Here is a 72,089-nt window from a genome sequence, read left to right on the forward strand (position 1 = left end):
CATTTAACTAATAATAAAGGCAAGTGCAAAGGCAAACCTTTGTTTGCATGTTCTAAACATAGATTTTTTTTTTTAACAAAAAAACCAATGAACTAAAGACACTTATCTTAACCCAACCACTAAATTTTAAAACTAATTGGGTAAGTAGCTCGGATCATCCAATCATTGATATGGTTTTTGGAAACCTGCGCAGGTTTGTGCAGGGGCCATAACCCGTGTACAAACACATTTGACCTTTATCCTTACTGTCAGCAATAATGTGGTCAACTGCTAATGCTGCCATATTACGCTGCAGATACCCAAGCTTGTTTATGCATATCGCAGCAGTCATAACATTGTATCAAGGCCTTTGACTTCCACTTGCCAAAAGTGGGTAAGTGTGAGTAGTGATCAGCGAGTTTGAGACAAAAGTAGACTGCCGTCCGCCTTTATCAATCCTACCAGGTAAGTGTCACAAAGATCTTAGAGAATTAGATTTTTCCATAATGCTTTTAATAAGCATCCTAAACTTTCGCAACACGTATTATACTAATCCAATTATACATCGTAGCTCGACATGTACCAGCGTTAATGATTTACCATTTACAGTTTAGAACAGGTTTTTTTTACAGACTGAAGGTGATAAAAAGATAGTGGACATGGACAACAACAGAAAAACTTTGATTCTCAAATTAATTAAAACGATGTTCCTCATACTAGTGTGGGTATCACTGGTAAGTATACATCTATGCTTATATTTATATCTTATATTCTCATACTAGTGTGGGTATCACTGGTAAGTATACCACACATCTATGCTTATATTTATATCTTATATTCTCATACTAGTGTGGGTATCACTGGTAAGTATACCACACATCTATGCTTATATTTATATCTTATATTCTCATACTAGTGTGGGTATCACTGGTAAGTATACCACACATCTATGCTTATATTTATATCTTATATCCTCATACTAGTGTGGGTATCACTGGTAAGTATACATCTATGCTTATATTTATATCTTATATTCTCATACTAGTGTGGGTATCACTGGTAAGTATACCACAAATCTATGCTTATATTTATATCTTATATCCTCATACTAGTGTGGGTATCACTGGTAAGTATACATCTATGCTTATATTTATATCTTATATCCTCATACTAGTGTGGGTATCACTGGTAAGTATACCACACATCTATGCTTATATTTATATCTTATATTTAAATATTTTCACAGATGTAACTCAGCAAGCTGTGCCATTACACAGCTTTGTATTAGGAGGATATCATTTCAGTTGTGCAACATCTGCTTGTGACGTGCTTTTATAGCAATACCATGTTGTATACGTGTGTGTGCGTGTGTTCTACTTATTTTATATATACATACACATATATATACATATATATACATGCATATACACAAATATATACGTATACACATAATATGCATCTCCCTTTACTTATATGCTTCCTTTTTATTGACAAATTGCCTAAAAACAATTCCTCATACAGTCATCTTTAAAGTTCCTAATGCTGTCTATCTATAAAATCATATTTCAACGAACAGAATATACATAAGCATCCTGTGTAGAAACTATTATAACCACACTGTTTGCATGCATATATAGATGTACATACATAGACATAGATAGATGTACATACATAGACATAGATAGATGTACTAGTGTTATGTGACAGTTGTAATAATTTTTAGTCTTACCAAACCTGTTATTTGGCTACATTTCGTACAGCTATTGGCTTGATTAAAAAAGTCCAAATGTTTAAATTTGCTTCTACTAGTAGTTGGGTTGTAAATAAACTTGTTAAAAACATTAAAAACTTTTAGGGTAAACATTGTAAGTGTAACGAATTGGCATGTAAGGTGAGTGCTGCTACAGAATTCATAGAGGAAAAGTGCAAATAAGAATGGCTACATTTTATCATTGCTAACTTTGGGTAGTATGCAATATGCACAAGCTATCTTGGTCATCGATTTCACCAATTATATCATATCTTGGATATGCTGCCACAGGGCTTGTCATCAGAGATCACCGGAGTTACGCTTCAAGACCTACGAGAAAGAACCGGTTCTGATTACGAGCAGATATCTCAGGCAGTAGCTATGAGAATGACTGGGATGGGTGTAGGAGCTTTGTTTGGTAAGGTACAGTATTGTCATAGACAGACATGTGCATGTTTTGGTATCACAGTAATGCCCTACAGTATATCCTAAGAAGGCCTATATCCTAAATATATTCACCATTAGGTATAGTCTCTAGCCAAATATAACCCTTCTGTAGAACTCTTGGAGCCTATTGAATCTAAGCTTAAGTGAGATAATGGCTAAAGTAAGCCTGAAGCTAACTGAGATGTTAACTTTGTAAGTCTGCTAGCTCTGGTTGTGCTGCAGAATTCAAACATAGTTTGTAGAAGATTGAAGCCTCCTCTCATGATGCATAGGTGTATGTCAGTGCATCAAAGGTATATGTGGAGCATATGGCATTGAGCAATGGCATTGTCTCACACCTGCTTATAATTAGTAATTGTTATTTGACCTTTGACTTGGTGTTATAGGTGGCTGGCTGATGACGAAGTTGACCCGCTTCAATGACCTTATACTTGCACTTAGCCTTACAATAGGAGGTATTCTGGGGGTAGGCATAGCCTACACAACCTACCTGCAAGCTATGTATTTAGAGTTCACCATTCAAGGAATAGCTGAGACCTTTATAGCTATTGGTTAGTTGCAATAGATGAGTATTTGATACGCAGATTTATGCTCTAGACTCTAGAGTTTAGATTATCCACATAACTACCCTAGTTTATTCATTCCTACAGTATATAATATAAGAGTGTGTAATTAAATGGAGTTGTGCACTCTTGGTGCACAACTCCATTTAATTGAGCATTATATGCAGTAGAAAATTAACTCTGACTATAAAGGTACAGAACAAATCATTGATCATTTTATGGTTTATTTTACATTTTTGTGATCAGACTATCTAAAATAAAAATATTCAAAAATGTAGTAGTGAGTTGGCTGCAAGATAACTTGCTACAACTAATATCTTTAAAATGTTATACAAAAAACTGCTATCACATTTAACATAGTTAAGCAACTATAAGTTTTGCTATTATATCCTATCAAAAATCTTTTGAGTCTAAATGTATGTTTGTCACAAGGCTGTATGATGTCAGCACAAATAATATGGTTGACGTTGTAGCGGGACAGCAAAGCCTCATCAAACTCTGGAAGGAGAAGTCAGACTCTCCCATGCATATCCTACACTGTGGATATGGTGCAGGAAGTTTTCTAGTACCACAAATCGTTAAACCGTTTCTCAGCACAAGAGTTGCTGCAACTGCCAGCTCATTCTACATAGAGAATTGCTTCAATAAAACCAACAGTTCACAAGAAGTGAAGACAGAAGTTAATATAACAGAACAAGATATCCAACCGGAAAACAATAATTTTGAGTATGGCTATTTAATTGTTACTGCCATTGAGTTTGTTATAGCTGTGGTCTTTTACATTTACTTTTGGTTCAACAGAAAAGGTGAGGTTGGGTACCAAGTTGAAGAGTCTCAGGCTGACTCTGACGCACCTAAGACTATGAGAGAAATGTTCAGTTTTAATAGCTGTTCTCCCGGGCATCCATGGTATGCTGCTATTCTATTCTGCTTTCTTGTGATTTGGTTCTACATAGCAGTCGGAGGGCAGATGGTCTTTGCCAACTACTTGTACTCCTACACACGAGATTTACTCTGTCTCAACACTGACACAGCTGCCAATATCCAGTCAGGATTTTGGATAGGATTTACAGCAGGAAGGTTTGCTGGATTCGTTGTTGCTATCTGGATACCGATGAAAGTTCTTACATTTCTAGAAGCTGGAGGGAATATGGTCAGCGCCCTCGTATTGTACTTTAGCTCAGAGAATGTCACTATTATATGGATCTTTGCTTGTGTATCCGGATTCTTTGTTGGGCCCCTGTACCCTACAGGGATAGCCTGGGCCAACCGCTATATCACATTGACAGGAGTTGGCTATACGTTGACACTGCTGGGTGGTGCTGCCGCTGGGGTTTCATTCACTGTAGCCATCGGATGGTTCTTCGAGAATACCGGCCCTCAGCCGATGCTCTACTTCGTTGTGGGCTATAGCGCTCTCGCCTGTTCACTCGCCATCTTCATGCACTTGGTGGCAAGAACTAGGGGAGACAAATATGAACGAGAACGACGAAACCGAACATCCGATACTGTAGAGCTGAGCTCGAAGGACTAGCTAAAGGTGATTGAGTCAGTTGTTGGTAAGGCCTTGGACTCACTTATACATCATGGGAGTTTATTAATAATATCCTCAACTCTGTTTCATTAGCTCTCACAGTATTACTAGCAAGTACCTTGATAAGCATGCCAATTTGAGTCACTTGAGGCCTCTAATACAACTTGAACATTCAACATCTGGTTAACCTACACTTCGCTTTGATTCTTTTTTGGTACTATGTTTGCTTTTATGATTAGTTTTTAAAGATTTTTTTAAAAAATGTTTGTAATGTTTAATATTCATCTAAATATACTTTCATAGAAAAACTCACATGTGAGTTGGTATAACCTAATAATGAAGGGCATATGCTGAGTATTAATGGACACAGGAAGTTATGAGTATAAAGGATGCATGGTTACATGTGCCCACTGAGTATGAGCAGTAATGCTCTGTGTGCATTAGCGGGAGTATGCCGACTTTCTAATCTGCGACGTAGGACACTACTTTCAGCTATACAAGTAGCTTATTTGTAACTTTCTAACCCGTAGTCATCAAATGTATCGATAAACTACTAGGTAATAACCATGTTCAAAGTCTGAAGTCTCGATATCTTTTTCACTAGCCGATGCTGTTGGCTTCTTAGTTACTGTAAAACTTCTAATTGAACGCCATGGCACTTATGTTTCAACTCATCCTTTCTAGTGGTGGTCAATTAAAGGTGGCGTTCAAATAGAGGCTGGCTATGTGTTTTTCAAATGGCCCGTCAGATATTTGAGAAAATAAATTTAGCCTTTTTTCAGGCGAAGCGAATGTCTCCTATACTTTACCTTCCTTTTTCGGTGTAGCGATATTAAATCTTTTGGATGCAATAAATCTGCTAACTTACCCCTTACTTGTCAAAGATCTTTTTATAAAATTTGCATTGGGAAGCGGAGAAATATCTTTACCGGTTGATATCTATTGCTAGCAATTAATCTGCGATGATATTATAGCCTTTTCCTTGCTTTGCAATTCGCTAGAGCTTTCAACTTTTTATTTCATTCTAAACCGGAGGACATATTTTTATTTTATATTTATATTTAACATTGTTGAATAAAAGATCATTGCACTCACTGATATGTTTGCTACAGTTTGCAGCCAAAACTAGCTTTTTTGTGCAATATAAGAGAAGTTATGAGCGTCGATCCATTGTAAGCCGTGTTAAGATAACGTCAAGGATGCTGTTAAATAACATGCTATAAATCTGCAAATTTATAAGTTATATAATGATAATCGATCAAATGCTACAAATATATATATTCATGAACAAGTGACATAAACGAACCATACTTATACTACATGCAGAAATAAAAATTAACGCTTTTAAAACAAAAATATTAGCAGAGTTAGCCAAAACAATTACAACGTCGAGTTGAGTACGTCGTCGAAATAAAGGGATTCCAAGCTACGGAGTTTTCGTGATAGCTGCGATTAACTGTTCATTTTCGAGCTTTTAACAGCTTGTAATCACATTTCCACATATTTTGCTCCTACAACACAGCAGCGTAAGACATAGTGAACCTTCTGATACCGAATAACTGTAATGTGAATTTTGTTGCAAGTCAACCTTTAAGCCTGTTTTAAGCATTCAAACATCAAAATGTTGATATTATATAACTTGATGATGTTTATTGGTTAAATATATTAATTTTAATGATAGTAGTGGTTGCGTTGCTTTGGTTCTTCTATGGTGTTAAGTGTATAACTATTTTTAATTTAAAACCAACTTTGGTTCTACACGCAAAAAAACACTAGTCATTAATATATAGAAGCCATGAGTGTTGAACTGAGACTAAGCATGTCTTAACACATAGAACAGGTGCTGACAGCATGTACCGGGCATATGTGTGATGACCGCCTGATTAAATCATTAACAACAATACTTTATAAATCGGAAAGACTTGCTATGCTGCTTCTGAAGGTATGATCTCATGGTCTTCTAGATCTGCTACATGATTTGATCTAGCCTGTCTTGACAAACCATTGTTTTTGCGGAGTTGTCCCTCGTCGAGCGTAGCGAGCAAAACAACATGTTGTTTTGCTCGCTCAGCTCGACGGGGGATCGGCTGTGGTCCAGAATGTTCGACCAGAATCTGGAGAGGATATATACGGATATAACGTGCGTTCGTAAGATCGCTGCCGCTTTTCGCAACACATGTGGTACGGACTGGTGGTGCTTCTCCTGCGGCGGCCTGTTGAGAGAGCTGATGCGCAGTCAAGGTAAGACACAACAGTTTTTATTTTTAATAATTAAAGTTAACTTTGTTAAAAAAATAGATAACTATATTTAAAGGTTATTCAACATCTTTAGAACTTTAGCCATGAAGCAATTAACATACATGTGTAACTGAACAATCGTGAGTGGAAGAGTGAGAGTGGGTGCAACTCGGTCCAAAACTATTTGCGTTGATCTCCTTATAACGGTGTATTTTATTGAGTTCACTATGGCACTGAAATTGTTTTTCCAATAAACTATTCTACTCACAAGCTAGTCATAATTTGGAGTATATTGAGCAAAAATTCAGCACCTGTGGAGTCTATTGAAAGTACAATAGTCAATATAGCAGGTAAATCTTATGACTAATGCCTTAATTAAAAATCCAAATGTACAATAGTTCAATGTAGTTCAATAGATAAAGGGAAAGTCACCAGTGACTGAGTGAGTATCAGGCAATATATTTTTAAAATAATATTATACAATAAATATAAATATTATTTATATATATATATATTTATGTATTATATAAATATACTTATTGATTTATTACAAATTTTAAATTACACATAATTTTATATCGTTATCATGGTTTATCTATATTTTTATATAATATTACGTACAATTAACAATACTGCTGCATACTACATACAATACATGAGTGATAAATATATAACCATTATAATATTTTATCCTGTCTTATTTTATTAGTTAGCATTAGTCGCAGTGTAATAATTATAATAATTTATTCAATTACATTTTCCTTTACTATATTTATATTAAATTATATTTTATTGTAAAATGTGTATTATATTATATTATTAGATTAATAAATATTGAGCTTAAATATATGTAGGACTATGATATTAAAATTAAATATATTATAATTACAATAAATCATATAAAAATAATACATCTTTATATTTTATAAAATCATGCAACATGCAAAATATTAATTTTAAAATTTCTAATTGAAATACTACTGATAGCAATATTGATAATTTAATTATTTGATATAACATTATAAATCATATTGATTGGTAAATGAAATGCTGTCACAACACTGTTGGTTATATTATGTCTAATATTGCAGTGCCTAGTAGCTGCTCTGCTCCAGGTTGCTCAAATAGAAGTAGTAATGGTAACCATACCTAACACTGATTTCTCAAAGCAGAGGATCTCATTGGCCATGCGAGATGTCGTCAAAAAACTCTAAATTAATTGAAACAGAGTTGATCCAAAATGTATATTCATATAGTTTACATGCATGTACTTACTACGTCTATATGTTGCACTAGTGTTTCTATAAAATGTCACAATAAAAGTAGTTATAGCAGTATTCATACTGTAAAATGTCTGCATGACACTCATTTGGTTTTCAGATGTTTATATTACATCAACGATATAAACCCCCACATTATACATGTAATTATACACATTATACATGTAATTATACACATTATACATGTAATAATGTACATTGTACATTATGCCATGTAACCTGGTTAATGTATAACATAGTATGAGAGGAATTGTGCACTCATGTATACATTCTGGCAAGTAATTTTTTAGGGAAAAGTGAATAAGGCAAAGTCTGGACTTTTTATTGGTTACTCCTGTTAGAGCCTTTGCTTCTAAGAAGTTTGATATTTCAGAGGCCAAAATTAAAACAATTCGTATTAGCTCTAATGGTATAACTGGGGATATCCGCCGCCAGTGCTTTACCGGAAGTCGACCAATGCATCCACTCTCACGCTTCCACTCAGGAACAATCAATCATCTATTGTTAGGCAACAGCCTTGACATTAGCATTGGCTTACGAGTGCTAAACATGGCCAAGAAGCATTGGTAAGATTTTTAAAAATTAAAATGGGCCATTCGTGATTATGAAATTTTCACAACGTACATGTATTTTAATTGTATAGTAGTATTCTAATTATAGAATGTGTTGTTAATGTTTGGCATAAATCACGTACCACGTTTTTTAATGCGGCACCAGTACGAGATGAGCGGTTGAAGTTCCTTTGTAGGTCCATATTTTCTATTATCGTCAATAATTTATTATTATGAGCTATCTTTATTGCTGTAATCAAGTCATATTTTACAATATGTGTAATGGTAATTATTAAGTGCACGTGACATCAGGCCTGCCAACCCAAGAGTGGGGCAATGCGTGAGATTTGGTTTTGGGGCAATTGATGTATCAATGATAGTATATATAAAATTGTGGAAATTGGGGCAAAAATCTCACGCATTTCTCACGCATCATGATTTTTTTTGGGGCGATTGCGTGAGTCTCACGCCCAATGCGTGAGAGTTGGCAGGTATGCGTGACATTTTAATCCTCGTAATTGCGATCTCGTGAGACCGCCAAAGACAGCCGCAGTGGAAGCGCGCGCGATAGACTAGTAGACTACAAACACGAACTGGATTGAGATTCTGATCACGCTTTAGCAGTTAGTACCCCTCCCCCTGGCCGGCCAGTCCCTGTCCTTCCGATAAGCTCTGACTTTTATACTCCATGATGTCCATAGCAACCTTGTTCCAAGGAAGGCTAGGTACCTCATGCGACATGAGTGGCTCTTTCTGTTGGCGTCTAGCAAATCTTGCACAAATGTGACAGCCCATAATCTCATTTTTATATCAGCAGATATTCTAGGCCAGAAGAGTGACTTTTTAGCACGCTCCCGGCACTTCTCAATGCTCAGGTGTCCAGCATGAAGAGATTTTAACATTGATTTTCTCAGTGAGCTGGGCACAATCAGGCGTTCTTCAAAGTAGAGAAAGGCATCTAGTTCATATATATCAGCTCTTATGTTCCAATAAGGCTGTAGAAGTGTCGGAGCCTGACTTCGCACTGCCCAGTTCCAGCCCTCCTTTAGGGCAGTCCTTAACAGTGGCATTGCATCATCTTCAGCATAAGCATGCCTCATAGTGTCAATTGTGCCAGAATCGGCTTCCAAGCTGTGAACCATTACAATCTCCTTCTCAAGGTCAGCTTGATCGTTAGTAATTCTTTGGAGATAGCACGCGACAGCGTGTCAGCAATATAAAGGTATTTCCCTGGAACATTGGTCAGCTCAGATATATTGTATCGTTGAAGCCTCAGTAATAATCTCTGTAGTCTAGGGGACACTTTGTGAAGAGGTTTATTCAGTATATGAACTAGAGGTTTGTGATCAGTTTGTGCATGTACCTTGCGTCCATATAGATAGCTGTGAAAGTGTTCACAGCCAAACACAACAGCAAGCAGTTCTTTGTCGATCTGGGGGTAATTGCACTCAGTCTCGGTTAGGCTTCTCGATGCATAGGCAACAGGTTTACCCTCCTGTAGCAACACAGCTCCAAGACCACTCTTGGAGGCATCAACCTGCAGATGAGCATCCTTAGTTACATTGAAGTACTGCAAAACTGGTTCAGACGTGAGTAGGCGTTTGATAATTCGAAAGCTTTCCTGTTGCTTATTTGACCATGTCCATTGGCTATCAGTTCTCAATAGTACCATCAGCGGTTCTATGCAGGCTGACATGTTAGTTATATAAGCTCTGAGAAAATTTAGGGTACCAATCAATCTCTGTACTCCTTCTCGATCAGTAGGATCTGGCATGGCATTGATTGCAGTCACTTTCTTGGGATCAGGTTGTAAACCATCTTTCGATACTACATGGCCAAGATATCGCACCTCAGACTGATTGAATTGGATTTTCTGATGATTGAACTTTACATTGGCTGCTTTAGCTTTTCCGAGTAACCTACGGAGATTATTATCATGCTCTTGTTGTGTCTTTCCAGCTACAATAATGTCATCAAAATATACTGATACACCGGGCAAGTCTCCAAATATCTGTTCAACCTTCTTTTCAAAGACCCCAGCACTTGAATGGAGCCCAAATGGAAGCCTGTTAAAGCAGTACCGGCCAAATGGGATGTTGAAAGTAGTCAGCAGACTACTTTCTTTTGTGAGTGCCACATGCCAGTATTCATGTTTCATGTCCATAATAGTGTAATGCCGCATTCCATTAAACCGGAAAGCAATATCCTCCAGTGTTGGTATTCTGTGGTGTTCACGCTTTACAGCTTTGTTTAGATCTTTTGGATCCAAGCATATTCTCACAGAACCATCTTTCTTCTCTACACATACCATGCTGATGACCTAGTTCGTTGGTTTGTCAACTTTTGAAATAACCCCAGAAGCTTCCATACTATCCAGTTCCTTCTTCACTCTATCCATCATGCTCAGAGGAACACGACGAGGATGGTGCACAACAGGCTCTACTTTCTCATTGATACATATCTCATGCTCTCCTTCTAGACATCCTATACCATTGAACACATCAGGGAACTCATCCAAGATTGAGCTATCACAAGTCACCTTATCTATACGGCAGATCAATCTGAAGAGTTCAGCTGCTTTCAGACCTAAAATGGGGGGCAGGTTTTCATCAACTACTTCGAAGTGTACTCCATGGCTGATACCGTTGTAGTTCACAGTAAGCTGTACCGCACCAAAGTTGTTGATTTTCGAACGGTTGTACCCATAAAGTTTGACAGCAGTGGGTAAAAGTGTAGCTTCCAGAGAGCAGATGGTGTTTAAGGTGATACAGTTTGTTTCAGCCCCCTTATCAATCTTGAATGGAATCTCCAAGACTTTCTGCTTGTGACTTACATTCATAGACAAAATTCAAGATTTACCAGGTAAAGCAAAGACTATCTGGTACTTGTTGACTGCTACTTTCACTTCCCTGAGCTGAGACTGCTCAAGAAGAAGACTGCCGAGGATGTGGTACTAGCGCTAAAATCTGTGTTTGCCGTGCATGGTGTACCTGTATCAATCTTGGCTGACAACATGCCTTTCAGCAGTCGAATCATGCAAAGGTTTGCATCCGAATGGTCCTTCACCATTGTCACCTCAAGTCCTCACTATCCGAAATCCAATGGGATGGCTGAGCGTTATGTGCAGACAATGAAAAACTTTTTAAAGAAGTGTGAAGCAGAGGGGGAGGATGTATACCGGTCACCACTGAGATATCGAGAATCGCCAGTGACAGGATGGTCACTCAGTCCGGCAGAAATGTTGTTTAACAGATCAATAAGAAGTGACCTACCAATCACAACTGAGCTACTCAAGCCCGTACTTGTTGAACCAGCTAAGGCTTTGGCTGCTAACCAAGAAATGAGAAAGGCATATCATGACTGCCAGGCACGTACTCTAACTGAACTGCAACCTGGTGCCTCTGCTCTCATACGGACTGATGCAGAAAAAGAATGGTCCCCGGTTGTAATCATAGAGCATCATGACTCTCCCAGGTCTTATCTTGTAAATAATGGCCACTCCATAGTCCGGAGAAACCGTGTTCACTTGAAACCTGATCATGCTCGCAGGACTACAGTTCCTGCTAGGAATGCTGATGCACAGTATTCTCCCACAGATAACAGTGATGTTGAAGGCTCCTGCCAAACCACACCGGAAATACTGCCTCAACCCCGGACATCTCCCAGAAGTCCTGCGTCTGTTTCTGAGTGTGAGCCTCGAGCTAATCGCGGAATCCTTCCATCTAGGTACAATTGGTTTTCTATTATTACTGTATTACTATATTAATAATATTGATTATTCTAATAATATCAGTGCATTTTACTTCTAATATTGGCCAATATTGCATTTCTCCTATTGCAGGGGGAGAGATATAAACATATAATCTTTTCCTTTCATTATTGCTGTTTGTTGTATATAATAACACCCACACCCAGTACATTACGGCTACCATTGCAGTTATCCTATTGCACTGCAGTGCCATTTGACTGCTAATATTGAATTTCTCAACCATCAGTACCCTTTCTTTTTTCCAATATCACTTTGGTCGTGGGCTGTATGACAGGGGAATTTCTAGTATAGTACGATTTAGCGCATGTACCGGAACTAGTGGTGTAAAGATATATATGCATAACACCAAACACTAGTGAAGGTATTAAGCTGTTATAAGCAATACTGATATTTACCTGCAAACATACATTTTTATTCCATGTCCAACAATAAAAATACGCCGTTAACAAAATTCTAAAACAATATTAATGACAAAAAGTTGAAAGTTGCTAATGAATGTTACCCCCATACCCGAACGGTTGTTCATGTTTGTTCACTCAATCTCGTGTGGCTGCGAGTCTCAACAGTCAAACGAACAGTCTGTTCTTTATGTTGCCGAGGGGATTGTCTTGAGTACATTATGGGAGTGCACTGATTGGAAATTATCACTAACTTATTATTTTGGTCACGTCTGGTAGAGGTCTATTTTTTGGTAGTTTTCTGATAGGCCAATTAATACCTCTTCTCAGAGATTACTTCCATTGGAAGTTTCTAATCCGCCTGTGTACGGGTTATATGATTGTTTTTCCTGATGGTCCTCCTATGCACCAGGTTGTTTGTGTATTAATGTTGTAATATTGGGTATATATGCAGTGGCTTAGGTGTTGTATCCTTTTTGCATCTGGGTTTGCTAATATTTCCATACAACAGTATAACAAGCTAGTTTCAGCTGCTTTTTGTTAAGTCAAGCTAGTTGTATTGTTGGTAGCCTTGGGTTTATTATAATCCAATTGGTTGTGGTAAAGGATAAAAAAGTGGTTTAAGATTCTTCATGTAAATTATATTTTAAGTAGCGTTAGACACAACTGTTTCATGTTGACTTCAACGGTTGGTGTCAGCTCCCTCCTGTTATGTCCAGCAAGTTGCATCGAGAAGCATTAAGTGCAGCGCACTCTGTTGCTACAGCAGAAAATAAATGACTAGATTACCAAGCTCTGAAATAGGAGTTGTCCTCTATTTCCTTCTAAGAATATACTTAAAACATCAGTTTTAGTGCACAAACAACAGCAATATTGATATTCTTTTTACCTTATACCCCAACAGAAAAGTAGATGGCTAGGTGAGATAGTTTTTCAGCTAGAAGGTTTTTGCATATTAAAGCTTCTCCATGGTGGTAATTCAGGACATTTCAGTGAAGAATTGGGAACTGACAAAGTATAAGTTTTACACTAGTTGCTCATAAATTCTAAAACCTAATGCTTCAAGAATTGTTTGGTAAGGAAGATTGACTTAGCATTTGGGCATAATTATTCAGCTCTAGCTTATGTTGTTACTTGTTATTAATCAAAACTCACCACACGATTGATTCTGGTGCATCTGAAAAATTTGATGGTAAATCGTGTAAGAGGATCTGTAGTTGATACAACACCTTTCATTCACTTTTTTCAATTTTACATGATTTTGTACTAAATCTGTACAAGTAAAATTCTCTTTCCATGCATTTGGGTAGCGCCTATATGATGTACCTATATGGTAAAAGAAATGTATGTTTGTTTTATGTATTTTTTGTGTGTTTTATGTAAAAATACAAATTTGTAAACATACAAACTAATCGGTATGTTTCATCATTACGCAGTCTCCATTATTATTCATATTACAAAAAATAAATTTCTTATGATACACGTGAATAGCATAGCTAATTGAGATTATAATAGGGCACGGGGCAGCCTAAGTTGTGTGAAGTTATTAATTGACAACTCATACCATTGTAATTTCGTGAGACTGTTAAGTTAAGCTTAAACATTTGTAGTCTTATCAGAGACTATACCATAGTAGGGTCACAAATTACCAGAAAAAACATTCAGACCAGAAATGCAGTTATGTAATGAGACCATAGAGTTATCTCCCCCTAGAGTGATAACTGCACGAGCGTTTCCGGTGCCAACAAGGAGCGTTTAGGCCACGCCCCTTTTTTGTGCTAGTAAGTCGTAGTGATTGACTAGATCAAGGGTTCTTAATCAGTGGGAAATTTTCTACCAGTGGGAAATTTGAGGATTTGAGGTGGGAAATTCTCAAGCTTCAGATTGCGAATATTGATTACGCGCATTGCAAGGATATAGCTGTTGTACTGTATTTTCACCACATACATGGTGCAGATACATGCTTTTATTGTGGGTACAACTGTATTAATACGGAAACCAAACCTGGTGATGTATCAAGCAGCTTATTGGATAATTAGTCTACATTGCATCAGCTATGCATCACTACTATACTACTGAGGCATCACACAAGCATACACCAAACATACCTGAGCTAGTAAAAAATAAACAGCAGCAGAGGGCCCACTAAGCGATCATGACTGCTAACTTTGTACTGTGCTGTTTTTATTATAACTAAATTACTTTATTGTTGTGTTTATCTTGAACTTTATTTTTCCGTAAATAAAAAGTATATCATGACAAACTATTCATAAAATATGATTTCTATCACAGTTCAATTAATAATTGATTCATTTTGACTGTATGGCAAAATGCTACCTGAAAAGCCTCCTTCTCAGGCAAAAATACCACAATTTTCCGCTGCTAGAGAGGGGGAAATCTCGAAGTGTGGTTTGCCAAAGTGGGAAATACACTGCGAAAGGTTAAGAACCACTGGACTAGATCAATAACATCAGCCATGAGAATGGTTAAACAAGGATCATGAATTTCCAGTTAAGATAGTAATTAATGCTCATATTAGAGAAATGATGATTATAGTATAAGGTGCCATATAGCTGTATTGTGTATTGCCAAACACGTTTGCAATATCCAATACTGATGCACAATGTATTTTGTGTATTGCTAGGTACACTAGCAATAGCCATTATACAGCAGCCATGAGTTTAAAAATCGTTACTGCTTGTCACTATCAGGTTTACTGGTAGTGCACGAGGCAAAGACTCAGTAGATACAAAAAGGATCTATTGTTTTGTACAACATGAGAAAGAAAAAAAAATTTGCAACATCAGCTGAATATAATGGAGCGGTATCCATGTATTTAGCACAAGAGGGTCACACCTGCATGTGACCACAAGCTAGACCTGGTCAAATCTGGAAATAAACAGATTCCTCACGGTGTTAAGCAAATGTCTCAATATTTTGGGCGGCTTGACGTTGTAACCCGGATTTTCGAGTTATAACCTTCAACCGCCTAAGCCGGATTTGAGGAGCGGTTTTGTGCAAAGTCACAGTCACGAGTGGTATCGACGTCAGCGTTAATCCAAGTTAATGCTACGAAAAATACCACACGACGCCGCAAAAGCTTAAGCAAGATCCGTGTAGAATTGTATAAAAACCCAGAGCTTGTGCACATCTCTTCAGTTGGTTTCCAGTCACTGCTAATGACGAAGCACCACTGAGTGAGAGAAAGCACCAAAGTTCCAGGCTACATGTAAGTTGTATTATGTTGTTACAAGGTAAGGGGCTGGACTGGGAGAGTGCTGAAAGGAAAAACAGAACTCCATGTGAAAGAATACACGTTGTTAAAAACTTTAATTTTATACACTAGTATACTCCAGGGGACACTGCATACTTTTGATTAGATTAATTATATATTGTATAAATGGATAATTGTGATTGCCTCATCCGGACAAAGCCTTTTTGGCTAATGCTGATTACTATTTTCTAATATTATATTACACTAGGTGTTGAGGGTTTTAAAAATATAACTGAAGTATATGAAATGTTAAACCAAAACTTGTTGTTCCCACATCTAATAATAATTACTGTTTAATGCTCTATGACTAACTAGTTCTGTTGGTCATATAAGGAGTCTTCTCACTAGTACAAACCATTCTAAATGTTTGGGATTTGTACACATCTACAATGCTACACAACCCACAGCAGAGCCGGACGCTCAGTTCATTGTCTAGATATAGTGCGTTACACATAGACCTTGTAATAAGATGATATGCTGGTGTCTTGAAAGCTAATTAAGGAGAGTGCAAGTTTAAGGTGCACAGAAAAATATCCACATAGATTGTAAGAGACAAACAAACAATGAGATAGATATATACAGTAAACCGGTGATACAACCGAGGCAAATTTGAATAATTAACCATGACACACTTAGCATATTTTTCCTATTACAATAGTTTATTACTCTAATATATGCTTATTATTTAAAGCAATTCAATACCTACCAGGGATCGCTAAACATATGGAAATGTTTACTTTTCCGTATCCATTTCCATAAACATAAATATTTCCATAATTTTAAGGAAATGGATATAGAAATTTTATTTTAGAAATATGGAAATGGTATGGAAATGGAAATAATATGAAAATGAATTATGGAAATGCTATGGAAATGGAAATGAAGTAGGGAAATGTTATGGAAATGGAAATGTTATGGAAATACTATGGAAATGAAGTAGGGAAATGTTATGGAAATGGAAATAATATGGAAATGAATTATAGAAATTTTATGGAAATGGAATTAATTTGGAAATGAATCATGCAAATTTTATGGAAATGGAAATAATATGGAAAAGAATTATGGAAATGTTATGGAAATGAAGTAGGGAAATGTTATGGAAATGGAAATAATATGGAAATGAATTATGGAAATGAATTATGGAAATGTTATAGAAATGGAAATAATATGGAAATGAATTATGGAAATGTTATGGAAATGAAAATAATATGGAAATTTTATGGAAATGGAAATAATATGGAAATGAATTATGGAAATGTTATGGAAATGGAAATAATATGGAAATGGAATTAATATGGAAATAAAATAGAGAAATTTTATGGAAATGGAAGTAATATGGGAATGAATTATGGAAATGGAAATTGTGACATACACGTAATCCCTGATACCTACATGACTTGCAAAGGCACTGAATAGATATTGTTAAGTAAGTGAGTTAATGCAATCAGTTACTCATAGATAAGATAGATAGTCATACTGGGGTTGTATTACATTAGTGTGAAGGGGAGCTAATCGACTGCCATCAACTATGAGCTGTACTACCCGAGTTGCCCGAGTAATAAAAAAGACTGGACAGAAAATTTATTTTTATATAACATTTACCATTCTAACTTTTCAACTTCATATCATGAGAAAATATTTTTAAGCAGTTCAAATGAATTAAAAGAAAAGAGAAAACAACTGTAAATGTTTTCAAGCTTTTTCAAACAACTACAACTTTTAAATTTCATATCATGAAAGAAGTTTTTTGTTGAAAGGAATTAGGAAGAAAAATGAAACTGCAAATATGTTTAAATGTAAATGTAAAATAATTAGCAAGTAATGGCTAAATATAATCTGTTTAACTATGATTACAATAAAAAATTATTTAATAAATAAAGTAATAAAAAAGTCTATTTTATTTTTAAATAATTATAATTTAGTATAATTAAGTATAATCTATTTTTATTTAACATATAACAACATTTGCCACTCTAACTTTCAAACTTTTTGCTTGCTTACATCAAGCAAAGATGTCCACTAACTAGTGGACATCTTTGCTTTAAGCTAGTCTATGTATTTGATTGATATGTATTGAAATCTAATATTACATGCAAGGGCTGTTTGTGAACTGTGGTGTCAATGAATCACTCTATCACCATACAATATCAATACTTTCAGTTGATGGCAGTCGATTAGCTTCCCATCACACCAATGTAATACAACCCCAGTATGACTATCTATCTTATCTATGAGTAACCAATGATACAGCCCCCCATAACCATAATCATCATTTCTTTAATATGAGCAATAATTACTATCTTAACTGTGGAAATTCATGATCATTCTCATGGCTGATGCTATTGTTCTGTCAATCACTACGATTGACTAGCACAAAAAGGGGCGTGGCCTAAACGCTCCTTGTTGGCACCGGAAACGCTCGTGTTGTTGAAGGCACAGTTATCACTCTAGGGGGAGATAACTCTATGAATGAGACCACCAGATAGCCAGTAGATGGGTATCAAGTAGGCCAACCTTGCACTTATGCTGGCTCAGCAAATTCTGTCTAGAAATCCCATATTGAGAACAAATATGCAAGAATGTTAAACGCGAATTTCTCTTTCTAAGGAACTTTAGGCACTAAATACTTGAGGCTCACTGTAGAAAATTGAACCAGGCTTTCTTTAGAACATCACAACTGTTGACATTTAGGTCTATTGATAGAGTTCAAAATACTTTCATATAAAAACCCATGCAAGGGGCTCATATTAAAATCCTCTTTGGAGTTTTCTCCACCCTAAAGCCATTAACCAGTTTGAGTTTCTGCCATGATATATCGGGCAATAAAGGAGTCGCATATAACATTTCGTCTACTTGCAAAAAAACTCATGGTTACTTTTTAAGACAATGTACTAGTTTTTTCAAGTCATTTCTATCTAATTTTAGTTCTACCATGACAAACTATTGTCCATTCACTTCGACTGACATCTTCTGACTCTCATCCGCTATAAAACTCAAATATTACCTAAAAGTAACGGTGTTCCGGCCATATCAGCATTAGTGTAGTATAGCAATCTCAGTCGTAATAAAAGAAATCAGTCTACTTTCCAAATAGAACTTTCCAAGACGCATAAACTCAAAACATATGATATATGATACTATACTATATGACATATGATATACGGTACTATTTATATGTTAGTCACTTTACTTGTGTGTTTGATAAACGTTGAAAAGATTATTTTTAAAAGAAAGTGTATAAAAGCTGGCATTTTAAAAAGGAAATGCATAAAAAACATGTAGACATTGTTTGTAATCTTCAGCTTGCAAAGCTCACTCTGACTGTGATTTGTTGTTTAAGATGCGTGCAAGATTGGGTGCCATGGCCTACATCTATACAGAGAATCTACTCAAAATATCAGCAAGTAGATTGGGAAGGAGTGATGTAAGTCATAATCTTATGTACTCCTATGATATCAGTAAGTAGGTTGGGTTGGAGTGATGTGGATCATAATCTTATGTACTTATATGATATCAGTGAGTTGACTGGGAAGGAGTGATGTAAGTCATAATCTTATGTACTTATATGATATCAGTAAGTAGACTGGGAAGGAGTGACGTAAGTCAAAATCCTATGTACTTATATGATATCAGTAAGTAGATTGGGAAGGAGTGATGTAAGTCAATCATATTTGCTTATGTAATATTATTAATCATTTTATTGACGAACTCTTTATTGTCTAGTATTACCAAAGGTGAAGATGTTTGTGTGATGATACGAGGGTCAGTCAATAAGTAGTAGGAATTTTATCGTAACATTTTATTACAATAAGATATAGCTACAATTTTTAGTTCACTTTTCAACATAATCCCCTTCTTTTTCTATGCACTCGTTCCATCTTTCTGGAAGTTTCTCAATTCCTGTAGAATAAAATTCTGGCCGCTCGGTTTTAAACCATTCGCGCACAGCTTCCATGACGGCTGCATCAGTAGTGAAGCGCTTGCCTCTCATGTGGTTCTTTAATGGTCCAAAAAGATGAAAATTGCTTGGTGCTAGATCTGGACTATAAAGAGGGTGTACTAACACCTCCCAGCCCAGTTCCTCAATTTTGGCCATTGTACGGGCAGCAGCATGTAGGCGGGCATTGTCCTGGTGAAGCACGACATCTTTATTCTGGAGTCCTCTTCTCTTGTTCCTTATGTCTTGCTTCATCACAGCCAGGAGCTCACAGTAGTTTTTAGAGTTAACAGTGTTACCTTGGCTCTTGAAATCCCAAGTTATAGGATCCTTTCTATCCCAGAATACTGTGAGCATTACTTTCCGTATCGTTCTCTGGGATTTGAACTTTTTCTTTACAGGAGAGGTTGTCTTCTCGCCCATTCTTGAATTCACCAACCCACCAATAGCAGCTTGTTTGTGACATTCAGCTTTCCCCATATTGTTGTTTCATTTTACTATGTATGACTCTTGTTTTTACACCTTCAGCTCTCAAAGATCTTATTACAGCTCTTTGCTCCATTAGTGAGCATGTCTTCAGCTTGGCTTCCATTTTAAATATAAATAATATCAAATAGTTGAATCACTAAAATGATGAATTTTTGGGTAAGTGATGAGAACTCCCATTTATAAAAGTCTAGAAAATATTAAATTGCTAAATAATATAGAACAAAAGTTATGACCAAATTCCCACTACTTATTGACTGACCCTCATATTTGTAGTTTGGCATTGAAAAAGTTTTTTACCAACATTTGGTTATACAGAGTATTTCATATTTGGTATAGTTTGATGAGAAGTTTCACGCAAAATGGGATGCAGCCATGAAAGCTGGTGTCTTTCGCTATGATCTCAGTGAGGTTCAGAGGAAGCCTTTGGAAGGGCCACATGGTTACCAACTTTTGGTAATGTCTTTTCTCTGATCAACTGACTATCTGTGTGTTTGGGTTTATTATAAGTATGTAGATGATGATCAACTGTTAGCCTAGTTTGGTGTCAAATGACATGAGTTGGTCTTATGTGTCTATAACAGATTTCAATAATGACAGTCAATCGTGTGTCAGGATTATTTTCGTATCAAGTTTTGCCTTCTGTTATACTTTGACCTACAACATCTGGCTAGCAGTTGAACTCAAAGGTGCTGTTGAACTATATGAATGTGAAGCAATCTGCTAACACCACTTTTTGAGTACAGCATAAACTATTTACATATAATCAATAAATTTTGAAGCAATAATCCTCCTATAATATCTGATTGCTTTTCATGTCAAACTACAGCTGAACCCAAAAAGGGCAACAGATAAAAGGCCGGGGCAGTCCATGCAATGTGTCGATCAAGCTTTTGACAACTCCAAGTTTCACTTCGGCAAAGTAAAGCCAGAAGAGATCCTGTTAACAGTTGAAAATGTGAACAGGATAGCATCCGCTAGAGATGAAGTTATTATCAATGTATGTATCAGTTGCTTGGTAGCACTCCTAATAAGGACATATGCTTGGTAGCACTCCTAATAAGGACATATGCTTGGTAGCACTCCTAATAAGGACATATGATTGGTAGCACTCCTAATAAGGACATATGCTTGGTAGCACTCCTAATAAGGACATGTGCTTAATTACTGTTAGCTTAGCGTGTCATATATATTGGCTCTACCAGTGGATAAGTATTAAAAGTACATGCACACTGCATTAAAAAACAAAATTCATTGTTCATTTGATTTTTGATTACACAATTGCATAGTACAAGTCTACACCTGCTGAACAGGTTAGCTATGTTAATAAGAGGTTATATACAATCTCTAGTATATATCGGTGAGATAGCAGCTCCATATGTATATCTTCATGCTATTTTTCTGTTCAGGCAAGTCCAGCAGACTATGGCCACTCCCTGCTCGTACCAGAGGTTGAAAAGCATCTCAACCAGGTATTCCTATCAGTAGGCCGTGTCCATGCATCATTCTTTATTGCATCGTGATTTTTCGTACTTCCCTATCTGGAAACTGGTATTTTCAGACATTTGCAAGGATTTGTTCTTGATCTGCTATTAAATTGTGTTTTTGCTGAAATGTTGTGAATCGTAATATTACTATATTACAATGTATCTTACTGAACTAAATAAAAGTATCTCTGCATCATAGGTAAGTAATTGCCAATTACTGTCGAAAACAGGAGATACTAGTCGCGTTATATGGTTAGTAAGGCTGTAGATTCTAGTCATGTTATATAGTTAGTAAGACTGTAGATACTAGTCATGTTATATGGTTAGTAAGCTTGGTCTTCCTCTGCCCCAGTTTAATTCTTTTCTAGGGTAACAATCTGAAAGTTACATCACATTTTCAACACTTAGTCTTTGCATTTCATCTGATCGAAGCATATGTCATGTCTAATTAGAGTATTCGTGTTTATAATCCATCAATGTTATTGGTAGAAGCTGACAGAACACGCTGTGTCACTCGCTCTGGAGGTGATTTGCCTCAGCTCCAGCAGGTAAATCAATCGTTTTACTTATCCAGCACTTGACTTACTTAAATTAGTATTGAAAATTTACAATTTTTCACCTGCATATGTAATTTTAATTTATTTTAACTATTTTTTCAGTATTTTGTTATTGGCTAAACTATCCAGCACCACATAGAATGCTACCAGCTATTTGTTAACAACCTACATTGTTGGATATTCTATGAAATGTAACCAAGTTGTAAGTAGATATACACGAGTTCAAACTCTCATCTTCTATTCCTGCAGTTCATTCCGGATAGCCTTCAACAGTCTTTGCGCTTATGCTTCAGTCAACCACCAGCACCTCCACTGCTTCTACAATGAAACAGCCCTGTTTGCTGACACTGTTGTGAGTCCGTGTGTTCACCTCTTTTTTAAAGGTTGACTTGCAACAAAATTCACATTACAGTTATTTGGTATCAAAAGATTCACCATGTCTTACTCTGTTGTGTTGTAAGTGCCAAATATGTGGAAATGTGATTACAAGCTCTTAAAAGCTCAAAAACGAAAAGCGGCCGTAGATTGGAATCTTTTTATTTCGATGACGTAGCCACGAAATTTGGTAATCGTCTTATTACGTATTTTCTCACGGGAATTGAAAGGCCAATAAAAAGCTCAATATAAAACTTATCGTAGTACTAGTTTATGACAAACACTTCGGGTTTTACCGAAGACCCGGTATCAAATATAGATGCTCGCAACTTTACAGTTTTGTTTCGGCATTATTCAATCGTCAAGTCGTTCTCTGATCATGTGACCCAATTCTTCGCAAATAATTTTTGCAGCACTTTTCGATTATCACAGGTGATCAACAGGCTCGTCATGATTATCTGACAATGATATGTACTCCTTCGAGCTAAGGTTAAAAAGTTTAACGATTTTTTATGGTAATTTATAAGATATCAGTGCTAAAAGTGACAGCATTTCAATGACGATAAAACAGACGCGTAAGAACAATAGACATAGTTTTGTTGAATGCGTGAAGTATATTTGTGAAAATATTTCGACGAATAAGGTTGCAAAAAAGTGTAAACAGAAACCATCTCTCACAACTACATCACATTTGAGCCGTTTTGGAAAGGGAATCCAAACTACGGCGGTCTCGTGTGGCTGCGATTTTCTGTTCGTTTTTGAGCTTTTAAGAGCTTGTAATCACCTTTCCACATATTTTGCACCTACAACACAACAGAGTAAGACATGGTGAATCATTTCATATCAAATAACGGTAATGTGAATTTTGTTGCATGTCAACCTTTAAGGGATTTTAATGGTGATAATGATAATTTAATATGTAGCGCGTACCAAGTTTATCCTTGGTGTAACTATCTCTCTAACTTAGTAATCTCTCTAACCAGGTTTATAGTAAGTTAGACAGACAGTTATTGTCTCTCTGATTAAGTTACTACTATATGTTCTCTTTTCAATATCACATGTATACATGTATATATGTATACATGTATACAATCCTAGTACAAATTCTACAGTATTTTAGAAAGATTTTTTGTAAATAAAATAACTATCAAGATGATCTGAAATGACCTCAAAAGTTTGATAGGATGTAACAGTTGAAAAGCTAACAGCATGTGAGGCAGCAAGGAAGTATTCCGCCTCACATGCTCCCTCATGTCATGATGACATGTCTAATAAACAATTGGAGATCTCTAATTGTTGGATTGGACATTTCTTGCTTATTCTTACTAGGTCACCGTGTTAGATTCACATTGTCTGCCACAGGTTTCTGTCGGTGTTTTATATAACCGCGGATGCTATTTAGGACTGAATGCCCTTCCTGACATCCTGTAGCAGGTCTCAAACCACTGACCTGCCACTGGCAGTCCAGAGTGCTAACCGCTATCCTACAGCTGCTCAGACGTGTTACAAAATATTTTCTTGATTAAAGTAAAAGTGAAACAAAAATTGTTGGTGAATAGTTTCAGCCTGAGAAACTTAGTTTGTGAATTGCTCTTGTTTTACTTTAGTTTATTTAGCTAGTTAAATATTCCCTAAACACGGGTATGTAATGGATATCCCATCTTCTCATTGCAGCGAGGAACACATGCGCAGTTTGGCTTGTATGATCTCATCTCAGATGCCCCGCATGGTTATGGTTTTGAGCTACACGAGGTGAAGGATATTTCTCGGGTAGCTAGGTCAGTGCGGAGTATCATCATCATTCAGGTTTCGAAAACGAAATGCTGGCGTAGACAATACGTATGGTGTCCTAAAGTTGACTGTTAAAAATAGCAACAGTTAATGGTTGAATTCAACAATACTCTGCTAGTTTATATTGTTCATATTCAGTAACATCTAAATGTTAAGCAATATCTAGTTTCTTTCTGTTTGATGAATAAGACAGATGATACCTTTAACTGCAAGGCACAGTTGTTATTTGAATATCGCTGCATTGCATGCTTAATTGAAAGTTATACGTTTTCATAAATATGTTCATGTCATAGATGTTTGCATATCATATATAAATGTCCTAAGCTTGTATATCAATAAACGTGATTGTATAGTTGAGCTCTTTTGGCTGCGTCGTTTAGTGGAGGGGAAATGTTAAAATGAAGCTTGCATAAGCTTAACCAGTATGAATTCAGGTGGTTTTGCTTAAATCTAATATGAAAGCAATAATGTTTTGAATTATGCACCGTTCTTTTTTAATCATTTTTGCACAGACCTTTGGCACTGTTTGAACTAGACGGCTATTAAAAATAAATTACATTCATTCATAAGTGGCTGTTATGGCAATCTATTTGTGTTGTTATATCAATCCAGTTGTTTGTTACTGGGGAGGCGAAAGAATAACAATTTGTGTGAATTTTTCTATTCTTACTCCTTCATTTAAATAGACGCTATGGTCTGACTGTCAAGTCATCTCATGTCAACATCCCATATAGTCTGACTGTCAAGTCATCTCATGTCAACATCCCATATAGTCTGACTGTCAAATCACCTCATGTCAACATCCCATATAGTCTGACTGTCAAATCACCTCATGTCAACATCCCATATAGTCTGACTGCCAAATCACCTCATGTCAACATCCCATATAGTCTGACTGTCAAATCACCTCATGTCAACATCCCATATAGTCTGTCTGTCAAATCACCTCATGTCAACATCCCATATAGTCTGACTGTCTAATCACCTCATGTCAACATCCCATGTAGTCTGACTGTCAAATCACCTCATGTCAACATCCCATATAGTCTGACTGTCAAATCACCTCATGTCAACATCCCATATAGTCTGACTGTCTAATCACCTCATGTCAACATCCCATATAGTCTGTCTGTCAAATCACCTCATGTTAACATCCCATATAGTCTGTCTGTCAATTCACCTCATGTCAACATCCCATATATTCTGACTGTCTAGTCATCTCATGTCAACTTATCCCATACGCTGTTTCCTTGAAATGTGTTAGAAAGAAGGTGACTTGTCTCTAGCTCATAACCATCTAGTTAAACCAAATGTAAGTGATAAAAACTGCATTAGGTAGGTGATTGTTTTACTAGATATAGCAGTTTATTATTGTATCAGGGAATAGTTGTCAGCAATTTTTATAGATATACTGTTTGCGTAAAAACTCACAAATTGCCTGTGCCTATACTGTCTTATATCAAATTGACTGTGCCTATATACTGCCTTATAGTAAATTGACTGTGCTTGTACTGTCTTATATCAAATTGCCTATGCCTATATACTGTCTTATATCAAATTGACTGCCTATACTGTCTTATATCAAATTGCCTGTGCCTATATACTGTCTTGTATCAAATTGACTGTGCCTATACTGCCAAATTCTACCTATCAAATTCTTCAACTCAGCCTATACTTCTATAGATTTTGTCGAATCCAATAAGAGACACGAATGGCGGTCAAGAGTGTGCAAAAGTGTCTTAAAATCAGACTGTTGGGGTATTAACTTTGCTGATTATGGTCTCTGCACATATCCTTAAGTTTTAACTGGTAATCTTCCTCAAGGAGTATGTGGTATTGTAGTATTGTTTTAGTCAATAAGTTTCTTACATTTACCTTCTATTATTGAGATAGCATATATAAAAGTACACATATTCTATATATTATTTATATATATTAATATATTATCTGTCTATATATTTCATATAGAGAGATAGTTCTATAAGAGACTATTGTCCTTCAATTTACTGTCTCATTTTTAGATTAGTAACATTGTGTGCCAAGCACATGACCGAGAATAACATAGCCCACTGTATGGTCATCTGTCGGGGCACCTCCTTTGTGGATCCTAGTAAATCTATAGTCAAGGTACTTCTTTGGCCCTGTGCTAAGGTTTTAGGTAAGTTTCTCTGCGATTAATCAAAGCTGGTGTTAGCAATCAATAGTCCGTATTTTGAAACCGATTGATCAGCAGTATGTGGTATTTTCTGAGCAGGCTTACACGAGTGCTGCCAATTTGAGATTATTCCAAGGTTGCTTTTGTATGTTACCGCATTGTTGGATTTTTTTCAATGTTTATTCCTTTGGTATAAACGTCTGCGGACTGTTTTTGGAAACCAACTTTGTGTCGGCTTAATTTGTGTGAAACATTATCAACTATAGTAAAGTTCTGTAGGTCCAAATGGGTATCAATTCTGTACCTTTGCTGATGCTAAATTTCTAAAATACTGCTAGTAGTACCTGTTACCTGAAAATTTCTTATGTGATTGAGAAACAAACACAAATCTTTAACACTTAGATGCTTAGTCTTGTATATAGGAGCAGGTTCCCTGATCCTTGTCCGTATTACAGACCGTATTACAGACCGTATTACAGACCGTATTACAGACCGTATTACAGACCGTATTACAGACCGTATTACAGACCGTATTACAGACCGTATTACAGACCGTATTACAGACCGTATTACAAACCGTATTACAGACCGTATTACAGACCGTATTACAGACCGTATTACAGACCGTATTACAGACCGTATTACAGACCGTATTACAAACCGTATTACAGACCGTATTACAGACCGTATTACAGACCGTATTACAGACCGTATTACAGACCGTATTACAAACCGTATTACAAACCGTATTACAGACCGTATTACAGACCGTATTACAGACCGTATTACAGACCGTATTACAGACCGTATTACAGACCGTATTACAGACCGTATTACAAACCGTATTACAGACCGTATTACAGACCGTATTACAGACCGTATTACAGACCGTATTACAGACCGTATTACAGACCGTATTACAGACCGTATTACAAACCGTATTACAGACCGTATTACAGACCGTATTACAGACCGTATTACAGACCGTATTACAGACCGTATTACAGACCGTATTACAAACCGTATTACAGACCGTATTACAGACCGTATTACAGACCGTATTACAGACCGTATTACAGACCGTATTACAAACCGTATTACAGACCGCATTACAGACCGTATTACAGACCGTATTACAAACCGTATTACAGACCGCATTACAGACCGTATTACAGACCGTATTACAGACCGTATTACAGACCGTATTACAAACCGTATTACAGACCGCATTACAGACCGTATTACAGACCGTATTACAAACCGTATTACAGACCGCATTACAGACCGTATTACAGACCGTATTACAGACCGTATTACAAACCGTATTACAGACCGTATTACAGACCGTATTACAGACCGTATTACAAACCGTATTACAGACCGTATTACAGACCGTATTACAGACCGTATTACAGACCGTATTACAGACCGTATTACAGACCGTATTACAGACCGTATTACAAATGTTTCATCGACTGAAAGCACATAGAATAGCTCAATTAAAGAGGAACTGAATATCGTTTGGAAGTTCTAAGCATGCAGAAAACAATAATAGAAACTGAAATAAAATTGAGTGAGTAGTTTTTATTTCACACTCTCTAAAATGATTCAGAGGCAACTGAAGAACCATTATTTTAGTAGACCAGAACTGATGGTGTCTTTTTATGAATAAAGGAACAACTAGTTTTAGTTTCAAGCTTTTGTTGCTAAGGAGAAGTTTTCTAGCTTTTGTTGCTAAGGAGAAGTTTTCTAGCTTTTGTTGCTAAGGAGAAGTTTTCTATCTTTGTCTACGTATGATCCTCCATTACCCAGAACTTTAATCAGTCTGTTATTAGACACTAATGTCTTGCAGCCATTTTACTTTGTTTTTGGTTTGAAAAGCCTGTAGTATTTTGGCGATACCTTAAGAGTTAATAATCCAATTGAATTAAAACGTTGGAACCATACTAGAAACCTAAGACATATGAGGTGAGCAAAATTTCATAGTCCTACCTAAACCGGACGTACATACCGAAACTGTGCTGTCAAGCTTTCTCGGGCGTAGGTTCTGGTGAGAAAACAACATCTTGGATTATCTCAGCCCAGGCTTCAAATGTTATTCAAGCATTTCATGATCCAAGCAGTGACTACCAGTTATAGCTCTATGTATAGCTCTATGTAATGAGTACTGGGGAATCATAAGTTATATTATATTGCTTAGGCAACTTCAGATCTCACTAATCTTAGTTCTACATCATAAGGATGTGTACATTTGTTAAAAAGCAAAAACCTAGGATCCATATACCCAATAATAGAATATTCATAATATGAATTTGGAGTTGTTCACTCATGTTCATTGAATTCGTAATTGACAAAATATTTTTCAAGTTTTTACCCGTGAATAAGTTATAAATATTTGAACCTGCAACAGGAAGTTGCTGTCTAAACTGCTTGCAATGTTCTTCAAGAGTTCTAAGATAAATTATATGGAGATTTTATTTCATTGAAACAGATGACTTAGACATTGCCTTGGTAAGCATTGGTCAAGATCATTTTTATGTCGAAAGACGATTTTAATCATTAAACTGATGGTTGTTTGTAGATTAGGAAGTTGTGAATTTATGGGTAACGAACATGCTAATTCAGCTATTAAAAATAGCCTTAGAACTATCATTGCAGCACTAGTGATTCAATTATTATCCTCGAGTAAAACATGATGAAGTCAGATCGCTCTGTTGACTCTTGCTTTGACTAGCACACAGAGAAGTAACCTAAAAACCCAAAATGTGATGCTAACATTTGACTAAAAAAAGTAGGTCAAGATAGAAAGGTTTACCGCTGTGTCTTGTTACTAGCGCTTGGTCCATTGGAGATTATAAAGAATGTAGACCGATTTTAATGTTCTCTGACGACACATGTCTGATTCCAATAGAATGGACACTGTGCTGTCGAGGAATAATGGCAAAATGGGTTCACCAATTGCTTATTGACTTACTATTTCAACACATACCGGTAGTTCTGAAATTCTTAATGCTATCTAATCTGGGTAATATTTTTCTCGTGTTTGCTAATATCCCTACTATGCCTTCAATTCAATGTCTTGCCTCTCAAACCATAATAGTTCCATAGGCACTGAAAATAATGAGTCTTTATGGGTGGTAAAATTAGTTTACAGGTTTTCAACAAATTAATAATTAAAAAGGATAACCAAAGAATAACCTCTATAACAGTGACTTTTATTTAAGAAAAGCAAATATTGCAATTTTACCACAAATGACTTTTCGGGTCAAAAATGTGGCAATTCCAAAATTCTACAATGTTACCAATATTGCAATATTAAGGGTGCATGCCTGATTGTATGTCTTGCTAGGCATCGTTTTCAGCAGTGTTTGTAAGTCGCTCTATTCTCATCTCTTGTTTCCCAACTCTCACAGCCCTTCACTGATACACTTACCATATTATATATGTTATCACTCCTCTGTGCCTTCTTAGTGCAACAAAATCTCTGTATACTATTCTGCCAATTCTGTTTAAAAAGTCAAATTGGCTAACAGTCTTTAAATGCTATGAATCTTTCATAACAAGTTTATTTTTTAGGGTTGACTCGGGAAGCATTTTGTTTAAGCCGAATAGTTTAAAGATAATGATTAAGGTTTGGTACTCCTAGTCAAGTGTCGATGAACACACGCATCAAGAATAGATAACTCTGCCTTGTTGTCTGTAGGTCCAAAGAGAACAGATGCGGTGTTTAACACAGCTGCTTTTGAAATGGCTGGTCTGATCCTGCTCTATGGTAAGTCTTGCCACTTACCTATACAGCTCTTTATATCTAATTATTGTTTGGTTAGTGAGGAGTTTCTTCTAGCAGTTGTCACCTCGTAGCAATTACCTCGCACTCGGGATACCCTTGGCAAGAATCACGGGTAATACTCACCTCTTCTCCCAACGATTATGTGTAGAAAAAAAATAAAACATTTTTACCATCAAGTGTTAATGACTATTTGTGTAGTTCGAGGGTGTCTAACTCAAATTAATTGTGGACCAAAACTAAGTAGTCAAGTAAAGTCACTGGCCAAACTTAATATTTATTGAACAATTGACTGCAACTTAAATAATTAAACTTTGTTTAAAAATTTTATATGAAGAGTTCTAATGCACATTTCAGACTACCTTGCCGGCCATTTATCATTACACTGTGAGCCAAATTCGGCCCGTAGACCTGAGTTGGACACATCTGGTGTAGTTGATCTTCTGACACATCTGGTGTAGTTGATCTTCTGACACATCTGGTGTAGTTTATCTTCTGACACATCTGGTGTAGTTGATCTTCTGTCGACCGGCTCATATAATTTCCTTCACAGTGGTAGTGTGTTTTTAGCTTTTTATACTTATCGCGCTTGGCACTCTTATTATTCAGAAAAATATCTAACGTTTTGAATCATATTTTCATGAATATTAGAATATCTGAGAACTTTTAGTAACACTTTGCTGTTTCCTAGCAGTTCTATATGTCATAACATCACAGGGTATGCAAATTTCAGATAAGAAGTCATATGAAACCCTCACAGACGAGTTTGCCTACGAACGCTTAAAAGGTTGTTCCTTGTCGGAGTGCGACTTCAATCAACTGACTCAGCAATTAGTTGAATTGCTGCGAGTTCAGCAATTGTGAATAGCGCTGCCATTGTGGATAGCGCTGCCATTGTGAATAGCGCTGCCATTTTGAATAGCGCTGCCATTGTGAATAGCGCTGCCATTGTGAAGCATTCCTTTTGTTGCCTTTTACTGCAAAGTGTAACTTTTTTTTGTTATAGACAAGATCTGTTTTTTTTCTTTTTTGTGAAAGCCTGTTTTGGGCAGACATTTTTCAATATCTGTATATGCACTTTTGTTATCTGTATATATACGTCACTTTTGTTTATTGTCTTTCAATCAGCAATATGTTGGTGTCTCAGGTTTACGCTGAGGTACTTTCTGTGCCAGTTTTTATTTTCATCTCCAAAATATCTCTTACGATCAAATGCGATTTAAATGCCTTGTCTTCCCGTCATAACACAAATCGCAGTTGTGGGTTATCTTCTGTACAAATGCTTGTTCTGAACTGTTTGAGGATTGAGCACCCATGCCTCACTTATTTCAATCATTTATCAATAATCACAGTTGGTTATCCTGCACTGTAACGGCCCTCCTGGATTGCTAGTAAATAAATCTCGTACTGGTGCTTTGATCATATTGTATATACGTTCATTTGTTCCGCACCGTAAAACTACAAACAACAAAACAACTCATTACAACATGGAGATAGTAAAAGGCTACACAAAGGTTATTAATAATTGATAAAAATATGATTTATAATTCATAAAACAACGATAAATACGAGCAAGCTATATAAAATATAATGGTGAGTGATTAACTACCTCTTTTCCCCTGTCCAAGAGAGAGTTGATTAATTATAGAAGGCTGAGGGTAACAAAATTGCTAAGCTTTGCAACCCCATAATATGAGGATATTTGTGAGAGCAAGAAAGCTACATGCTTGGGCTGAGACAACACACAAGCAGGGAGAGTTTGATGGTGCCACACAATAACCATATTTGTCTGAAAACCGATTTGATGGGCAGCATGGTGACAGCAAAGCCCATAAACGAGCTATCCAATTAGAGAGGAGTATAAAATTTTATAGCTGGCAAACCATCACAAGCACCCTGATTAGGTTAACTTTATATCTTCAGACATTAAAAACAGGTTCAACAATACAAACCCCCAAATATGTGAATGCTGTAGATATAGCTTGAGTAATCACCCAGAAGCTACCAGGTAAATGAAAGTTTTCTAGCTAGCTAGCAAAATCTCATAGTGTAAAACTTCCATCTACCGTATGTAACAAGTATGACTGTGTGAGCTGTGTTCACACCAGCTGATTTCTAGATTACACCTTCCACAAGATTGAATTACGTGGATATATGCATAAGAACTGTATCATGTGTACATATACATAAGTACTGTATCATGTGTACATACACATAATTACTGTATTGTGTCTACATATACATAAGTACTGTATCATGTCTATATATACATAAGTACTGTATCGTGTCTACATATGCATAAGTGCTGTATCATGTGTACATACATATAAGTACTGTATCGTGTCTACATATACATAAGTACTGTATCATGTGTACATAGACATAATTACTGTATCGTGTCTACATATACATAAGTACTGTATCGTGTCTATATATACATAAGTACTGTATCATGTCTACATATGCATAAGTACTGTATCATGTGTACATACACATAAGTACTGTATCGTGTCTACATATATATAAGTACTGTTTCGTGTCTATATATACATAAGTACTGTATCATGTCTACATATACATAAGTACTGTATCGTGTCTACATATTCATAAGTAGTGTATCGTGTCTGTATATACATTGTACATAAGTACTGTATCATGTCTACATATACATAAGTACTGTATCGTGTCTACATATACATAAGTAGTGTATCGTGTCTACGTATACATAAGTATGAGGTGAGAATATTAATATTCTGTACAACTACCACCAGGTTTATGTTTGCAACCAGTGTAAATAATATGTGTGTGCTCATCACTAAAACAGATTTGGTTGAAAATTTTGCATAATTTACAATTATGAAATGTAAATTGGCTGTAAATTAGCTGTAGACTGCACATGGAGTCGTACCTTAGCTGCACATTAGCTTTAGGTTGTACACATGTTGTACCTTTGCTGTACATTAGTTGTAGGTTATACACGATGTGTACCTTGACTGTACATTATCTGTAGGCTGCATGTGAGTTGTACCTTAGCTGTACATTCATGGTGGAATGTACAATTGCTGTATCTTATCTGTACATAAAATGCAGACTGCACATGAGTTTTACTTTATTTGTACATTATCTGTAGGCTGCATATGAGTATTGCATTAGCTGTAGCTTGTACAACTTTAGATAAGAAAATAACCATCATAAATGGCAGTCATCGGTTGTATTTAACAGCAATGTCAATATGGCAAGTCATTGCGAAGGTAAATCCTCCGTGCTTCTGCCAGCTAAATTAGCCAATGACAGCAAACTGTGTTGCATCCGCAATTCTCCAGGACAGAAGATGACCCTGAATCACAAAGGTCATAGGTGACCAGGCTATCTCTAATGTCTGTAAACATTGTTCATGTAAACTAGCAGAGCAAATGCATAGAGTTAGTGAATATGGATGCTACAACAGTTAGAACGTTTGTTCCTTCTTTTCACAACAAAAACCCAAAGGAGGGAGACATGAAGTATCGTAGGCTTGGAAACACTGACATGGAAGTGTCCTATCTAAGCTTTGGGGCTGCCGCTTTGGGATCAGTGTTTCGACCTACAGATGACAGTGAGGGGTATGATGCTCTTGAGACGTTCCTTAAAGATGGTGTCAATTTTATTGACACATCACCATGGTATGGACACGGCAAGTCTGAGCGGGTGCTCGGAGAAGCATTTAAAGCAAAGAATATTCCTCGGCAATCCTTTTATATTGCTACAAAGGTGGGGCGCTACCTGCCTGAACCATCAAAGATGTTTGATTTTAGCTATGAAGGAACTTTGGCTAGCGTAGAGGAAAGTTTACAGAGACTTGGTCTGACATATGTGGACATTATTCAAGCTCATGATGTAGAGTTTGCTCCTTCTCTCGAAGTTGTCCTGGAGGAGACTCTTCCTGCCTTACAAAAGGTCAAGGATGAAGGCAAAGCTCGCTATATAGGTAATTACTAAATACAACCAGTAATACATGCAGTTGGTTAGCTAATTCCAAATAGCTTCTATAGATCTTGCAGATATATGGCCTATCTTCAGATAGGCTGCATATACAACTAAGGTAAGGTGATTCCTCAGCCAGTGGCTGTTGAATATCACCTACTACTCCACCAGCATCGAGGGCTTGCTTATCGTATCTCATAGTAGGGCTCACTGCACAAGCATTATCATCGTCTGTTATTTCACACGGGTGGCACAAGCATTATCAATGTCTATGGCATTACAGTGCTTCATCATTATTCCCAATGTCTATGGCATCACATAGTGCTATACCGATATTCTCCATATCTATGGCATCACACAGTTCTGCATTAGTATTATCAATGTCTATGGTATCACACAGTACTGCACCATTATAATTCCTAATGTTTACGAAATCATACAGTAATACCTAAATATTACCAATGTATATGGCATAATACAGTATTTAACTAATATTCTTAATGTATATGGCATCACACACTCCTACACTAATATTATCAATGTCTATGGTATCACACAGTTCTGTACAAGCAATCCTGGTGCCTATGGTATTCCCTACAGGAATTACTGGGTATCCATTGAGTGTCCTGAAGGAGATTGTGCTAAGAAGCAGTGTAAAGATAGACACAGTCCTGACCTACTGTCGGTATAGCATGAATGATACAGCACTTCTAGAATACAAAGACTTCTTCACAAGCCGAGGTAACACAGCAACATTGGATTTAGTTCTTATAATCGTTCCCTTAGTAAAGAGATAAAGTCATGTGCAAAAGTAAGGAGCCACCCTATGAATTTGAGTGAACTCAGAGTTCAATTCCTAATAGAACAAAGAGAACTATTTCAAATATAACAAAACAGGTTATCATTTTAATTCTCACAGTCTCTTCTTCAAGATGGTGCCATTTGAAACATAATTACAAAATTTACTTCACTTATGTTATCTCCTAAAGGACATGGCACTTTCACACAAATAAGTTTAGTATTTATAATAATAGGAAGTGAGTACAAGTAATTATCCTAATTCCATCTCTTCAAGCCACTATTGCAAAATCTTTGAAGTTTAGTTTGGCAATTGTTATGTACCTAAAGATATAAAATTGAGAACTTTTGACATTCTGTGCATTCGTTGTACAATATTTTCATTAGTAACATTTTCACTACGTAAACTACTGCAGAACAGCGACCAACCATTATTTTTCATCATAAAGAAGGAATTTTTATGCGAGAAATTGCTAAAAGAGTTGGTTATTCAAGAAAAGGAGTGTGAATCTCTGGAGTGTCATCCAGAGATTCAACGAGACTCGCAGTACCGAAGATGAACCACGGTCTGTTCACCCGAGAAAGAGCATTTGTATAGAAGACAGAACTCTGGTGCGGCTTTCCCTGACAGAACATAGCAAGTCTAGCAATCAACTAACCAGATACTGGCAGGGTACAAGCAATATTAAAGCGCAATCATCTAAAGTTAACAGATGCCTAATTGCTGCTGGGTTGAAGAGCTGCAAAGCAAGAAAGGTGACAAAGAAACAACGGCGCAATTGATTAAAGTGGTCATGCCAGCACAAGACATGGAATGTGGACCAGTGGAAAAGAGTGCTTTTTTACAATAATTCTACCTTTTCTGTTACTAACCATTCTAGTTTGCAGTTTGTTAGAAGAAGACCAGGAGAAGCTTTTAAGCCATAGCGTATTACTCCCATGGTAAAGCACCCGGCATCAGCGATGGTTGGGGTCTGTATGACGGCATTAGAAGTTGGACGGCTCGACTTTGTACTTGGTATGATGAACGGAGTAAAAGATGTCAAAATTAAGCAAAGTAAGATGTTACCAAGTGCTAAGGCATTGTTTGGTGAAGGTTCAACTGACTGTTGGTTCTAGGATGACAATGCCCCTGTCACCCTGCTAAGAAAGTCTAGAAGTGGATGCAACAAGAGAGAGTCAGCACATTGCCATGACAAGCTCAGAGCTCAGATTTGAATCATATTGAAAATCTGTGGCAGCGTATGGCAGCTTTACTAAACAAGACTAATCACAAGACTAAGAAAGAGCTGATGGAGGGCTTTGTGCGAGATTGGCACAAAGTAGTTGAGCCAAACGAACTAGAAAAGTTGGTTGCATCGATGCCCAATCGCTCGGCTTGTCATGGAGAACAAAGGATGGCCAATCAAGTCTTGAGACTACCACAATTACCTTTAGTCTAACTGAAAGAAGTTGGAGGTAACCGAGCTTCAGTAATTACCTCCAGACACTCTTATGGCCTAGAGAGTAATTATACACCAAACAGTCCTTTTAAGAGCCACCAACTTGGTCAAAGAGTTGTTCACCTTTGAAAATTATTTAGTAGATTGCATAAATGCATGAATTAAATAAATAATAATTAAGTAAATAATTTAGAGGCAGCTCCATACTTTTGCACATGACTTTAGGTGGTAGATGATGGCTGGAAATATGACAAAAAGCTCATTTGTTATGCCATCAAATCAGTGGCACAACATTTCATAAGGTTTCTTTTACAGCTGCTCAACAGGTAAATACACCCTTGAAGATTACCTTACCACATGCAGTTTCACACTATAAACAGACACTTTGTAGTCATAGCGCTGATTTTGGTAATGAGGTGGCCTGCGTGGCAACTTTCCTAGATAATAAGATAAAGGAACAGTAATAATAACATCAGCTACACATGTTTAGTTTTTCCCTTTCTCTCCCGCTCTCCCTCCCTCTCTCTCGTTCTCTCCCTCCCTCTCTCTCGTCCTTTCCCTCCTTCTCTCACCACTTCACTCTCCACCTCTCTCTCGATCCCTTTCTCCCTCTCGCACCCTCTTTCCACCTCACTTTTCACCTCTTTCTCCCTCCCTCATCCACTCTCCACCTCTCTCTCTCTTTCCCGATCCCTTTCTCCCTCCCACTCCTTCTCTCAGTCTCTCTTTTAGTCTTTCTCTCTCTTTCCCTTGCAGTCATGCATTTTGACAACGACTCTTTTCTGGTTTAGGCTTTATCACTGACTTCCATGCAGCTCTGTCTCTCACCTCTTGCCTTCTGTTTGTGTCTAATTCTTTTCATGTTGCGCTTAGCCACATCTTTGCACCCTAGTTTGGGTCTTCCCTGATTTTTCTTGTTTTCGTATAGTTGTGAATATAATAGTTGTCTTGGTAACCGCTCTTGGCCCCTTGACCCCCCATCCTGTACACGTGTCCATCTTAACCCTTCTTCTATCGTAATGTTTGCCATGGATGGGAGGCCAGCTCATTTTAGAATTTCGGTGTTATTGATCTTATCTTTCCAGGTGAGATTCATTAGGCTGAGTAGTTGTCTCATCATGACTGCGTGTTGTTTCTTCACTTGCATTTGGTACACTGTGCAGGTCTCAGCTCCATATAATAATGTTAATTTTGATTCAATTGAACTTTTGTTTGATACATAACATAGAAATACAATATGCTGATGAAAAAACCAAAATTTTGTAATTCCTGTATCTTAGGATTATTTAAAGCCTACGCTGTAAACATGGAACAAATTTATTATATAAAGAAAAGTTTATGATCATTATTACACTGATCCACAACTAAGATAAATTATTTCTCTTCACCATTGTATTAGTTAATAACCCAGCAATCATGTATTGTTGCAGTATACCACAAGTTGGTGAACCTAGCTAAGCACAGCTTCTCGAGATTAAATGTGTAACGAACTCTGAGCCTGTCTATGAGTTGTTTGACACCGATGTCTTGCATGTCATTAGTTGCATGAATGTGGATATGGATTTGACAACTTGCAATGAAGAGATGTATCTATCAGTTCGTCCATCAATATATTATTTACAACAACAAAATAAGGTAATGACAGATATTTTTTTATCACATTGCAGGTGTCGGCATAATTAACGCATCACCAACATCTATGGGCCTGCTGACCAATCGAGGACCACCAGACTGGCACCCTGCAGCCCTCTACACCCCTCATATAGTAGATGCATGCAAGAAAGCCAGTGAATATTGCATAGAGGAGCAAGTAGACATATCTCGTTTAGCCTTACACTTCAGCTTGGAACAGCCTGACTGCGCTACTTGTTTAATCAGCACAGCGAGTCGAGAAAACGCTCGGAAGAATCTAGAAGTGGTCTCAGATCCTCTGTGTGAAACGGAAAGGATAGTTTTAAAGGGAGTGCTAGAGAGATTCATGAAACCCCTCAACAACAGCCACTGGGAGGGCTTTGAGACAGAAGCCCTCAAAAAAGGAGAATATGTAGGGTGAATATGTAAGGTGAATACATGATCATGTATGAGGGACTTGCAAGCACCATATGAATGGGATAATGCAATACTATCACCAGTAGGCCAGCCAATTCCATTCAACAACATGAATTTAAAATAAAAATGGAAGCCTAACAGCATGATCACACTTATACAATCACGCCAAACTGTTAGAGTGAATGCACCTATGCAAACGCGCCACTGCTAGTGTGCATGCACAGTTAGTCATTGCTGTTTTGTATAAGCAAACGTATATGATATGCCGTATAGGCATACCGGCATATCATTATCATTAACAGAAATGCTTTGTGCTAACTCCTTGAGTGTAAGCAGTGTTTTTGTAAATTAAAACAATGAATGAGAAAATCTTATTTTCATCTTCTCACTTATCGCTGACTCAAGGGAGAGAATGACTCAATGACTGAGACAATTCCTATATGACGTCAAATGTACCAACTGACTTGACTACTATTACATGCATCTGCAGGTACCTTAAAGAAGTAAGATTGTTGGTTACTTCTGCTTAATGACATCTGACAAGTGTCCTGTCTATGTTCACAAAAACTTATCTTCAGTTTGTATTACATACTGAGCCGTCTTATAGCTAAGAGCGACAGCATTCACCATGTGCAACCCTTAACATGCTTATGCATTACAACAAAGGGTTAAGAAATATTTACTACTGTAGCTGTTCTAATTTTGTTGTTTTCAGTGTCTTCAATGATAAATATTCTAAGTACCACACAGCGCCATATTATTCATTAAAATATTTTAAACATTTTAGTTGTTACGTAATGTAAAATACTAACTCGTTAGGCATCTAGGCACCCTTTAAGGTGATTTGTAGTCTCACCAAGGTATAAATACTGAGTGCAGAAATGTGCTTTTAAAAGATGAAGCTTCATGTACACAAATGATGCAGTCCAAGTATTATATATATAAGTTTATTAGCATAATATGGTGGGTGTTAAATATATGCAAAAACAACAATCATAAAAATTTCAACTAAATTGTGTTTGAACAGGAGACAGTTGTGAAATATTCAAAGACAAGATTTGACTATGTACACACGTATGCTTTGCCTCTGTCAAACAAACTTTGAATTGGCAATGTGGTAGAGAGCGAGTACTGGTCCGCTAAGGCCTGTTACATTAACAACTGTTCAGCAACTCCACAGGAAAATTATCATCATCGCCGGCCTTTCTTAGCCTGTGCTTCATCTGCTTTCCTTTCTTGTATGTCGCACAACACTTTAAATTCTTGGGCTATCTCTAGAGCATTCAGGTTGCTCGTCTTTAACAGAGCTTTCTGACCACTATCTATAAGATAACAAACATCCTGCTAATGATATTCTGCTGCAGCTGGTTTAGTGAGACTTACATTAGCTCATTACATATTGTGAGACATGCGGGGCATACCAGTGAGCAAAGACAGTTGGATAGAAGAATCTAAGCTAGTGAACTTACTAAACTTGACGTGCATTTGAGGTTCAGACCTGTCACAGACAAAATTGAGCTTGACTCCACACTTATAGTTGGTCTGTCTGATCTTTGGGGTATCGATATGAAATGCGAATGTCCTGCAATGCATAATTGAGCATGTTTAGACAGCTTCACCCATTAGATGCTACAAAAGGTACGAAGACGTTAACTATTCTATATCTGCCAAAATAAATGGCAGCTCCTTACTACAAATACATTTTAGTTTTAAAAAATGAATACAAATGAGCAACTATAACTGTTCCTTGTAGGGTGCATCCATTCAATACATTGTCCTATTTGAAATCGAGGTGTCAGAATACTGGGAAATTGTATAACTAGTTTTGCGTTTCGTTCTAGATTGGCTTCTAACACATTTCCATGTGATTCAACTGTGAAGGAATTAAGCAATAAACCGCCATGACTCTATTTGAACTCCTGTTGCATCGAATAAGGTTGCACAGAGACTGCCAAATCTCCATAGCTTATCTAGAGTTCGAGTTTTACAATTAAAAACTTAGGAAGTCACTGATTTTTCATTTTTAGGACACAAATATTGTATATAGCATCACCTCACAAGTTAGTGGTTTGGTCTTCATGTGCGCGAAAAGGCTATCTTACACCATGTGTTTTAACGATTTACAAACGGTTTTTTGGCAAAACTAAAGTTGTACATGTTCAACAATGTATGATGAATGCTATTTTTAGCTAACTTATGTTAACTCCACACCTACTAGCAGCCAAAAGAATGAGGCTTGACAATTTATGTGGTTTGATCAAAACTTGCTGAAGCCATGCTTTATACAATTTAACTTGTAACCTTGAATACATGCAAACAGTTCTGATAACTACAGATCAAGTCATAAAATGTTTGTCACTCAATTTATATATATATAAATCTCAAAGTTTGTGTGTCTGTGTGCATGTAGTTCGGTATGTCCAGCTATAGCTATTAAAATCTTGGAATTAAAAGCTCGCTAGCTACGTGCTAGATTTCAATTTACGAAGATTGCAACCACACGCTTGTAATGCAATTGGCTAACCATGAGTTTACGAAGGTTCTTACAATTCATAGCTGTTACTATATACACTCTTTTTCCAATTTTACACGCTAAATAATGTATTAATTGAAACTCTACGAACTCTATGAAACACGATGTTTTTTCGTGAGCTTCTATTTCTGGTTTTTCGTACGGTTCAATTGCTAAATCAGTAAAGGCCAATACTTTTCACGAAAATAATTTTATTATCTCGAGTAGGAATAGCTACATTCTATCTCCGTTCGATCAGACAGACATTCCGGTATCTCATTTTTACATTTGCACCAGTATCGAGAGCTACCAGTATTGTTGTATTCAAAGTTTTAATGGATAGCTTCTGCTGGAACAGTAACCTTTTTTATGCACAGACATACTTCTATGCACAAATTGTTATTAATAATTCAATATATTCAGAATTTTTATTTTGTTTTTTTCAGTTCATATTAATTGTAACATTACCGAATCATCTTTAATTGTAATCGTAGCAAAACAGACTTAATTTAGCTATTACCTGCTAATTATTTCTCATTTACATCTAAACCTTTTTATAATTATTTTATTTTTTAAAATTTATTAGACCTGTACAAAACACTTTTCTCATGATATGTAGTTTGAAAGTTAGAATGGTAACTGTTGTTATATATTAAATAAAAATAAATTTTCTGTGCAAAGACTTTTATCACCCGGGCAACGCCGGGCATTCCTCTATTAATATACATATATATACTTGTATGCTATCACAAGAAAGAGACTACTAGCGCTATCGATGAACCATTTTTGATTTATGAAAAAATTTTTATGAGTGCCAGATTGCATTAGAATTTTAAGTTGCTTTGATGAATTTTTTAAGTTGTTTGACTGTTGAAATGGCCTTCATTGCTTCCTACTGATATTTGTGAATTCAGTAACAATTCCATTACTATATTAAATATTATGAATACAAAAGAGATCTATACTAAGAGATCACATGCGGGTAATAAGCGGTTATTTGATACAAATGCATAAATCTATAGTCCATAGTATAAACGATTTATGGTTATTTTGCTGAAACTCTATTGGCCGAAAGGCCATTTGTCGAAATTGAAGTCTTATGTCAAGAGTGTAGTTTTGATTATAAAATTTAAACTATTGGTCAAAACTCCAGCCCATTAGTCCAAAGTACTATTATGCTAGGTCGCAACTGCTTTACCATTAAACTACTTCACACACTATCTTGATATGCATACAACTCATTTTTTATGAGATTTTGTAGCATAGGGGTGTAATAACATACACATGAACAGCATATTGTGTGTTTCTCTGATTCAAGATCGAAGTTGCTATGTAAAATTTAGTTTGTCGAAAGCTACCACAACTTTACCGACCTGCATTTTTATTTGTTTTACAGGCTATATATAGTGAAATCGCTTGCAAAAGCTTTTGATTTTCACGACTACGCTATATGTGTACTTGTTATGAATTGCAGCAAAACGATTGGATCATTATAATGTAAGTCTTGTTCAATTATCTTCAACTTCGACTAATAGTCTATGAATTCGACTAATAGCCTGGCAACAATAGTTTTGACCATTACCTTTTCAACTAAACATTCATTTACCGCATAAACAACATAAAAAGGGCAAAAAGAACAAAACGTGAGAAAATTGACAACAATGTCCTCTATTATACAATGTAGGCTAGCTTTGGACAAACAATGAAAATACTATAAAAGGTTTTACATGGTCTTGTATTGAACCTTCTGTGAACACCAAGTCAAGCAGACATTCCATACATATGCACAAAAGAATTTCTTGTGCGTTCCAAGATTAAGCACCAGCTCCAATAACTGTGTTAAACTTGTTTTAAGAGAAACCAATGACTGGCAGTAGGTTGAAACCCTCAGAAAGTAGGGGAGAGTGGGGCACATTACAATCCGGGGTACATTGAAACACTCCTCAAAATTATTGATTGTTTACATCATTTTAAATTCTTACCTCACTAACTAAAGAGCTTTCTAGGTCATCTTAAGAGATATCTTAATTGCATGAAATGAAAAGAACAGCAATTTAGGAAAGCCATGATTTTGTAAAATTTCTTGATAATTTTTCGCCTTTTTATTTTTGTATCCAAATTTAAAGAATTGCACATATTTTTACATCGTCCCATGGTAATAAAAGTCAGTAGAATCTGCTATAAACATGTTCTCTTCACAATGCACCCACCAACTTTATGAAATTACATCATCTTGAGTTGGGATGAACATTTTGGTTACTCAAAGTCACTTGGGGCCCGTTGAAGCACCAGAGTTATGGGGAAAGTTGCAACACGTTTTAATGATGAGAATAGAGGAGTAAGTTGCAACATGTCGCAACTTGGCCCTCTATTCTTATAGAGAACAGCTCGAGTAGCATTAAAACTGCTGTTTGATACAAACCTCGAAGACATGGCTAAAAGTTAATACTCACGGTGAACCCATAAATTTCTGGACAATATTGATAACATGACTGCATACGTTAATATATAGAAAGGAAAGTTTGATCTTTAGATCAACATATATACAGTGTTCGAAATAGGGGGATACGCAGGGATACAGCGTATCCCTAAAAAGAAATAATGGGGGTACTCTCTGGAAAGCGTATCCCCTAACATTAGTTTGCTCATATACTATTAAAATGCAATAAAATGCTACCTCAAATGCTAATCAACTATGCTACCTTGTGAAAAACATAAATTCCTTCAACTTTTCTTCAAGCAACACAATCAATGGACGGCCTTGTCACCTGTTCAAAGACATCATCAAATAGCTTTAGATTATTGCATGTACAGGCATTTTTTTGGTCTTTTGCTAAACTAAAATAAACTTTCTCAGAAAACTTTTTTAAGTTCTAAAGCAAAGTGTTTCTTCATTATCATTCTTATTTGATTAATAATGAAACGTCACGGACCAATTGATAGTTACTTTAAAGGTGAGTGAGAGCAATGATATACAGCCCCTGTAGGAAGCTGTATATTATTGGTGAGAGTATAGGTGATTGACTTATCTTACTAACATTAGAAATGATTGGATCATACCTTTTACACTAGAAACTTATAAATCCCTTACTTATTATGACCTGAACTAGAAATGATAGCTGATCACAGCTGTGCCACTAAAAATGATGGAATTATGGCAAAGAAATGGTAGGATCATTTACCTTCATTGTGATGCCAACTTGAATCTCTCAGTTTATTTAAAGGTCTACCACAAATAGCTTTCAAGTGGAAGGGGTAGCATTTTCACATCAGGTGCACAGGCTATTATGAAACCTCAATTAATCACAAAGCTTTTTCCAGAATATCTGATGAAGAGTGTAATGTGTATCACACAACACCAAATATTTAATATCGTGCAAGGCAATGCTTGTAAAATAATGTATTATGTATAACTGACTGACTCATTACCTAAACTATGCTAATACTACATCAAGCCTAAGCTTAATCTTAGATGATTAGGAATGATGGAAGTCTGAGGTCTAAAATTTAAATTTTAGACCCGCGGGTTTCTTAGCTATTTGGGGCACACCTTTAATGGGTGATATTATTGAGATTTAAGGTGGTCTCTGTTTGCTCGGTTTCCTTTTGTGTCTATGTTAAAAGATGAGGCTGTATGTGCTTGCTTAAAAATTAAACCATTCTCATTTTTCCTGAGTAGTTGACTTTCTATGGACAACTTGAAATTTCCCTTCTTATTTTTTGTTGCACTGGTTGTTTTTTCCAAACTCATTTCATTTCCATTTTAATGAATATATCTGTGAAGTTAAGCACTCAAGATGAATTTACTGTGTAATAAAATAATACCAATTATACCATTAATTATACCATCGCAAAATATTTGTTCTCTCACTGAAAAGCTGTAGAAATTAGGTATAAGACAGACTATCTTACAAAAAAATTTTGTGGGGGAGCTCCCCCACATCCCCTCTACCGAGAGGGCGCTCCGGCGCCCCTCTCGGACTCTCCCCGCGCCACGGCTTAGGCGGACCATTGGCCCGAGAGTCATCTCGCCTACCTGTTACTATAGAGTACCCCCATAACAACCCTTACACTTCAAACACTACATATATATATGTTTTGTTTTACTGTGGAAGTTTGTTTGTCGTTGTTGTTGTACACAGTGTTTTAAAGTTTATAGCAAGCTCTTTTCAAGTTTTTCTTGCTCAGATAATTAGTCGAAATTTGAATTGTTTAGCTAAAAATAAATTCAAGAAAACCCAATTCTAAAACTAAAATGTACTACGAAAATCAAGGACGTTTCAACGTGCCCCATAGGGTGTTTCAACGTAGCCCCTACCGAAACACGTTGACACACCAATTATGCAATTAGTACTTTTGTGAAAAGTATACAACCAGCAGAATTGGCATTTAGCATACATATGTAAAACATATTTCTGCATTTTTTGTGATGATCTACATTGTATTAAAATATTTTAGGGAAATGTTATACCCAAAAATTCATTTTTGCTGCAACGTGCCCCACCCTCCTCTACATCGATGTTTGCGCTAGTCTGCTCGTTTTTGTCATTTGACTTTTTCATAGCAAAATAAGTTGATCCCGTGCGCATGACCTAAAGTGCTTCTTAATTTTATGATTTTCATCTGGGTACCGGCAATTACTCATTGTTGTAATTTGTCAATAGTCTTTGAATAGGCATTTGAATGTTTTAAGAAAAAATTAGTTGCTCCGATTGCGACTATCGATTAACCAAAGGAGATATTTATATAGAGTTATCTATGAAACCTCCGAGTCGCCATATTTGATTAGTATCATATATACTAACCTTAGAGATTCTGTTATATCTTTTCCGGAAAATGGGTCCAATTTCATGTCAATTTTTGCAACACTGTTGAGCTGCAAAGTTTTCAACGTATTATAAAAATCTGTATTAAAACTGCTTAAGCGCCCCACAAACGGAATATACTTGAATCCATACTTCATGCTGAAAATACATGTATAATAATTTAACGCCTATACGCAAACGAACAAAGCGGAAAAATAGTAAAAGAATATAACACCCGCAAAACAGCGCGCTAAATGTTACGAAATATTTCACTACAAACACTACTGTGAAATAATTCTCGAATCTTCGTTTACAACAAGAGAGAGTAACTTCAAAGATACAAACTTTTTACGAGATAGGTGTGTTAGTTTGTTTCGTGTTCCATGCTACAAAAATTCGTAGCCCGTAAGTTCGTAACACTAGTGTATGCTGCCCTGCAAGCAAAATGCCCCATCTTGATCTTTGTAATTTGCTCAGTACAAGCACAAACGCGTTTTAGTTGAGCCTGGCATCAGTATCAGGCCTGCCAACCCAAGAGTGGGGCAATGCTTGAGATTTGGTTTTGGGGCAATTGATGTTGTAATAAAAAAAATGGATGATAAGTACGACACTGAGTTTCCGCCATTGTCGACGCAGAACAAAACCCTTAAAATGGAAATGGTGGCCCTGAGAAGGGCTGAGGTGGTTGGTGAGACTACTGGCACTCAAAAATCGATTTTGACTGGTGAGTCCAGTAGCCCGAGAGGGTCACTGTCGTCCCCGATAGGATCTACCAATGGGCGAATGGTCTTGGACCCCACTTCATGCTTGTAAAAGCGAATGAGCTGTCAATCAGTGTGTACCCGTAATTGTAGACGTCAGAATGCGCAAGAGTTGATGACGTCTTTTCTAAGCCTATAATCCGGCAGCTTCAAATTGCTAACTCAACGGATCTATATTACGTTCATCGCAATTCAGACAAATTTGAATAGTCATTTATAAGGCGCACGCTTAACACTTGTTCAATGTAGAGTGTATGTATGTGTGATACTAGCAATTTTTTTTATGTTAACCATTTATTACCATATTGTTCTAAGATTTGCATGTTACTATACAAACACAAAAAAAATTATTAATACTCGTATTGCGTGATTAGTTAGTGACAAATGTTATCGTTTTTGTATTCGAAATATGTTATTGTGGAATTGGTTGACCTGATTACTGTGCAGCCAATCAATTTGTGGATTTTTTTGGGGATTGCTATATAACCTGCCGGTTTGATCATTGTTGGTGTGTTACTGCTTGGTACTGAGAGATATAACACCAATAAAGATACTGCGTTCTTTATAATAAGTTCTGTTTGATTTTCAAAAGCAAATAGGGTATAAAATTCTTGTCACTGTTTCCGCCTTTAGCATTGTGATATTAGCCAGCGTATCATAGCTGCTTTCACTATAAATGCTATTGACCGAACATCAAGAATTATTGCGCTTGGCTTGCTAGGGTGTAACAATTGAGAGAAGTCACCATCGAGTCTGTTTATCGGCTCACCATCGAGTCTGTTTATCGGCTCGCCATCGAGTCTGTTTATCGGCTCACCCACGAGTCTGTTTATCGGCTCGCCATCGAGTCTGTTTATCGGCTCACCATCGAGTCTGTTTATCGGCTCACCATCGAGTCTGTTTATCGGCTCACTCCCGAGTTTGTTTAACGGCTCACCCACGAGTCTGTTTATCGGCTCGCCATCGAGTCTGTTTATCGGCTCGCCATCGAGTCTGTTTATCGGCTCACCATCGAGTCTGTTTATCGGCTCACCATCGAGTCTGCTTATCGGCTCACCATCGAGTCTGTTTATCGGCTCGCCCTCGAGTCTGTTTATCGGCTCACCCACGAGTCTGTTTATCGGCTCACCCCCGAGTCTGTTTATCGGCTCGCCATCGAGTCTGTTTATCGGCTCACTTCCGAGTCTGTTTATCGGCTCACCATCGAGTCTGTTTATCGGCTCACCATCGAGTCTGCTTATCGGCTCACCATCGAGTCTGTTTATCGGCTCGCCCTCGAGTCTGTTTATCGGCTCACTTCCGAGTCTGTTTATCGGCTCACCCACGAGTCTGTTTATCGGCTTGCCATCGAGTCTGTTTATCGGCTCACTTCCGAGTCTGTTTATCGGCTCACCCACGAGTCTGTTTATCGGCTTGCCATCGAGTCTGTTTATCGGCTCACCATCGAGTCTGTTTATCGGCTCGCCATCGAGTCTGTTTATCGGCTCACCCACAAGTCTGTTTATCGACTCGCCCACGAGTCTGTTCATCAACTCATTGAGTTTGCGTGAACTCGCTCTTGAGTTGGGAGTTGGCTATCCTCAACGGCCAGAATTTACTTCACTGGTGGCAGCAGTGGGATATTCTGATCCAAAATCAGAGCGAACATGGAGGATAACACACCTGTAGCACCGTATGCGACAAACTTAAATGATGCAGAGGCTGGGATGGCTGCTCAGGAGGATGTAGCCATGCGGCGCCCAGCCATGCGCCCTCAAAATGATGACATGAGGCATATGATGAATGAAGTCAGAGGCATGACTGAATTAGTGCGTACCAGGCACGCCCCGGCAATTGCTCCACCTGTTTTTGATGGCTCTACTGATGTAGAAGATTTTCTGGAGCTATTTGAGAACATAGCCATGCATAATGGCTGGTCTGTTGGGGAAATGGCTATTCGTCTCCGTCTGTCAGTGATGGGCTCAGCCGGTATAAATTTACATGGTAGTAACTACTTAGAGTTGAGGGACAAACTAGTGGCCAACCACTCTATTAGCATGGAAAACGCAATGGCTGTGCTTAAAACGCTGCGGCTGAGGCCGGGGGATAATGTATTCTCTTTCTCAGACAAACTTTGTAAACTCGTTAGTAAGGCATTCCCTGAAATGGAACGTGAGTCGGTGGACCGACATGCCATGAGGGAGTTAATTGCTATGCTACCTCCAAGCTCTCAAGCAGCTTGGCTGTTTAAAGCGCAACCACCTTATAGTTTGGAAGAGGCTGTCCGTAGGATTCATGAAGCTAATCCAAGCGTTGAGCGAAAGATAAATCAACTGGATGCGACTGAGTCATTGTCGAACCTTTCTGACAAAATGATGGCCATGATGCAGGGCGCACAGGCCAGCATGCAAACCCTAGTGCAGCAACTTGCAGAGGGACAGAAGCAAATTGCTGAAGGGCAAAAGCAGATGCTGGAAATGTTGGTACAACAAAGGCAGCGACGTGGGCCCCCTAATAATCGTTCAGAGCCTGATAATAGGAAGTGCTACACTTGCCAGAAGATTGGTCATATTGCTCGGAATTGTCTTACCAAAAGCTCCAACAAGGCTTCAATAGAGGGAAACTCCAAGGTCCAGGAGTCATAGGCCCAGAGCCCTCTGGACAGATACCTTTAAACCTGGGCAAATGCCAATTACATGGAGGCCATATGACCACTGCTTATTATGTGCCTGTCACTATAGATCAGGGAAAGAACGTTATGCTGTTGGACAGCGGGTGCACCCAGTCCGCCTTTCCAGTTAAAGAGTTCCAAAAACTTTCGGCCCAGAGCTGCACCAAACTCCAGCCCGTACTCGGGCAAGGTATTTTGGCAGATGGTACCGAGATTCAACTGCAGGGCTTAAGCTATATACAGTTTCAGTTGGGAACTCAGAAGATAAGTCACCAGTTTGTCATAGCGGATATCGACAATGCTATTCTGCTTAGATTGGACTTCTTCGAGCACCATCAGTGCCTTTTAGATTTTCAAAATGCTCAACTGAAGATCAGAGATTCAGCGGTCAGGTGCTGTGACAGCCAGGGAAACCTATTGAAAGTGAATGTTCAGGTCCGCCAGGACACAGTGTTGCCTCCCCGCACAGAGAAGTTTAGCATGGCACGGCTTAGCACTAAGTGGGTTCAAGGGACTGCTTGCATTGAATCAGCCGATAGGGTTCCAGGGGTGCTTGTCGCCACCACTGTTCAAGATCCTGATGAGCAACAAGTTCACCTGAGACTGATGAATTACACAGATCGGGAAATACGAATTCCAGCGGGGAAAATAGTGGCTACGTGTATGGCTGCTAATCTAACTAGACCGGCCCCTACAGAATCAGCTAGCCGTGGCCAGCTGCCTGAACACCTCAAGACGCTAGTAGAAGAGAGTTGTCAAGGGTTTAGCCTTGAGGAGAAGCAGAAAGTTCAGGCGCTGATAACAGAGCATCAGAGTGCGTTCAGTAGCTCCCAATATGACTTAGGCAAGACTAATGTGATTAAACATGGTATTCCGCTAGTGCCAGGAGCAAAACCCCTAAAACAGCGACCTTATCGACATGGGACGGCTCAGGAAGCCGAGATAGAAAAGCAAATCAAGGAGTTGCAAGGGCAGGGCCTGATCCGGGAAGGGCATGGTGCCTGGAGCTCCCCAGTGGTGTTAGTGCAAAAAAAGGACGGGAGCTGGCGATTTTGCGTTGACTACCGTAAGCTTAATGAGGTCACTCACAAGGATGCCTACCCGGCTACCCCGAATAGATGACACCCTTGATGCTTTGGGGGGCAGCCGTCTTTTCAGCACCCTGGACCTCACTAGTGGCTACTGGCAAGTCGAAATGGAAGATGATGCAAAAGAAAAGGCTGCCTTCGCCACACAATCAGGGTTATGGGAGTGGCAAGTCCTCCCATTCGGTTTGACCTCAGCTCCGTCTACCTTTGAAAGGCTGATGGAGACTGTATTAAGAGGATTGCATTGGAAGACACTATTAATCTACCTTGATGACATTATTGTGTTCTCCAAGGATTTAGATAGCCATTTGGAGCGTCTAAAGGAGGTATTTGTAAGGCTACAAGAAGCTGGGCTGAAGCTAAAGCCCGCAAAGTGCAGATTGTTTGCTGATAGAGTCTACTACCTAGGGCATGTAGTAAGTGCTAGCGGGGTGGAGACTGAAAAGAGCAAGGTTTCTGCTGTAAAGGAATGGCCAGTACCTCGTCACAAAAAGGACGTGAGAGCCTTTTTAGGCACTTGCGGATATTATCGGAGGTTTATCCACAATTACTCTGACATCAGCCGACCATTGAGCCAGCTCAGTTCGAAACATGCAAGGTTTGAATGGACAGAGAAATGTAAGCTGGCGTTCCAAGAGCTTAAGGAGAGACTCACCTCTGCACCCATCCTTGCTTACCCGAACCATTCACTGCCCTTTCTCTTGGACACAGATGCCAGTGGGGTTGGCACTGGAGCAGTACTGTCACAAATCCAAGATGGCCACGAGCGAGTCATTGCCTATTTTTCTAAAATGTATACTAAAGAACAAAGGAACTACTGTGTCATGCGTCAGGAGCTTCTGGCCATCATTAACGCTGTGAAGCATTTTCGTCCTCTTTTGTTTGGAAGGGAATTCACCATTCGTACCGATCATGCCTCACTACCCTGGCTTCTCCGGATGCCCAATCCTGCAGGTCAGCTAGCACGGTGGCTGGAGATATTGACGGAGTATAACTTCCAACTGCTGCACCGCAAAGGTCTAAAACACTGCAATGCCGATGGACTCAACCGGCAGGTCTGCCATGATTGCCAGCAGTGCCAAAAAATGTTCCCCGATCAGAAACCGATGATGCGACAACTACAGGTTGACAGCCAACCTTTGGATTGTTCCACAGCTGCGTGTGCTACTCAGGGGAAGATTGATGTTGTTGATATTGCTCTGGCGCAGAAGGTAGATGAGCAAATCAAAGAGGTTTATCAGGCTGTGAAGGAACAGGCTACCATTTCTGGTAGAGAGCTTGGTTGGCATGCACAAAAGCTGCTCAGACGTTGGGAGCATTTGAGATTGACTGAGGAGGGTGTGCTACAGGTAAATCTGCCTCAGAGGAGCTCGCGGACGTGGAGGACAGTCTGCCCTATGAGCATGAGGGCTGAAGTTATACAGGCCACTCATGCAGAAGCTCATCTAGGTTTCAACAAAACATTGGCGGTAGTGCGTCAAAGGTGGTATTGGCCAGGCATGACAAGTCAAGTGAGGCAGTGGATCCAAGCCTACCTACCATGTCAGAAGTCTAAGCCTGCCTCTCATAAGAGCCACAATACCAGGAACAAACTCTGGGCAGGAAGACCCTGGCAGATTATCGCTGTAGACCTGTGTGGTCCGCTACCGGAGACTACACGAGGGAATACAGAAATTTTGGTGCTGGCTGATCACTTTACGAGATGGTATGATGCTATCCCCATTCTCGATAGACAGGCCAGCACAGTGGCTCGTGTGTTGGATGAGCGGATCTTTAGCTATTTTGGCATACCAGAAATCATCCACACAGACCAGGGGTCACAGTTCCAATCGGAGTTGCTTGCTGAATGTTGTAAGCTGTGGAATTGTGACAAGACACAGTCCGCTCCATACCACCCTCAAGGAAACTCGGTGGTCGAGAGGTTGAACCGAACAATGGGAAACTCTCTGAGAGCTATGCTCGCCGAGTCAGAACACTTGGAATGGGATCAACTGGTTCCCCAGATTATGCGTGCAGTGCGCGCCACCCCCCATTCGAGTACTGGTGAGACTCCAAACTACCTCATGCTTGGTAGAGAGACACGCCTGTCCCATGATCTACTCCTCAACTATCCGACTGGTGTAGACTGCTCTGAAAATGAGTACGCAGTTCGTCTGCAGAATGATCTACAGACAGTGCATGAGAGACTACGACAGCAACAATTCCATGCCCCTAGAACTGATGACAGTGAAGAAGAATCTAAGTTTGTGATTGGCGACAGAGTCTGGCTCAAGTCATACTTTAAAGGAAAGGGTCGGGGAGCCAAGTTACAGCCTAAATATGTTGGGCCCTATTCCATAACTAAGGTACTCCCATTCCAGACCTACCAGATGGAGCGAAGAGGCAAACTGACAGTTCAGCACGAGGGCAGGATTAAGCTTTATCGAGGAGACTTGAATGAGCCAGTGTCTGGATCAGTGCAAGACAAACAGGATCCTCTCCCAGAGGAGAATAACCCTCCAGTAACGGTAGAAGAGAGGGCAACTTTGGCTGCACGGCGTTCTGGCCGGAATGTCAAACAGCCTGCACATCTCTCTGATTATTGGCTAAATCGGATGAAGCGTGTTTCGCTCCCAGATAGACCAATTCTGGGACAGAATTCTGTCTTAGGAGGGGACAGTGTAATAAAAAAATGAATGATAAGTACGACACTGAGTTTCCGCCATTGTCGACGCAGAACAAAACCCTTAAAATGGAAATGGTGGCCCTGAGAAGGGCTGAGGTGGTTGGTGAGACTACTGGCACTCAAAAATCGATTTTGACTGGTGAGTCCAGTAGCCCGAGAGGGTCACTGTCGTCCCCGATAGGATCTACCAATGGGCGAATGGTCTTGGACCCCACTTCATGCTTGTAAAAGCGAATGAGCTGTCAATCAGTGTGTACCCGTAATTGTAGACGTCAGAATGCGCAAGAGTTGATGACGTCTTTTCTAAGCCTATAATCCGGCAGCTTCAAATTGCTAACTCAACGGATCTATATTACGTTCATCGCAATTCAGACAAATTTGAATAGTCATTTATAAGGCGCACGCTTAACACTTGTTCAATGTAGAGTGTATGTATGTGTGATACTAGCAATTTTTTTTATGTTAACCATTTATTACCATATTGTTCTAAGATTTGCATGTTACTATACAAACACAAAAAAATTATTAATACTCGTATTGCGTGATTAGTTAGTGACAAATGTTATCGTTTTTGTATTCGAAATATGTTATTGTGGAATTGGTTGACCTGATTACTGTGCAGCCAATCAGTTTGTGGATTTTTTTTGGGATTGCTATATAACCTGCCGGTTTGATCATTGTTGGTGTGTTACTGCTTGGTACTGAGAGATATAACACCAATAAAGATACTGCGTTCTTTATAATAAGTTCTGTTTGATTTTCAAAAGCAAATAGGGTATAAAATTCTTGTCAATGTTTCCGCCTTTAGCATTGTGATATTAGCCAGCGTATCATAGCTGCTTTCACTATAAATGCTATTGACCGAACATCAAGAATTATTGCGCTTGGCTTGCTAGGGTGTAACAATTGAGAGAAGTCACCATCGAGTCTGTTTATCGGCTCACCATCGAGTCCGTTTATCGGCTCACTCCCGAGTCTGTTTATCGGCTCACCAACGAGTCTGTTTATCGGCTCGCCATCGAGTCTGTTTATCGGCTCACCATCGAGTCTGTTTATCGGCTCACCATCGAGTCTGTTTATCGGCTCACTTCCGAGTCTGTTTATCGGCTCACCCACGAGTCTGTTTATCGGCTTGCCATCGAGTCTGTTTATCGGCTCACCATCGAGTCTGTTTATCGGCTCGCCATCGAGTCTGTTTATCGGCTCACCCACGAGTCTGTTTATCGACTCGCCCACGAGTCTGTTCATCAACTCATTGAGTTTGCGTGAACTCGCTCTTGAGTTGGGAGTTGGCTATCCTCAACGACCAGAATTTACTTCAATGTATCAATAATAGTATATATAAAATTGTGGAAATTGGGGCAAAAATCTCATGCATTTCTCACGTATTTACATTTTTTATTTGGGGTGATTGCGTGAGTTTCATGCCCAATGCGTGAGAGTTGGCAGGTATGATCAGTATTAACAGTATTTCAATTACTTTTTCTGATTTATTATGGTGAGATATCCAACAATCTTTACCAGAAAATTTTTGTGTGAAATTCTAAAATCAAAGGAGTTTTTTCACTTAGGGCGTTTTGATTGCCTAAATTGACAATTTACTATGCTGGCACTGGGCAATCAAAATGCCCTATCATGGCAGATAGGGTGTTTTGATTGCTTAATTGGACTGGTTTCTCATTGTTAGTTTGCCACAAAGCCATTTGCTATGACTGGATTATCAGAGGATTACAAGTTTTAATCCTAATATTAATCTAGTCAGCAAAAGGATAAATGTTGCCATTCTTATTACTCATGCAGCCAACACAGGGATTGAAGCCCTGTAATAGCCATCCTTCAGCTCAAAAGTTAAGAGATGATCAAAGATCTAAGTCTCATTAAAACCTGATGTTATGAAATGAAAGGAGTAAGTAAAATAGTGGTTTCAATATGATCAAACGCTTTTATTGAAAATAATTTAAAACAAACTATTGAATGTAATAATGTCAGTATTTTAAGAATGCTAAACCTTTCCATGGTCATGTAATTAAAACAAGTTTCTCATCAAATCTCAGAGTCAGATTTTAGAATCTATACTTATGTCACTTAGAGATCGTCTGGTCATATTAAATATATTATGATAAAAATATAGCAATAAGGATGAGCACCTAGAAGTGCACTAGTTTGTAAAATCTGCTTAGAAACAACCAAGTATATCTGCTTCAGTTTTGCTTCCCATTGTTTATACACTATGTGATTACAAAATGCTGCTCCTAATGCCCAACTTTGTGTATGTTCAGGCCAATCAAAACACCTTATCTGCAGATAGGGCATATTGATTGCCACTTTATGTGTGGTAAATGTGGCTAGGGCGTTTTTGCACATAGTGAAAAGAGCTATTTCTGGTGGTCTCAGAAGTATGAAATTTTGGGACATGTTAGATCTTAACCTAACTTACATATAAGCACCAAAAATGAATTTTGAAAAAATTTTCAGATAGGGCGTTTTGCTTGCTTAAGGCAGTATGTGTAGAAGCCTTAGTAAATACTGGCACATTTGACAATATTTATTGTAGTCCGCTTGAAAACTTTTTGAATGAAAAAACTTTTAAAATCGCATCTTAAAATCTGTCACCTATAGCGCTTTAGTAGTCATGTCAACTATCTTAACGGTTGGAGCCCACCATATACCTTCAAGTTTTTATAAAAGAATTTTCATTTCAAAATGATTAAAATGCAAAATTATTACAGTTAATTAATACACTCAGTGATACCAAATATATTGCATTGTTACAATGATTGGCAATTGATTTGTATATTTAGCAAAACAACCATTTCTGTTGTCGCATTAATTCTACATAATAGTGGAAAAGCCTAATAAAACTTGATTAAGTCAAAGCAATTTTTGCCCAAAGACATTTTAAATAAGCCTTTTGCTGCTAGTATAAAGCTGTTTGTTTAAAGTGAATCCTTTTTTGTATTGTATTATGAAGTGAAACTAGCTAAGCAATAGTTTTACTCTAATGTAATAAAAACAACTTAAAAGCGAAGTTAGCTATACGATAAAGTGGTAGCATTCGAGTACCGTGATACTAATTGAACATATTTGCAAGGTAACCCATTTTATTCAGCTGACAATGCGTAACAATGAAAGTGGAAGAATGATGTTTGCTTTATTCTGCGGCATTGGGTAGACAATTCTGAGCAACATCAAAACTAGCACTCATCACTTTTATAGCAATGGCCAGCCCTTCGACATCCCTACCAGCTTACTCTTAAATAGTCTAACAATTAAAAGACCATAGAACTACTGCCTGCCCATAGAGTTACTACTTTACAGCTAACAGGCCTGGTAGAGGTGGTAGCAGCAGAACTGATTATCTATTATGAAAATGAACAACAAGATAGTAATAATAATAATAGTGATAGAAGTAAGAAGTACCCAAATAGATGCATCACTTACATATAAGAAGAGCCAGACTTAAGTGTGTAGTTGCTTTGATTTGCTACTGCGGGTAAAGCGCTCTTATATCTTGGTCAAGTATACTTTTATACTGCACATATTAAAACGTTGAACATGGTTTATTGGCATGTCTAGCAGACAATCTGTACAGCAAACACAATATAAAGATCAAAGCAGCTCTTAAAACACAGTGTATAAACAGGTACTCCTATTCATACACCTACCTATTTAGGGCCTCTTCTGGCTGTTTCTCTCCAACACATAGGTAGTTGATGGCCGCCGTATGGAATTCATAAGTGTTTGTTTTTCAAGCAGGGTGAGTTGGTTAGGATGGCAGCAATGTAACCATAACATGTAAGTTTATCTCAAGTACTGCATCATCAGCGACAGGCATAAAAAGTGTAATTGGTATTTCTTGAATGTTGTAGCGAGAAAGACAAATAAGTTTAAATCAATTGCAAGCTTAAATAGTAAAACACTCCTGTCATCTTCTCGTCAGTCTCTCCGCAGCTTGGCTTACCAGGCAGATGTCAGCTGCTAGTATGACTTTGCTCTGCTGAAGTCACTGCAACTATTATTGTGTATAAATTACTTTGGCGTGTTGTGTTTGGTTGGCATTATTCCTGGCAGCGCTATCTGTTGACCTTGCTAATGCCTTATCCCAACTAGCTTGTTGCAAAAACTAACAGAAAGTGCTTGCAGACCTTGGACAGCTACTTTGCAGCCCTGGAACTTTCCAGGGAGGTGATTAGAAGCAGGGATAGGGTTATGGGAGTGGCAAGTCCTCCCATTCGGTTTGACCTCAGCTCCGTCTACCTTTGAAAGGCTGATGGAGACTGTATTAAGAGGATTGCATTGGAAGACACTATTAATCTACCTTGATGACATTATTGTGTTCTCCAAGGATTTAGATAGCCATTTGGAGCGTCTAAAGGAGGTATTTGTAAGGCTACAAGAAGCTGGGCTGAAGCTAAAGCCCGCAAAGTGCAGATTGTTTGCTGATAGAGTCTACTACCTAGGGCATGTAGTAAGTGCTAGCGGGGTGGAGACTGAAAAGAGCAAGGTTTCTGCTGTAAAGGAATGGCCAGTACCTCGTCACAAAAAGGACGTGAGAGCCTTTTTAGGCACTTGCGGATATTATCGGAGGTTTATCCACAATTACTCTGACATCAGCCGACCATTGAGCCAGCTCAGTTCGAAACATGCAAGGTTTGAATGGACAGAGAAATGTAAGCTGGCGTTCCAAGAGCTTAAGGAGAGACTCACCTCTGCACCCATCCTTGCTTACCCGAACCATTCACTGCCCTTTCTCTTGGACACAGATGCCAGTGGGGTTGGCACTGGAGCAGTACTGTCACAAATCCAAGATGGCCACGAGCGAGTCATTGCCTATTTTTCTAAAATGTATACTAAAGAACAAAGGAACTACTGTGTCATGCGTCAGGAGCTTCTGGCCATCATTAACGCTGTGAAGCATTTTCGTCCTCTTTTGTTTGGAAGGGAATTCACCATTCGTACCGATCATGCCTCACTACCCTGGCTTCTCCGGATGCCCAATCCTGCAGGTCAGCTAGCACGGTGGCTGGAGATATTGACGGAGTATAACTTCCAACTGCTGCACCGCAAAGGTCTAAAACACTGCAATGCCGATGGACTCAACCGGCAGGTCTGCCATGATTGCCAGCAGTGCCAAAAAATGTTCCCCGATCAGAAACCGATGATGCGACAACTACAGGTTGACAGCCAACCTTTGGATTGTTCCACAGCTGCGTGTGCTACTCAGGGGAAGATTGATGTTGTTGATATTGCTCTGGCGCAGAAGGTAGATGAGCAAATCAAAGAGGTTTATCAGGCTGTGAAGGAACAGGCTACCATTTCTGGTAGAGAGCTTGGTTGGCATGCACAAAAGCTGCTCAGACGTTGGGAGCATTTGAGATTGACTGAGGAGGGTGTGCTACAGGTAAATCTGCCTCAGAGGAGCTCGCGGACGTGGAGGACAGTCTGCCCTATGAGCATGAGGGCTGAAGTTATACAGGCCACTCATGCAGAAGCTCATCTAGGTTTCAACAAAACATTGGCGGTAGTGCGTCAAAGGTGGTATTGGCCAGGCATGACAAGTCAAGTGAGGCAGTGGATCCAAGCCTACCTACCATGTCAGAAGTCTAAGCCTGCCTCTCATAAGAGCCACAATACCAGGAACAAACTCTGGGCAGGAAGACCCTGGCAGATTATCGCTGTAGACCTGTGTGGTCCGCTACCGGAGACTACACGAGGGAATACAGAAATTTTGGTGCTGGCTGATCACTTTACGAGATGGTATGATGCTATCCCCATTCTCGATAGACAGGCCAGCACAGTGGCTCGTGTGTTGGATGAGCGGATCTTTAGCTATTTTGGCATACCAGAAATCATCCACACAGACCAGGGGTCACAGTTCCAATCGGAGTTGCTTGCTGAATGTTGTAAGCTGTGGAATTGTGACAAGACACAGTCCGCTCCATACCACCCTCAAGGAAACTCGGTGGTCGAGAGGTTGAACCGAACAATGGGAAACTCTCTGAGAGCTATGCTCGCCGAGTCAGAACACTTGGAATGGGATCAACTGGTTCCCCAGATTATGCGTGCAGTGCGCGCCACCCCCCATTCGAGTACTGGTGAGACTCCAAACTACCTCATGCTTGGTAGAGAGACACGCCTGTCCCATGATCTACTCCTCAACTATCCGACTGGTGTAGACTGCTCTGAAAATGAGTACGCAGTTCGTCTGCAGAATGATCTACAGACAGTGCATGAGAGACTACGACAGCAACAATTCCATGCCCCTAGAACTGATGACAGTGAAGAAGAATCTAAGTTTGTGATTGGCGACAGAGTCTGGCTCAAGTCATACTTTAAAGGAAAGGGTCGGGGAGCCAAGTTACAGCCTAAATATGTTGGGCCCTATTCCATAACTAAGGTACTCCCATTCCAGACCTACCAGATGGAGCGAAGAGGCAAACTGACAGTTCAGCACGAGGGCAGGATTAAGCTTTATCGAGGAGACTTGAATGAGCCAGTGTCTGGATCAGTGCAAGACAAACAGGATCCTCTCCCAGAGGAGAATAACCCTCCAGTAACGGTAGAAGAGAGGGCAACTTTGGCTGCACGGCGTTCTGGCCGGAATGTCAAACAGCCTGCACATCTCTCTGATTATTGGCTAAATCGGATGAAGCGTGTTTCGCTCCCAGATAGACCAATTCTGGGACAGAATTCTGTCTTAGGAGGGGACAGTGTAATAAAAAAATGAATGATAAGTACGACACTGAGTTTCCGCCATTGTCGACGCAGAACAAAACCCTTAAAATGGAAATGGTGGCCCTGAGAAGGGCTGAGGTGGTTGGTGAGACTACTGGCACTCAAAAATCGATTTTGACTGGTGAGTCCAGTAGCCCGAGAGGGTCACTGTCGTCCCCGATAGGATCTACCAATGGGCGAATGGTCTTGGACCCCACTTCATGCTTGTAAAAGCGAATGAGCTGTCAATCAGTGTGTACCCGTAATTGTAGACGTCAGAATGCGCAAGAGTTGATGACGTCTTTTCTAAGCCTATAATCCGGCAGCTTCAAATTGCTAACTCAACGGATCTATATTACGTTCATCGCAATTCAGACAAATTTGAATAGTCATTTATAAGGCGCACGCTTAACACTTGTTCAATGTAGAGTGTATGTATGTGTGATACTAGCAATTTTTTTTATGTTAACCATTTATTACCATATTGTTCTAAGATTTGCATGTTACTATACAAACACAAAAAAATTATTAATACTCGTATTGCGTGATTAGTTAGTGACAAATGTTATCGTTTTTGTATTCGAAATATGTTATTGTGGAATTGGTTGACCTGATTACTGTGCAGCCAATCAGTTTGTGGATTTTTTTTGGGATTGCTATATAACCTGCCGGTTTGATCATTGTTGGTGTGTTACTGCTTGGTACTGAGAGATATAACACCAATAAAGATACTGCGTTCTTTATAATAAGTTCTGTTTGATTTTCAAAAGCAAATAGGGTATAAAATTCTTGTCAATGTTTCCGCCTTTAGCATTGTGATATTAGCCAGCGTATCATAGCTGCTTTCACTATAAATGCTATTGACCGAACATCAAGAATTATTGCGCTTGGCTTGCTAGGGTGTAACAATTGAGAGAAGTCACCATCGAGTCTGTTTATCGGCTCACCATCGAGTCCGTTTATCGGCTCACTCCCGAGTCTGTTTATCGGCTCACCAACGAGTCTGTTTATCGGCTCGCCATCGAGTCTGTTTATCGGCTCACCATCGAGTCTGTTTATCGGCTCACCATCGAGTCTGTTTATCGGCTCACTTCCGAGTCTGTTTATCGGCTCACCCACGAGTCTGTTTATCGGCTTGCCATCGAGTCTGTTTATCGGCTCACCATCGAGTCTGTTTATCGGCTCGCCATCGAGTCTGTTTATCGGCTCACCCACGAGTCTGTTTATCGACTCGCCCACGAGTCTGTTCATCAACTCATTGAGTTTGCGTGAACTCGCTCTTGAGTTGGGAGTTGGCTATCCTCAACGACCAGAATTTACTTCAATGTATCAATAATAGTATATATAAAATTGTGGAAATTGGGGCAAAAATCTCATGCATTTCTCACGTATTTACATTTTTTATTTGGGGTGATTGCGTGAGTTTCATGCCCAATGCGTGAGAGTTGGCAGGTATGATCAGTATTAACAGTATTTCAATTACTTTTTCTGATTTATTATGGTGAGATATCCAACAATCTTTACCAGAAAATTTTTGTGTGAAATTCTAAAATCAAAGGAGTTTTTTCACTTAGGGCGTTTTGATTGCCTAAATTGACAATTTACTATGCTGGCACTGGGCAATCAAAATGCCCTATCATGGCAGATAGGGTGTTTTGATTGCTTAATTGGACTGGTTTCTCATTGTTAGTTTGCCACAAAGCCATTTGCTATGACTGGATTATCAGAGGATTACAAGTTTTAATCCTAATATTAATCTAGTCAGCAAAAGGATAAATGTTGCCATTCTTATTACTCATGCAGCCAACACAGGGATTGAAGCCCTGTAATAGCCATCCTTCAGCTCAAAAGTTAAGAGATGATCAAAGATCTAAGTCTCATTAAAACCTGATGTTATGAAATGAAAGGAGTAAGTAAAATAGTGGTTTCAATATGATCAAACGCTTTTATTGAAAATAATTTAAAACAAACTATTGAATGTAATAATGTCAGTATTTTAAGAATGCTAAACCTTTCCATGGTCATGTAATTAAAACAAGTTTCTCATCAAATCTCAGAGTCAGATTTTAGAATCTATACTTATGTCACTTAGAGATCGTCTGGTCATATTAAATATATTATGATAAAAATATAGCAATAAGGATGAGCACCTAGAAGTGCACTAGTTTGTAAAATCTGCTTAGAAACAACCAAGTATATCTGCTTCAGTTTTGCTTCCCATTGTTTATACACTATGTGATTACAAAATGCTGCTCCTAATGCCCAACTTTGTGTATGTTCAGGCCAATCAAAACACCTTATCTGCAGATAGGGCATATTGATTGCCACTTTATGTGTGGTAAATGTGGCTAGGGCGTTTTTGCACATAGTGAAAAGAGCTATTTCTGGTGGTCTCAGAAGTATGAAATTTTGGGACATGTTAGATCTTAACCTAACTTACATATAAGCACCAAAAATGAATTTTGAAAAAATTTTCAGATAGGGCGTTTTGCTTGCTTAAGGCAGTATGTGTAGAAGCCTTAGTAAATACTGGCACATTTGACAATATTTATTGTAGTCCGCTTGAAAACTTTTTGAATGAAAAAACTTTTAAAATCGCATCTTAAAATCTGTCACCTATAGCGCTTTAGTAGTCATGTCAACTATCTTAACGGTTGGAGCCCACCATATACCTTCAAGTTTTTATAAAAGAATTTTCATTTCAAAATGATTAAAATGCAAAATTATTACAGTTAATTAATACACTCAGTGATACCAAATATATTGCATTGTTACAATGATTGGCAATTGATTTGTATATTTAGCAAAACAACCATTTCTGTTGTCGCATTAATTCTACATAATAGTGGAAAAGCCTAATAAAACTTGATTAAGTCAAAGCAATTTTTGCCCAAAGACATTTTAAATAAGCCTTTTGCTGCTAGTATAAAGCTGTTTGTTTAAAGTGAATCCTTTTTTGTATTGTATTATGAAGTGAAACTAGCTAAGCAATAGTTTTACTCTAATGTAATAAAAACAACTTAAAAGCGAAGTTAGCTATACGATAAAGTGGTAGCATTCGAGTACCGTGATACTAATTGAACATATTTGCAAGGTAACCCATTTTATTCAGCTGACAATGCGTAACAATGAAAGTGGAAGAATGATGTTTGCTTTATTCTGCGGCATTGGGTAGACAATTCTGAGCAACATCAAAACTAGCACTCATCACTTTTATAGCAATGGCCAGCCCTTCGACATCCCTACCAGCTTACTCTTAAATAGTCTAACAATTAAAAGACCATAGAACTACTGCCTGCCCATAGAGTTACTACTTTACAGCTAACAGGCCTGGTAGAGGTGGTAGCAGCAGAACTGATTATCTATTATGAAAATGAACAACAAGATAGTAATAATAATAATAGTGATAGAAGTAAGAAGTACCCAAATAGATGCATCACTTACATATAAGAAGAGCCAGACTTAAGTGTGTAGTTGCTTTGATTTGCTACTGCGGGTAAAGCGCTCTTATATCTTGGTCAAGTATACTTTTATACTGCACATATTAAAACGTTGAACATGGTTTATTGGCATGTCTAGCAGACAATCTGTACAGCAAACACAATATAAAGATCAAAGCAGCTCTTAAAACACAGTGTATAAACAGGTACTCCTATTCATACACCTACCTATTTAGGGCCTCTTCTGGCTGTTTCTCTCCAACACATAGGTAGTTGATGGCCGCCGTATGGAATTCATAAGTGTTTGTTTTTCAAGCAGGGTGAGTTGGTTAGGATGGCAGCAATGTAACCATAACATGTAAGTTTATCTCAAGTACTGCATCATCAGCGACAGGCATAAAAAGTGTAATTGGTATTTCTTGAATGTTGTAGCGAGAAAGACAAATAAGTTTAAATCAATTGCAAGCTTAAATAGTAAAACACTCCTGTCATCTTCTCGTCAGTCTCTCCGCAGCTTGGCTTACCAGGCAGATGTCAGCTGCTAGTATGACTTTGCTCTGCTGAAGTCACTGCAACTATTATTGTGTATAAATTACTTTGGCGTGTTGTGTTTGGTTGGCATTATTCCTGGCAGCGCTATCTGTTGACCTTGCTAATGCCTTATCCCAACTAGCTTGTTGCAAAAACTAACAGAAAGTGCTTGCAGACCTTGGACAGCTACTTTGCAGCCCTGGAACTTTCCAGGGAGGTGATTAGAAGCAGGGATAAAGAAGGGAATCTAAGCTATCTACTGTAACTAGTGTAGTAAATAAGATTTCAAACAAAGGAGACATCTCGCTTCTCAGTGGTCTAGCATCTGTTGCCAATTTTATTGGTCTGCTGCCAACCTTATGATTAGAGAAGATAATATACGGTATTTTACGTTGATAGTTGGTACTGCTTATCATCCGGGTCATGATCGGGCACTTTATATTGGTACTGCTTATCATCTGGGTCATGATCGGGCACTTTATATTGGCAATGCAATGAGTAATGGGTCATGATCGGGCACTTTATATTGGCAATACAATGAGTAATGGGTCATGATCGGGCACTTTATATTGGCAATGCAATGAGTAATGGGTCATGATCGGGCACTTTATATTGGCAATGCAATGAGTAATGGGTCATGATCGGGCACTTTATATTGGCAATGCAATGAGTAATGGGTCATGATCGGGAACTTTATATTGGCAATGCAATGAGTAATGGGTCATGATCGGGCACTTTATATTGGCAATGCAATGAGTAATGGGTCATGATCGGGCACTTTATATTGGCAATGCAATGAGTAATGGGTCATGATCGGGCACTTTATATTGGCAATGCAATGAGTAATGGGTCATGATCGGGCACTTTATATTGGCAATGCAATGAGTAATGGGTCATGATCGGGCACTTTATATTGGCAATACAATGAGTAATGGGTAGATCAAGTTTTTCAATCGGTATTTCCAGATGTAAGCGCAACAAAGGGATGACAAGATCAACATTCCCATGACGTTTAGTGATATAAAGCCTGGTGACCAAAATAGCTAAACAAACCAGCTACCACTTCGCAGCTCATTTGGCTTTTTGTGAAGTTCTCATGCATGATATCCTTGGTGAAATAGAAATTGCATTGTGTGTTTGTCAAAAACTATCAATGCAAATAGTGAGAGTTTGTGCTAAGCACCTGCCAATCATATTGCTCTGAAATTGTGAGTTCCCCTCTGGCCAGTACCTTATCTAAAACATATGACTTGTTTGGTATCCTTCCTGGCTTGGATAAACTACCTGCTCAGGTGCCTATTGGCTGCATTCGAATGACAAACTTGATGTTTTCAGTTGGCTTATGAGTAGCTTGCGAGATTTGAGAGATCAGTCAAAAATGTTGGATGTATACAAAATCTAAAAATAATATATTTAGACGACGTGAGTCATACGCTATGTAGATGGTGCATGCCAATTGTTGCCTCAGAACCTACAAATGATGGTAGAAGGATTGTTTCAGACAATCTGTAGCCAGGGTTCGCTTATAACTCGAGCCAAAGATTAGAAGAGAATTAAGCTTGGAAGTGGGAAGCTAATGTATTATTTGCCAACTAGTGTGGTCATACCAGTAGAGATGCGTGACGGTTGTCTAGCAACGGAGTGCGACTTCCCTAAGCCTTGTAAATAAAATATTCATCTATCTTGATTCTGATTCCTGAGCCTTTAACAAAGCTGTTTTCTCAAAGCCTTCCCAGTGGCTGTTGTTAAGAGATTTCATGAATCTCTCTCTCACATCTTCCAAAACTTTCCTTTCCTTTTTATTCAGGGGATCTGAGACCACTTCTAGATTCTTCTGAGCGTTTTCTTGACTCGCCGTGCTGATTAAACAAGTGGCGCAGTCAGGCTGTTCCAAGCTGAAGTGCAAGGCTAGACGAGATATGTCTACTTGCTCCGCTATGCAATATTCACTGGCTTTCTTGCATGCATCTACTATATGAGGGGTGTAGAGGGCTGCAGGGTGCCAGTCCGGTGGTCCTCGATTGGTCAGCAGGCCCATAGATGTTGGTGATGCGTTAATTATGCCGACACCTTCAATGAGACAAGAAAAGATGGATCACTCACTTTGTTTGCTGAAACCGGGTCTGTCATTTGCAAGCTTCACTCTAGCTTATAATTTACATATTCACCACTGTTACATGAACTACTCATGAGTAACTTATGCACCACTGTTACATGGACTACTCATGGATGACTTATTCATCACTGTTACATCGACTACTCATGGGTGACTTATTCACCACTGTTACATGGGCTACTCATGGGTGACTTATTCACCACTTTTACATGGACTACTCATGGGTGACTTATTCACCACTGTTACATGGACTACTCATGTGTGACTTATTCACCACTGTTACATGAACTACTCATGGGTGACTTATTCACCACTGTTACATGGACTACTCATGGGTGACTTATTCACCACTGTTACATGAACTACTCATAGGTGACTTATTCACCACTGTTACATGAACTACTCATGGGTGACTTATTCACCACTGTTACATGGACTACTCATGGGTGACTTATTCACTACTGTTACATGGACTACTCATGTGTGACTTATTCACCACTGTTACATGAACTACTCATGGGTGACTTATTCACCACTGTTACATGAACTACTCATGGGTGACTTATTCACCACTGTTACATGGACTACTCATGGGTGACTTATTCACTACTGTTACATGAACCACTCATGGGTGACTTATTCACCACTGTTACATGGACTACTCATGGGTGACTTATTCACTACTGTTACATGAACTACTCATGGGTGACTTATTCACCACTGTTACATGAACTACTCATGGGTGACTTATTCACCACTGTTACATGAACTACTCATGGGTGACTTATTCACTACTGTTACATGGACTACTCATGGGTGACTTATTCACCACTGTTACATGAACTACTCATGGGTGACTTATTCACCACTGTTACATGAACCACTCATGGGTGACTTATTCACCACTGTTACATGGGCTACTCATGGGTGACTTATTCACCACTTTTACATGAACCACTCATGGGTGATTTATTCACCACTGTTACATGGGCTACTCATGGGTGACTTATTCACCACTTTTACATGGACCACTCATGGGCATTCTATCCACCAGATCTTGAGAAAGTACTAAATTATATTTTACGCAAGTGAATAACACGAGTTGTCAGGTAATTAGTAATAAAACGATTCTATTGCAAAGGTTTTAGGTCAGGTTGGTAAGGCCTGGTTCCTATTTACGCCGCAAAGCACTAGCGACAGCATCGCGGGCTATTTGCGGTGAAATGTGAACCTACGCGCGTACCGCCGGTAGTTGCCGGCAGTCAATGCAAAAGTTTAGCGCCGTTCAATTTTCACGAAATGCCGCAGGCAAAACCTTCCCAAAATGCACTGTACAGGTGAAGGTCAGCATTATCGAAACGGCTTGGCGAGCGAACATTTTTTATGCGGTTATTAGCGATCCAGCTTTATGTGAACAGAAGTCGCCGAGCCTAGCGTCGCAAGTGTTTTGCTGCGCAAGATTACCGCCAGGGTCCCGCAATCGATATGGGAACCAGGCTTAAGCCATAAGACATGTTTCTGTGCACTACCATAACATTCTTCAAAGGTGTTATTTTCACACTTTATTACACAATCGCTACTATAAATCCTGTTAAATCTATTTACAACATGTTCTGCCCCAATACGTAATGAACATTATTCAAGTGTCCATTACATATTCTAATAAAAAGATCTTGAATTTACCATTAAATACGTCATGAGTTTGACAGTGAAATTAATGACGAGTGTCCGCTTCAGTATCCTAAAAGGAATATGATCTTGTTAGTTATATAATTAGGTTTCGGCTGAGTAATTTATCTATTTCAATTCTACAAGGAAATATAGCAATTACGATAGCTGTTCAAGGTCGGCTTTTAACAAAGTTAAGTTAATGGCATTGAGAATAACTTGGAACATGTTACATTCGCAACTGATTAAAACTGTTTGCTAGGAAAAGGAGACATTCAGCTGCATCTGTCTAACAAGTGATCAACTTCGATATTAGACACTTTGTAAAACAGACGGCTGTATAATTGGGTTAGTAGCTCTTAACTGTATGAGAACGAAATTCAATTGAACTAAAAAGCAGGAAACCGCCATTTCTCCACATTGAACAGCGTGACAGCTCAATGTTCAGCAGAATGGTGGCTCGCTCTCGGAGCACTCCAAAAAGAATTTGTCACCCATGGCATACTCAGTGGCACGCTATAACCTTGCTCACGCCCAACGACCCTTGTAAAAGTATTACCATATTAATATATATATTAGCATTTTTGGCTCACTATTAGCGTACTTTAGCCATCTGGTCTAAGCTGGAAAGTGAGAGAAATGAGAAACATGCTCTTTTGCGTATGAGGTTTTTTTCACTTGAATCGTCACACTCTTTTGTAATGCTGATTGATAGTGCTGTACACACATGACCATTAAATAAGTAACAACACCCCTACCTGACAATAGGCAACAAGTGAAGGCATACTGAGTGTCATACTGAGCCTCAAAGAGCAATGATTATGGTATGAATAGCTCTATGTTACGGTGTGCAGTGAGCTAAAGTTCAAGTAGAGACTGTGTTTATAAAAATCATCACTTGTTTTGTTGTACTGAACAATGTTATGACTACAGGAGTATGCTCATAGTCTGAGACTGCATGCAAATAGGTAACCTTCAAGGATGTATTTACCTGTTGAACAGATGTAACAGAAACGTTATGAAATATGTACAACTTTTTTGGTGGCATAACAACTGAGTTTTTCTTCACACGTGCAGTCATCATCTAACACCCATATCTTTACTAAGGTAGCGATTATAAGAACTAAATTATTAGGAATTAAACTCTGAGTTCACTCAAATTCATAGGGTGGTTCCATACTTTTGCACATGACTGTATCTCTTTACTAAGGTAACAATTATAAGAGCTAAATCCAATGTTGCTGCGTTACCTCGGCTTGTGAAGAAGTCTTTGTACTCTAGAAGCGCCGTATCATTCATGCTATACCGACAGTAGGTCAGGACCGTGTCTATCTTTACACTGCTTCTTTCCACAATCTCCTTCAGGACACTCAATGGATACCCAGTAATTCCTGTAGAGAATACCATAGATACCAGGATTGCTTGTACAGAACTGTGTTATACCATAGACATTGATAATATTGGTGTAGGACTGTGTGATGCCATATACATTAAGAATATTAGTTAAATACTGTATTATGCCATATACATTGGTAATATTTAGGTATTACTGTATGATTTCGTAAACATTAGGAATTATAATGGTGCAGTACTGTGTGATACCATAGACATTGATAATACTAATGCAGAACTGTGTGATGCCATAGATATGGAGAATATCGGTATAGCACTATGTGATGCCATAGACATTGGGAATAATGACGAAGCACTGTAATGCCATAGACATTGATGATGCTTGTGCCACCCGTGTGAAATAACAGACGATGATAATGCTAAGAATATTAAGAATATTAGTTTAGTACTGTGTAATGCCCTATACATTGGTAATATTTAGGTATTACTGTATGATAGTACTGTTTAGTACTGTGTGATACCATAGACATTGATAGTACTGGTGCAGAACTGTAATACCATAGATATCGAAATGCTGGTGCAGTACAGTAACAGTGTACACCCGGATTACGACCTTTTTTATCATTATTTTGTTATTTCGTCCCCTCGTTACGGTATTTTTTCAACCATACATTAATAAAAATGTTTTTCGAAATTTAAATTTGGCGGTTGGTGTGCTGAATACATTGGAATAATGAAGATGTCAATACACTATTGGCCTAAATACCTCCCACAATGCCTCAAAGAAATACGATGCTCTCTCCTTCTCCAGTTCAGCATTCTTTTTGTTTTGTAAATCTTTGTTATTGTTGTTATTGCGTGAGTGAAATGAAAATTAGTAAAAAGTAAGCGAAAGTAAAAATTTATTGTGCATTTTAGCGTTCAATATAATGTTTACTATAAACTTTAATTCATTATACGTATATAACTATTTAACTACATATATATAACTTTAATTCATTAGCCATGGATAATAGCCATGGGTTTAGCCATTATAACGACGTTTAAGGACTAGGTAAGAACCATAACCGTAGGGAGATCATAACCTCTAAAATACACTAAAGTTACTGTAGGTAACTAAAGTTACTAAGATTGATATATTATTTGGTTACTACCCTAATTTTTAATATGTACAGGACGTATATAAAAGTTTGATGGTTTATACCAGGGGTGTTTGCATTGGATAATTATTATGGGTTTCTATACCACTTTATATGACATTTTCGCCAAATGATGCCAACACCGGAACGCTTTAATGTTTTGTGGCCGGGTCCACTGTGCTGTGGGATGGCATAGACATTGATAATATTGGTGTAGGACTGTGTGACGCCATAGACATTGATAATATTAGCTGCTTTAGGTGATCTGAATGCCAGGATGTTTCAAGATTGAAGCCGACAAGAATATGTCTCAGTTGAAACGCTAAGAAAAAAACACTTTTCCAAAAATGACGTCGATAGACACCCTTCCTGTTTGTCCCTCTCGTTATGACATCAGCTATTGCTGTTTTTTGCAGTGTTCCGCTTCTCTTTTGACATATATTATATGTGTATTATATATTATATTTGACATATTATATTTTGTATTTGCTCATCATTATTATAATAAAACTTGAAATATAGCCTCAGATTCATTGCTATAGATATTTCAAATGATTTAAAGATAGATTGGTGAGAATTTGTACTAATGTTTTTCTCTAAATGCTGTCTAAACATATGAATACCCGATGCCAATGAGACCATATATTTATTACTTATAAACTATTGAAATCATTTTTGGGGAAGTCTCGGCATGCGATTGATCATTGAAAACAGCGAACAAAATCTCAGAAGATCAAAAAATATCTATACAATCTAAACTTGACATTAGTGACCTTTTAACCAATATATAAAGGGTACCATATTATAAGACACATTTTAAAACACACGTAAAATACAAAAAGGCAAAACAGTTACCAGCTTAGTCAACTTTATTGGATAAAATATTTACTCTTCATCACAAAACCCTCTAAAGTTTTCATCTTCGGTATCTAACCTAAACAGTTAAGTTATTTTACAGTCCAGCATTCTGGGTTCTTCCTCATAATTGTTTGTGTCAGGCTGGCTGGCCGGTTGTGGTTCAACATTGATCTAACAATAGCGGCTGACTTTACCTTAACCCCTTCACAATCCACTACCATATGGTGAACTTGTCCACCGCTGCCTGCAGTTTAAACTGATAAGTATGTCGCTTTAGCGATGCCATTTTAGGAGGTTTCTTAGACAAGTAAATAGCAATTGGCAACACACTTCTGCTGTATGCCTAGCGACTGCAGAAGCAGTGACTGTGGTGGTCTTACCAAAGACGTCCAACGGATTTTAGAATTAAATCCACACGCAGGGTGCACTGTATTAAAGGGCAAATGGTCAATTTTTGTTAGAAAAGTTTAGGCCTTCAAGTGCGCCTTACGACGCAAAAGATAGGTGATCACCTAAAATGCTCATCTGATATACTTCAGTAGGCTGGTATGAGTCACCAGCCCTCCTTGCTAATCTTCAGACCTTATCACATACACACCTAACATTGTCATCTCTGTAGAGTCATGCAGGACCTGCCTGTCGATTGTGCAGCTTTATAATAGCCTTGCATAGGTCAATGGACGACCATATACAATGATATTCAATAGTAGCTTTTGTAGGCTGTCTGCTCTTTCCTGCCGCCAGCCAGGAGGGTTGTCTATAGGCAAGAACGGGAATATTTTTTCTAACAGAAAAGCATAGATAGTTGTTGGGGTTATCGTCCTTCGCAATTTAAAACTTCAGCTCTGTCAAACACTATCATCTACCTTAGTAGCTGTTTACATCTCTAACCCATAAAATCGATGCCAACTGTAGTGTGGCACCACTTTCATCCATCATATCTTCTGCCAAATGAAAAAAATGATCAACTGCTCAAGTTTAATCGACATCCTTGTGGCTGATTAATTAGTGTATTATATTTGGCAAAAAGACTAATGGTTTAACTCTCCTAAACCCAAATATCCGGCATAAACTTATTATCAAGTCATCCATTAAGTGTCTGGTAGATTTGAGAATGCCTAATTTGGAGTTGGCTATTCAACTTTTATTGGCAATATTTAGCAATTAATTACCTATATA

The 72,089-nt window shown here is 38.3% G+C and overlaps 6 protein-coding genes across 8 annotated transcripts in view; 4 read left to right on the forward strand and 2 right to left on the reverse strand.

Moving 5' to 3' along the window:
* The first annotated feature begins 379 nt into the window (after positions 1-379).
* On the forward strand, positions 380-4,514 carry LOC137387846 (sodium-dependent glucose transporter 1A-like). The gene is made up of 5 exons (XM_068074360.1): positions 380-444; positions 612-713; positions 2,021-2,147; positions 2,563-2,727; positions 3,213-4,514. Exons 2-5 carry the CDS (start codon positions 639-641, stop codon positions 4,271-4,273), a joined length of 1,428 nt encoding a protein of 475 aa, XP_067930461.1. The 5' UTR covers positions 380-444; positions 612-638; the 3' UTR covers positions 4,274-4,514.
* Positions 4,515-8,262: 3,748 nt separating this feature from the next.
* Positions 8,263-31,763, forward strand: LOC137387560 (GDP-D-glucose phosphorylase 1-like). Of its 3 annotated transcripts, none has more exons than XM_068074017.1 (12): positions 8,263-8,357; positions 19,124-19,207; positions 20,546-20,662; positions 21,036-21,206; positions 21,616-21,678; positions 22,183-22,241; positions 22,500-22,602; positions 24,300-24,403; positions 26,438-26,574; positions 30,275-30,343; positions 31,092-31,215; positions 31,288-31,763. In XM_068074017.1, exons 2-12 carry the CDS (start codon positions 19,124-19,126, stop codon positions 31,292-31,294), a joined length of 1,038 nt encoding a protein of 345 aa, XP_067930118.1. In that variant the 5' UTR covers positions 8,263-8,357; the 3' UTR covers positions 31,295-31,763. The 3 variants fall into 3 exon arrangements, with proteins under 3 accessions (XP_067930118.1, XP_067930119.1, XP_067930120.1); XM_068074019.1 differs by lacking the exon at positions 8,263-8,357 and adding an exon at positions 11,282-12,068; XM_068074018.1 differs by lacking the exon at positions 31,288-31,763 and having other exon boundaries at positions 31,092-31,233.
* Positions 31,764-33,790: 2,027 nt separating this feature from the next.
* On the forward strand, positions 33,791-38,959 carry LOC137387538 (uncharacterized). Its single transcript, XM_068073991.1, has 3 exons — positions 33,791-34,325; positions 34,922-35,062; positions 38,229-38,959. Exons 1-3 carry the CDS (start codon positions 33,791-33,793, stop codon positions 38,612-38,614), a joined length of 1,062 nt encoding a protein of 353 aa, XP_067930092.1. The 3' UTR covers positions 38,615-38,959.
* A 582-nt stretch (positions 38,960-39,541) lies between these two features.
* LOC137388598 (large ribosomal subunit protein mL53-like) lies at positions 39,542-46,123 on the reverse strand. The gene is made up of 3 exons (XM_068075078.1): positions 45,928-46,123; positions 40,080-40,192; positions 39,542-39,932 (listed from the first exon to the last, which is right to left on the reverse strand). Exons 1-3 carry the CDS (start codon positions 46,083-46,085, stop codon positions 39,802-39,804), a joined length of 402 nt encoding a protein of 133 aa, XP_067931179.1. The 5' UTR covers positions 46,086-46,123; the 3' UTR covers positions 39,542-39,801.
* Positions 46,124-49,374: 3,251 nt separating this feature from the next.
* On the forward strand, positions 49,375-50,460 carry LOC137387876 (uncharacterized). The gene has a single exon (XM_068074389.1). It carries the CDS (start codon positions 49,375-49,377, stop codon positions 50,458-50,460), a length of 1,086 nt encoding a protein of 361 aa, XP_067930490.1.
* A 14,222-nt stretch (positions 50,461-64,682) lies between these two features.
* The window catches only part of LOC137387466 (uncharacterized), a 7,944-nt gene continuing 537 nt past the window's right edge, over positions 64,683-72,089 (reverse strand). The window contains exons 1-3 of the mRNA XM_068073897.1: positions 72,083-72,089; positions 68,811-68,951; positions 64,683-65,846 (exon numbers count right to left, since the gene is read on the reverse strand). The exon at positions 72,083-72,089 is cut by the window's right edge and continues 537 nt beyond it. Coding sequence (XP_067929998.1) covers positions 65,455-65,846; positions 68,811-68,951; positions 72,083-72,089 — 540 coding nt within the window. The 3' untranslated portion in view covers positions 64,683-65,454. The remainder of the gene's footprint in view (positions 65,847-68,810; positions 68,952-72,082) is intronic.

The sequence above is a fragment of the Watersipora subatra genome, chromosome 2 (genome assembly GCF_963576615.1).
Source record: "Watersipora subatra chromosome 2, tzWatSuba1.1, whole genome shotgun sequence".
NCBI classification, from domain to species: Eukaryota; Metazoa; Bryozoa; class Gymnolaemata; order Cheilostomatida; family Watersiporidae; genus Watersipora; species Watersipora subatra.

Excerpts from the sequence above, each read along its gene's own strand:
- LOC137387876 (XM_068074389.1), top strand. The coding sequence starts at position 49,375 with ATGACCACTGCTTATTATGTGCCTGTCACTATAGATCAGGGAAAGAAC.
- LOC137388598 (XM_068075078.1), bottom strand. The coding sequence starts at position 46,085 with ATGAAGTATGGATTCAAGTATATTCCGTTTGTGGGGCGCTTAAGCAGT. Across the intron at positions 40,193-45,927 it reads GATATAACAGAATCTCTAAG|GACATTCGCATTTCATATCG; the intron begins GTTAGTATATAT and ends TATGCATTGCAG. Across the intron at positions 39,933-40,079 it reads TCAAATGCACGTCAAGTTTA|ATAGTGGTCAGAAAGCTCTG; the intron begins GTAAGTTCACTA and ends GTTATCTTATAG.
- LOC137387846 (XM_068074360.1), top strand. The coding sequence starts at position 639 with ATGGACAACAACAGAAAAACTTTGATTCTCAAATTAATTAAAACGATG. Across the intron at positions 714-2,020 it reads TACTAGTGTGGGTATCACTG|GGCTTGTCATCAGAGATCAC; the intron begins GTAAGTATACAT and ends ATGCTGCCACAG. Across the intron at positions 2,148-2,562 it reads GGGTGTAGGAGCTTTGTTTG|GTGGCTGGCTGATGACGAAG; the intron begins GTAAGGTACAGT and ends TTGGTGTTATAG.
- LOC137387538 (XM_068073991.1), top strand. The coding sequence starts at position 33,791 with ATGGATGCTACAACAGTTAGAACGTTTGTTCCTTCTTTTCACAACAAA. Across the intron at positions 34,326-34,921 it reads AGGCAAAGCTCGCTATATAG|GAATTACTGGGTATCCATTG; the intron begins GTAATTACTAAA and ends TATTCCCTACAG. Across the intron at positions 35,063-38,228 it reads AGACTTCTTCACAAGCCGAG|GTGTCGGCATAATTAACGCA; the intron begins GTAACACAGCAA and ends ATCACATTGCAG.
- LOC137387560 (XM_068074017.1), top strand. The coding sequence starts at position 19,124 with ATGCGTGCAAGATTGGGTGCCATGGCCTACATCTATACAGAGAATCTA. Across the intron at positions 20,663-21,035 it reads CACATGGTTACCAACTTTTG|CTGAACCCAAAAAGGGCAAC; the intron begins GTAATGTCTTTT and ends GTCAAACTACAG. Across the intron at positions 26,575-30,274 it reads GCCCTGTGCTAAGGTTTTAG|GTCCAAAGAGAACAGATGCG; the intron begins GTAAGTTTCTCT and ends TGTTGTCTGTAG.